Raw genomic sequence first — 72,089 nt, 5'->3', positions numbered from 1 at the left:
GCTGCCAAGTGAACGATCGTAAAATTGGAAATAAAATTTTTAATTAGCTCTGAATTTTTTTATACCCTTGCAGAGGGTATAATGATTTCAGTCAGAAGTTTGCAACGCAGTGAAGGAGACGTATCCGACCCCATAAAGTATATATATTCTTGATCAGCATCACTAGACGAGTCGATCTAGCCATGTCCGTCTGTCCGTCCGTTTCTACGCAAACTAGTCTCTCAGTTTAAAAGCTATTGGGCTGAAACTTTCCCAAAAGTCTTATATCTTTTGCAGGTAGTATATAAGTCGGAACCAGCCGGATCAGACAACTATATCTTATAGCTCCCATAGGAATTATCAGAAAAAAAATGTTAAAAGATTATATCTTTGGTGTTTTTTAACATATTACCTCCTTTCCTTCGAACTAAAATTTTTTAATTAGTCTTGAATTTCGAATTAAATTTTATCAAAATCGGAAGACTATATCATATAGCTGCCATAGGAACGATCGTAAAATTGGTGAGAAAATAATATGAAACAAATTATAGCTTCGGTGTTCCTTAACATATAACCTCCTACGCTTGGAAATAACATTTTTTAGTAAGTTCTGAATTTCAAATTTAATTTTATCAAAATCGGACGACTATATCATATAGCTGCAATAGGAACGATCGTAAAATCGGTGTGAAAATAATATGAAACAAATTATAACTTCTTTGTTTTTTCACATATAACCTCCTACGTTTGTAAATAACATTTTTTAATGCATTCTGAATTTCGAATTTAATTTTATCAAAATCGGACGGCTATATCATATAGCTGCCATAGGGACGATCGGAAAATTGGTGGGAAAATAATATGAAACAAATTATAGCTTCGGTGTTTTTTTTAACATAAAACCTCTTAAGCCTGGAAATGACATTTTTTTAATTAGTTTTGAATTTTGAATTAAGTTTTATCAAAATCGGACGACTACATCATATAGCTGCTATAGGAACGATCGGAAAATTGGTGGGAAAATAATATGAAACAAATTATAGCTTCGGTGATTTTTGTTATATTATCTTATACTATTGGAAATAACATTTTGTGTATTTTTAAGAATTTCGAATTATATTTAATACAAATCGGAAGACTCTAACATATAGCTGTCAAGGAAACGGTCAGCGAAATAATGAAATATTTATTATACCCTTGCATTTATTATTATACCCTTGCAGAGGGTATATTGATTTCAGTCAGAAGTTTGCAACGCAGTGAAGGTGACGTTTTCGACCCCATAAAGTATATATATTCTAGATCAGCATGACTAGACGAGTCGATCTAGCCATGTCCGTCTGCCCGTCCGTTTCTACGCAAACTAGTCTCTCAGTTTTAAAGCTATCGGGCTGAAACTTTCCCAAAAGTCTTATATCTTTTGCAGGTAGTATATAAGTCGGAACCAGCCGGATCGGACAACTATATCTTATAGCTCCCATAGGAATAATCGAAAAAAAAAATTTTAAGAAATTATATCTTTTGTGTTTTTTAGCTTATAACTTGCTAAACTTGGAAATAACATTTTTTAAATAGTTTTGAATTTTGAATTAAATTTTATCGAAATCGGACAACTATATCATATAGCTGCCATAGGAACGATCGGAAAATTGGTGGAAAAATAATAGGAAACAAATTATAGATTCGCTGTTTTTCAACATATAACCTCCAACGCTTGGAAATAACATTTTTTAATTAGTTCTGAATTTCGAATTTAATTTTATCAAAATCGGACGACAATATCATATAGCTGCCATAGGAACTATCGGAAAATTGGTAGGAAAATAATATGAAACAAATTATAGCTTCGGTGTTTTTTGACATATTATCTTATACTATTGGGAATATCATTTTTTGTGTTTTTAAATTTAATAAATATAGCTGCAAGGGTATATAAGTATTGGAAATGCAATTGGCACCGTATTGATCTGCATTCACATATCGTATACCGAACTATCGATAGTAAAGTCTTTGTATAATGTAACATCTCTAACGATTGTCTTCTTTCCTTTCTCTGCCCACCGCTATCGCCAACGAATTTGTAAAACTTAATCTCTGTATCAATTATCCTAAATAAAACTATTATTCACAACTCAAGCTAAATTACAACAGGTTATGGGCCCAGCACGCTTCCACTGCGCCAGAAAATAGTTAGCAGAAAGATATTGAACAAACAGAGAGATTAAAAAGGCAAATTTCAATTTGTGGTGAAATTGCCGACGCGCACATACATATGCATGTGCAAGAATTTGAGACTTCTGGGGACGAGACTGAAGGCGTCTAATTGGCGATCGAGAAAAGAAGAGTGTTCGTTGCTTGTGTAGCTCCATGAAAAAAGTTTGCTTGTGTAGCAAAACTAAACGCAAACAAACGGAAACGGTCAGCGAAATAATGAAATATTTATTATACCCTTGCATTTATTATTATACCCTTGCAGAGGGTATAATGATTTCAGTCAGAAGTTTGCAACGCAGTGAAGGAGACGTATCCGACCCCATAAAGTATATATATTCTTGATCAGCATCACTAGACGAGTCGATCTAGCCATGTCCGTCTGTCCGTCCGTTTCTACGCAAACTAGTCTCTCAGTTTAAAAGCTATTGGGCTGAAACTTTCCCAAAAGTCTTATATCTTTTGCAGGTAGTATATAAGTCGGAACCAGCCGGATCAGACAACTATATCTTATAGCTCCCATAGGAATTATCAGAAAAAAAATGTTAAAAGATTATATCTTTGGTGTTTTTTAACATATTACCTCCTTTCCTTCGAACTAAAATTTTTTAATTAGTCTTGAATTTCGAATTAAATTTTATCAAAATCGGAAGACTATATCATATAGCTGCCATAGGAACGATCGTAAAATTGGTGAGAAAATAATATGAAACAAATTATAGCTTCGGTGTTCCTTAACATATAACCTCCTACGCTTGGAAATAACATTTTTTAGTAAGTTCTGAATTTCAAATTTAATTTTATCAAAATCGGACGACTATATCATATAGCTGCAATAGGAACGATCGTAAAATCGGTGTGAAAATAATATGAAACAAATTATAACTTCTTTGTTTTTTCACATATAACCTCCTACGTTTGTAAATAACATTTTTTAATGCATTCTGAATTTCGAATTTAATTTTATCAAAATCGGACGGCTATATCATATAGCTGCCATAGGGACGATCGGAAAATTGGTGGGAAAATAATATGAAACAAATTATAGCTTCGGTGTTTTTTTTAACATAAAACCTCTTAAGCCTGGAAATGACATTTTTTTAATTAGTTTTGAATTTTGAATTAAGTTTTATCAAAATCGGACGACTACATCATATAGCTGCTATAGGAACGATCGGAAAATTGGTGGGAAAATAATATGAAACAAATTATAGCTTCGGTGATTTTTGTTATATTATCTTATACTATTGGAAATAACATTTTGTGTATTTTTAAGAATTTCGAATTATATTTAATACAAATCGGAAGACTCTAACATATAGCTGTCAAGGAAACGGTCAGCGAAATAATGAAATATTTATTATACCCTTGCATTTATTATTATACCCTTGCAGAGGGTATATTGATTTCAGTCAGAAGTTTGCAACGCAGTGAAGGTGACGTTTTCGACCCCATAAAGTATATATATTCTAGATCAGCATGACTAGACGAGTCGATCTAGCCATGTCCGTCTGCCCGTCCGTTTCTACGCAAACTAGTCTCTCAGTTTTAAAGCTATCGGGCTGAAACTTTCCCAAAAGTCTTATATCTTTTGCAGGTAGTATATAAGTCGGAACCAGCCGGATCGGACAACTATATCTTATAGCTCCCATAGGAATAATCGAAAAAAAAAATTTTAAGAAATTATATCTTTTGTGTTTTTTAGCTTATAACTTGCTAAACTTGGAAATAACATTTTTTAAATAGTTTTGAATTTTGAATTATATTTTATCGAAATCGGACAACTATATCATATAGCTGCCATAGGAACGATCGGAAAATTGGTGGAAAAATAATAGGAAACAAATTATAGATTCGCTGTTTTTCAACATATAACCTCCAACGCTTGGAAATAACATTTTTTAATTAGTTCTGAATTTCGAATTTAATTTTATCAAAATCGGACGACAATATCATATAGCTGCCATAGGAACTATCGGAAAATTGGTAGGAAAATAATATGAAACAAATTATAGCTTCGGTGTTTTTTGACATATTATCTTATACTATTGGGAATATCATTTTTTGTGTTTTTAAATTTAATAAATATAGCTGCAAGGGTATATAAGTATTGGAAATGCAATTGGCACCGTATTGATCTGCATTCACATATCGTATACCGAACTATCGATAGTAAAGTCTTTGTATAATGTAACATCTCTAACGATTGTCTTCTTTCCTTTCTCTGCCCACCGCTATCGCCAACGAATTTGTAAAACTTAATCTCTGTATCAATTATCCTAAATAAAACTATTATTCACAACTCAAGCTAAATTACAACAGGTTATGGGCCCAGCACGCTTCCACTGCGCCAGAAAATAGTTAGCAGAAAGATATTGAACAAACAGAGAGATTAAAAAGGCAAATTTCAATTTGTGGTGAAATTGCCGACGCGCACATACATATGCATGTGCAAGAATTTGAGACTTCTGGGGACGAGACTGAAGGCGTCTAATTGGCGATCGAGAAAAGAAGAGTGTTCGTTGCTTGTGTAGCTCCATGAAAAAAGTTTGCTTGTGTAGCAAAACTAAACGCAAACAGAAGGCGTCAAATTGGTGATAGAAAAAAGAAGAGTGTTCGTTGCTTGTGTAGCTTCGTGAAATAGTTGCTTGTGTAGCAAAACTAAACGCAAATTATAAAGAAAAATGAGTATTGCTAATATACGCATAGAGCCCTTGGGCAAAGATAATTTCGACACCTGGAAAATACAAATGCAGGCCTTGTTAGTCAAGAACGACTCGTGGAAATATGTGAACGGGACGCATTTAAAACCCGAAGCAAACGCCACGCAGTGGATAAACGAAGATGCAAAGGCTAAGTCCGATCTCATTTTGGCCATGTCAACATCGGAACTAAGGCATACAAAAAACTGCGAAACTTCAAACGATGTCTGGAAGAAGCTGCACAGCACTTACCAGTCTACAGGGCCAGCCCGTAAAGCCGCACTGTTGAAATCCCTGATCCTACTAAAAATGAATGCAGGCGGAGACATGAGAAGCCACATAGACATGTTTTCCGATTTAGTAGACAAAATAAACGAAGTTGATCTCATGAATATTGACGATCTGTTAACCATTTTGCTACTGTACAGTATCCCGGAGGAATATGAACAGTTTCGAATCGCGATTGAAACGCAGGAAAACCTAATCTCAACGGAGGCACTTAAAATAAAGTTATTAGACGAATACGAGGCGAGAAACAGAAATCAAAGCGAGTCGACGCCCGGAGCATTGTTGGCACACAAGAAGTATAATAACAGCAAACCGAAAGAATTAAGCACTAATCAAAAGTTTAAGTTTAAATGTTACAGCTGCGGAAAAGTCGGTCACCGTGCAGCTGAGTGCAGGTCGAAGTCAATAAAGAACCAGAATGATAGCATGTACATCAACGCAGCTTATCAAATAAGCAGTGATTGCAGAAACTGGTGTCTAGACTCTGGAGCAACGTCACACATGTGCTCACAACAAAATATGTTCGTGAATCTTGAGCCTGCAGAAGGCCCGAAGCTCAAACTGGCAAATGATGAGGCTACAGACATAAAAGGATATGGATCCGTGCAGTTCTCGCCAAACAACAAGTTCACCGCCAGCCTGAAGAACACGCTCTATGTGCCGGATTTAAGGACCAATCTCTTATCGGTCTCAAAAATATGTGATCACGGCTTCAATATTGTTTTTAAGAAGGAGAAAGCTGAAATAATTAGAGCTACAGGAGGAGAAATAGTGTTCACCGCTCCTCGCAAATTGGACTTATACCAGATAGAAGAAAAACACGAATGCAGCCAGATCGCTGCAGGTAAGCAAAACAGCATCAAAGAATGGCATGAACGTTTCGGCCATCTTAATGAGCCGGACCTAAGAGAACTAATAAGAAAAGGTAAAGTACAAGGAGCCAAAGTAAACCTTAAGGAGACTCTTCCAATTTGCGAAGTATGTATCAAGGGGAAGCAGTCCCAAAAGCCGTTTCCAGTATCAAATTCAAGGGCAAGAGACGTACTGGAACTAATCCACAGCGACGTATGCGGACCCATGCGTGTAAATAGCCACGGCGGCAGCCGCTATTTTTTGACATTCATCGATGATTGCTCAAAATGGTGCGAGCTCTACACCATCAAAAGCAAGTCTGAAGTGTTCCAGAAATTTAAGGAATTCAAAAACTATGTTGAAAGGCGAACTGGAAAGAAGATAAAAACAATCAGGTCAGATAACGGTACAGAATACACTAATAATGAGTTCAAAGGTTATCTTGCAGCCCAGGGAATAAAGCACCAGTATTCCGTAGAATATACTCCTCAACAAAATGGTACAGCCGAACGTAAGAACCGGACCCTTGTTGAAATGGCTCGCTGCCTGATGTTGCAGGCCGCACTTCCTGCGAGCTACTGGGCTGAAGCAGTAAACACAGCAAACTACATAAGAAACAGATGTCCTTCAAGAAGCCTATGTGGAGAAACGCCTTTTAAGCTATGGAACAATCGCATCCCAATTGTAAGGCATATGCAAAAATTCGGTCAAATTGCATATTCACTGGACAAACGATCGAAGAGTAAGTTCAGCCCAAAATCCAAGAAATGCGTATTCGTTGGATACTGCACCGACGCCAAAGCTTATAGGCTGTACGATGTGAAAAACCAAACGTTAATAAAAAGCCGAGACGTCGTTTTCACAAATCTATTTGGGCACGAGTATAAGTTCGAAGAGTTCATTGAACCCCAGATCGATGTCAACATTGAGCCGGTAGCAGACAATCAATCGGAAAAAGACCAAGATGACAACGAAAGCGTCCAACCAGAAGATCCTGAGTCAGAGGACAATGAGCCAGACGATAGACAGCCTGTTAAACGTGGTCGTGGAAGGCCAAGGAAGCTGTTAACAGGTAAACCAGGAAGACCCAGATTAATTTACAATCAAATACTTGCAGACCAGATCGACACACCCAATCAGCAGTTTGATTCCGACTCAGAAGATGTGTTTCACGAAGCCACTTCACTTGCAACGAACCCAAAGGAACTAACTGCGAGCGCAGCACTTAAAGGTAAAAATGCCATCGAATGGAAGGAGGCGTTAATGAACGAGTACAGGTCATTGAAAATGAACAATACCTGGGAAGTTGTTGATCGGCAGAAGAAACATAGGGTTATCGAAACGAAATGGGTACTTCGAACAAAGTACTTACCCGACGGAAGGGTAAATTGCCGTAAAGCTCGTCTGGTTGCTAAAGGATTCACCCAACGCGAAGGCATTGACTATGATGAGACCTTCTCCCCAGTGTCCAGAATGAGCTCGATTCGAATTGTAATAGCTCTAGCTGCGGAACTCGGGCTGGATCTTCATCAATTCGACTTCAATAGCGCCTATTTGAATGGAGATATTGAGGAAGAACTTTACATCAGCGTCCCACCTGAATTCCAAGAAATCTTGACAGCTGAAGAAAAAAAAATGTATGGACCCGAAAAAGTGTGTAAGTTAAAACGGGCTCTATATGGCCTAAAGCAGAGTGGACGACAGTGGTACAAAAAGCTAGATAGTAAACTCAAAGAACTGAACCTTAAGCCACTCGCCGCCGACAAATGCGTGTACCTGAAAAATGAACAAAACGGAATCCTGATCGTATCGCTTTATGTAGACGACCTCATAATTGCGACCAATAACACCCAAATGCTTTTACAAATGAAGCGAGAATTGTCCAACAAGTTCCAGATGAAAGATTTGGGTAAGCTATCGTATTGCTTGGGCATCGAGTTTAAACAAAACAAAGACAAAACAGAGTTTACCATGGGCCAGCAAAAATATGTCACAGATATTCTCAAACGGTTCAATATGGAGAATTGTAAGCCCGTAAATACACCAATCAACACGAATGAGAAATTGTCAAATGAAATGTGTCCAAAAACCGAAGACGAGAAAAAAGATGTTTTCAACGTGCCGTACCAGAGTTTAGTAGGAGCCCTAATGTGGTTGGCAGTATCAACGCGCCCTGATATTGCATTTGCAGTGAGTGCGCTGAGTCAATACAATACTAACTTTGGAAAACAACATTGGATTGCTGCGAAAAGGGTATTACGTTACCTAAAAGGCACTCAGAACTGTTGCCTGGTTTACAAACGAAGTGGCAAAGACCTTGTAGGCTACGCCGATGCTGACTGGGCCGCCAACATTGATGATCGCAGATCTTTTTCAGGTTTTGCTTTTAAGTTCGCAGGTGCAGCAATATCCTGGGAATGCCGAAAGCAACGGACGGTTGCATTATCAAGCACAGAAGCAGAGTATATGGCTCTGTCTGACTCCTCAAAGGAAGCTGTTCATCTTAGAAGCTTCCTACAAGAAGTTTTGGGCCAACTGAAGACTACCATCATCTACAACGACAATCAAGGAGCCGGCCAACTAACACGCAACCCCGTGTTCCACAAACGCACCAAGCATGTTGACATCCGCCACCATTTCATCCGAGAGCTGGTTGAAGAAGGGACTGTTTCAGTAAACTACATTCCAACAACCGAGATGCCAGCAGACATATTGACAAAAGGACTCGGTGCTTCAAAACACAATACCTGCAAGACAGCCTTGGGTATAAGTTCAGTCGATCGACGCCTTACCAATTGAGGGGAAGTATTGGAAATGCAATTGGCACCGTATTGATCTGCATTCACATATCGTATACCGAACTATCGATAGTAAAGTCTTTGTATAATGTAACATCTCTAACGATTGTCTTCTTTCCTTTCTCTGCCCACCGCTATCGCCAACGAATTTGTAAAACTTAATCTCTGTATCAATTATCCTAAATAAAACTATTATTCACAACTCAAGCTAAATTACAACAATAAGCTTCGGCTTGCCGAAGCTAACTTCCTTTCTTGTTTTTAATTAGTTTTGAATTTCGAATTAAGTTTTATCAAAATCGGACGACTACATCATATAGCTGCTATAGGAACGATCGGAAAATTTGTGGGAAAATAATATGAAACAAATTATAGCTTCGGTGATTTTTTTTATATTATCTTATACTATTGGAAATAACATTTTGTGTATTTTTAAGAATTTCGAATTATATTTAATACAAATCGGAAGACTCTAACATATAGCTGTCAAGGAAACGGTCAGCGAAATAATGAAATCTTTACTATTCTTTTGCATTTATTATTACACCCTTGCAGAGGGTATATTGATTTCAGTCAGAAGTTTGCAACGCAGTGAAGGTGACGTTTCCGACCCCATAAAGTATATATATTCTAGATCAGCATGACTAGACGAGTCGATCTAGCCATGTCCGTCTGTCCGTCCGTTTCTACGCAAACTAGTCTCTCAGTTTTAAAGCTATCGGGCTAAAATTTTCCCAAAAGTCTTATATCTTTTGCAGGTAGTATATAAGTCGGAACCAGCCGGATCGGACAACTATATCTTATAGCTCCCATAGGAATAATCGAAAAAAAAAATTTTAAAAAATTATATCTTTGGTGTTTTTTAGCTTATAACTTCCTAAGCTTGGAAATAACATTTTTTAATTAGTTTTGAATTTTGAATTAAATTTTATCAAAATCGGACGACTATATCATATAGCTGCCATAGGAACGATCGGAAAATTGGTAGGAAAATAATAATAATAATAATCCGTCTGTCCGTCCGTTTCTACGCAAACTAGTCTCTCAGTTTTAAAGCTATCGGGCTGAAACTTTCCCAAAAGTCTTATATCTTTTGCAGGTAGTATATAAGTCGGAACCAGCCGGATCGGACAACTATATCTTATAGCTCCCATAGGAATAATCGGACAAAAAAATGAAAAAAAAGTATATCTTTGGTGTTTTTTAGCATACAAACTCCTTAGCTTGGAAATAACAATTTTTAAATAATTTTGAATTTTGAATTAAATTTTATCGAAATCGGACGACTATATCATATAGCTGCCATAGGAACGATCGGAAAATTTGTGGAAAAATAATGTGAAAAAAATTATAGCTTCGGTGTTTTTCAACATATAATCTCCAACGCTTGGAAATAACATTTTTTAATTAGTTCTGAATTTCAAATTTAATTTTATCAAAATCGGACGACTATGTCATATAGCTGCCATAGGAACGATCGAAAAATTGGTAGGAAAATAATATGAAACAAATTATAGCTTCGGTGTTTTTTAACATATAACCTCCTACGCTTGGAAATAACATTTTTTAATTAGTTCTGAATTTCGAATTTAATTTTATCAAAATCGGACGACTATATCATATAGCTGCCATAGGAACGATCGGAAAATTGGTAGGAAAATAATATGAAACAAATTATAGCTTCGGTGTTTTTTGACATATTATCTTATACTATTGGGAATATCATTTTTTGTGTTTTTAAATTTAATAATTATAGCTGCAAGGGTATATAAGCTTCGGCTTGCCGAAGCTAACTTCCTTTCTTGTTGTGTTTTTAAATTTAATAAATATAGCTGCAAGGGTATATAAGCTTCGGCTTGCCGAAGCTAACTTCCTTTCTTGTTTTGAATTTAATTTTTTCAAAATCGGACGACTATATCATATAGCTGCTATAGGGAAGATCGGAAAATTGGTGGGAAAATAATATGAAACAAATTATAGCTTCGGTGTTTTTTTTAACATAAAACCTCTTAAGCTTGGAAATGACATTTTTTATACCCTTGCAGAGGGTATAATGATTTCAGTCAGAAGTTTGCAACGCAGTGAAGGAGACGTTTCCGACACAATAAAGTATATATATTATTGATCAGCATCATTAGACGAGTCGATCTAGCCATGTCCGTCTGTCCGTCTGTCCGTCCGTTTCTACGCAAACTAGTCTCTCAGTTTTAAAGCTATCGCGCTGAAACTTTCCCAAAAGTCTTATATCTTTTGCAGGTAGTATATAAGTCGGAACCAGCCGGATCGGACAACTATATCTTATAGCTCCCATAGGAATAATCGGAAAAAAAATGTTTAAATATTATATCTTTGGTGTTTTTTAACATATTACCTCCTTTCCTTGGAAGTAAAATTTTTTAATTAGTCTTGAATTTGGAATTAAATTTTATCAAAATCGGAAGACTATATCATATAGCTGCCATAGGAACGAACGATCGTAAAATTGGTTGGAAAATAATATGAAACAATTTATAGCTTCGGTGTTCCTTAACATATAACCTCCTACGCTTGGAAATAACATTTTTTAATTAGTTCTGAATTTCAAATTTAATTTTATCAAAATCGGACAACTATATCATATAGCTGCCATAGGAACGATCGTAAAATTGGTGGGAAAATAATATGAAACTAATTATAGCTTCGGTGTTCCTTAACATATAACCTCCTACGCTTGGAAATAACATTTTTAATTAGTTCTGAATTTCGAATTAAATTTTATCAAAATCGGACGACTATATCATATAGCTGCCATAGGGACGATCGGAAAATTGGTGGGAAAATAATATGAAACAAATTATAGCTTCGGTGTTCCTTAACATATAACCTCCTACGCTTGGAAATAACATTTTTTAATTAGTTCTGAATTTCGAATTTAATTTTATCAAAATCGGACGACTATATCATATAGCTGCCATAGGGACGATCGGAAAATTGGTGAGAAAATAATATGAAACAAATTATAGCTTCGGTGTTTTTTTTAACATAAAACCTTTTAAGCTTGGAAATGACATTTTTTATACCCTTGCAGAGGGTATAATGATTTCAGTCAGAAGTTTGCAACGCAGTGAAGGAGACGTTTCCGACCCCATAAAGTATATATATTCTTGATAAGCATTACAAGACGAGTCGATCTAGCCATGTCCGTCTGTCCGTCTGTCCGTCCGATTCTACGCAAACTAGTCTCTCTGTCTTAAAGCTATCGGCTGAAACTTTCCCAAAAGTCTTATATCTTTTGCAGGTAGTATATAAGTCGGAACCAGCCGGATCGGACAACTATATCTTATAGCTCCCATAGGAATAATCGGAAAAAAATATGTTAAAAAAATTATATCTTTGGTGTTTTTTAACATATTACCTCCTTTCCTTGGAAGTAAAATTTTTTAATTAGTCTTGAATTTCGAATTAAATTTTATCAAAATCGGAAGACTATATCATATAGCTGCCATAGGAACGATCGTAAAATTGGTGGGAAAATAATATGAAACAAATTATAGCTTCGGTGTTCCTTAACATATAACCTCCTACGCTTGGAAATAACATTTTTTAATTAGTTCTGAATTTCAAATTTAATTTTATCAAAATCGGACGACTATATCATATAGCTGCCATAGGAACGATCGTAAAATTGGTGGGAAAATAAAATGAAGCAAATTATAGCTTCGGTGTTCCTTAACATATAACCTCCTACGCTTGGAAATAACATTTTGTAATTAGTTCTGAATTTCGAATTAAATTTTATCAAAATCGGACGACTATATCATATAGCTGCCATAGGAACGATCGTAAAATCGGTGGGATAATAATATGAAACAAATTATAACTACTGTGTTTTTTCACATATAACCTCCTACGCTTGGAAATAACATTTTTTAATTCATTCTGAATTTCGAATTTAATTTTGTCAAAATCGGACGACTATATCATATAGCTGCCAAAGGAACGATCGTAAAATTGGAACTAAAATTTTTAATTAGCTCTGAATTTTTTTGAATTTAATTTTATCAAAATCGGACGACTATATCATATAGCTGCCATAGGGACGATCGGAAAATTGGTGGGATAATAATATGAAACAAATTATGGCTTCGGTGTTTTTTATACCCTTGCAGAGGGTATAATGATTTCCGTCAGAAGTTTGCAACGCAGTGAAGGAGACGTTTCCGACCCCATAAAGTATATATATTCTTGATCAGCATCACTAGACGAGTCGATCTAGCCATGTCCGTCTGTCCGTCTGTCCGTCCGTTTCTACGCAAACTAGTCTCTCAGTTTTAAAGCTATCGGGCTGAAACTTTCCCAAAAGTCTTATATTTTTTGCAGGTAGTATATAAGTCGGAACCAGCCGGATCGGACAACTATATCTTATAGACCCCATAGGAATAATCGGAAAAAAAAATGTTAAAAAATTATATCTTTGGGGTTTTTAACATATTACCTCCTTTCCTTGGAAGTAAAATTTTTTAATTCGTCTTGAATTTCGAATGAAATTTTATCAAATTCGGAAGACTATATCATATAGCTGCCATAGGAACGATCGTAAAATTGGTGGGAAAATAATATGAAACAAATTATAACTTCTGTGTTTTTTCACATATAACCTCCTACGCTTGGAAATAACATTTTTTAATTAGTTCTGAATTTCGAATTAAATTTTATCAAAATCGGACGACTATATCATATAGCTGCCATAGGAACGATCGTAAAATCGGTGGGAAAATAATATGAAACAAATTATAGCTTCGGTGTTCCTTAACATATAACCTCCTACGCTTGTCAATAACATTTTTTAATTCATTCTGAATTTCGAATTTAATTTTTTTTTCTTTCGAATTAAATTTTATCAAAATCGGAAGACTATATCATATAGCTGCCATAGGAACGATCGTAAAATTGGTGGGAAAATATTATGAAACAAATTATATTTTTATATTATATTATCTTTCGAATTAAATTTTATCAAAATCGGACGACTATATCATATAGCTGCCAAAGGAACGATCGTAAAATTGGAAATAAAATTTTTAATTAGCTCTGAATTTTTTTTGAATTTCATTTTATCAAAATCGGACGACTATATCATATAGCTGCCATAGGGACGATCGGAAAATTGGTGGGAAAATAATATGAAACAAATTATAGCTTCGGTGTTTTTTTTAACATAAAACCTCTTAAGCTTGGAAATGACATTTTTATACCCTTGCAGAGGTAAAAAGGTATAATGATTTCAGTAAGAAGTTTGCAACGCAGTGAAGGAGACGTTTCCGACCCCATAAAGTATATATATTCTTGATCAGCATCACTAGACGAGTCGATCTAGCCATGTCCGTCTGTCCGTCTGTCCGTCTGTCCGTCCGTTTCTACGCAAACTAGTCTCTCAGTTTGAAAGCTATCGGGCTGAAACTTTCCCAAAAGTCTTATATTTCTTGCAGGTAGTATATAAGTCGGAACCAGCCGGATCGGACAACTATATCTTATAGCTCCCATAGGAATAATCGGAAAAAAAAATGTTAAAAAATTATATCTTTGGTGTTTTTTAACATATTACCTCCTTTCCTTGGAAGTAAAATTTTTTAATTAGTCTTGAATTTCGAATTAAATTTTATCAAAATCGGACGACTATATCATATAGCTGCCATAGGAACGATCATAAAATCGGTGGGAAAATAATATGAAACAAATTATAGCTTCGGTGTTCCTTAACATATAACCTCCTACGCTTGGAAATAACATTTTTTAATTAGTTCTGAATTTCAAATTTAATTTTATCAAAATCGGACGACTATATCATACAGCTGCCATAGGAACGATCGTAAAATTGGTGGGAAAATAATATGAAACAAATTATAGCTTCGGTGTTCCTTAATATATAACCTCCTACGCTTGGAAATAACATTTTTTTAATTAGTTGTGAATTTCGAATTTAATTTTATCAAAATCGGACGACTATATCATATAGCTGCCATAGGAACGATCGTAAAATTGGTGGGAAAATAATATGAAACAAATTATAACTTCTGTGTTTTTTCACATATAACCTCCTACGCTTGTAAATAATGTTTTTTAATTCATTCTGAATTTCGAATTTAATTTTATCAAAATCGGACGACTATATCATATAGCTGCTAAAGGAACGATCGTAAAATTGGAAATAAAATTTTTAATTAGCTCTGAATTTTTTTATACCCTTGCAGAGGGTATAATGATTTCAGTCAGAAGTTTGCAACGCAGTGAAGGAGACGTTTCCGACCCCATAAAGTATATATATTCTTGATCAGCATCACTAGACGAGTCGATCTAGCCATGTCCGTCTGTCCGTCCGTTTCTACGCAAACTAGTCTCTCAGTTTTAAAGCTATCGGGCTGAAACTTTCCCAAAAGTCTTTGTTCTTTTGCAGGTAGTATATAAGTCGGAACCAGCCGGATCGGACAACTATATCTTATAGCTCCCATGGGAATAATCGGAAAAAAAAATGTTAAAAAATTATATCTTTGGTGTTTTTTAACATATTACTTCCTTTCCTTGGAAGTAACATTTTTTAATTAGTCTTGAGTTTCGAATTAAATTTTATCAAAATCGGAAGACTATATCATATAGCTGCCATAGGAACGATCGTAAAATTGGTGGGAAAATAATATGAAACAAATTATAGCTTCGGTGTTCCTTAACATATAACCTCCTACGCTTGGAAATAACATTTTTTAAGTAGTTCTGAATTTCAAATTTAATTTTATCAAAATCGGACGACTATATCAAATAGCTGACATAAGAACGATCGTAAAATTGGTGGGAAAATAATATGAAACAAATTATAGCTTCGGTGTTCCTTAACATATAACCTCCTACGCTTGGAAATAACATTTTTTAATTAGTTCTGAATTTCGAATTAAATTTTATCAAAATCGGACGACTATATCATATAGCTGCCATAGAAACGATCGTAAAATCAGTGGGATAATAATATGAAACAAATTATAACTTCTGTGTTTTTTCACATATAACCTCCTACGCTTGTAAATAACATTTTTTAATTCGTTCTGAATTTCGAATTTAATTTGATCAAAATCGGACGACTATATCATATAGCTGCCAAAGGAACGATCATAAAATTGGAAATAAAATTTTTAATTAGCTCTCAATTTTTTTTGAATTTAATTTTATCAAAATCGGACGACTATATCATACAGCTGCCATAGGGACGATCGGAAAATTGGTGGGAAAATAAAATAAAACAAATTATAGCTTCGGTGTGTTTATACCCTTGCAGAGGGTATAATAATTTCAGTCAGAAGTTTGCAACGCAGTGAAGGAGACGTTTCTGACCCCATAAAGTATATATATTCTTGATCAGCATCACTAGACGAGTCGATCTAGCCATGTCCGTCTGTCCGTCCGTTTCTACGCAAACTAGTCTCTCAGCTTTAAAACTATCGGGCTGAATCTTTCCCAAAAGTCTTATATTTTTTGCAGGTAGTATATAAGTCGGAACCAGCCGGATCGGACAACTATATCTTATAGCTCCCATAGGAATAATCGGAAAAAAAAAATGTTAAAAAATTATATCTTTGGTGTTTTTTAACATATTACCTCCTTTCCTTGGAAGTAAAATTTTTTATTTAGTCTTGAATTTCGAATTAAATTTTATCAAAATCGGAAGACTATATCATATATCTGCCATAGGAACGATCGTAAAATTGGTGGGAAAATAATATGAAACAAATTATAGCTTCGGTGTTCCTTAACATATAACCTCCTACGCTTGGAAATTACATTTTTTAATTAGTTCTGAATTTCAAATTTAATTTTATCAAAATCGGAAGACTATATCATATAGCTGCCATAGGAAGGATCGTAAAATTGGTGGGAAAATAATATGAAACAAATTATAGCTTCGGTGTTCCTTAACATACAGGGTTGCCCATATTCTACGGACCCATCTGACGACGCCATAACTTTTGACAGAGATGCCAGATCGCTTAATGACATACCGCGTTTGAAGCGTCAGTCCAAGCAGATTTTTACCATGGAACAATACACGCCACGCGAGCGCTCTGAAATAGTTGAAATTTACATTCAACAGAACAAGTCAATTGTGAAAACTCAACGTGCTTTTAAAAAATTAAAAAATGTGTAAAGTGCGCCTTCTAAGAACACCATTAAGCGTTTATACGAAAAATTTACGACTGGTGAGGCTCTTTCTAATCCGAAGAGGCCAAATAAAAGTCTCATAACAATCGATTTTCTGAAGAAATTGTTTCCGGGCCGTTTGATGTCGAAAAGTGGTGATTTGGACTGGCCACCGCGTTCGCCCGATTTGACGCCGCCTGACTTCTTCTTGTGGGGGTATTTGAAGTCAAAGGTTTACGTTAACAAGCCAAGGACCCTAGAAGAGCTCAAGGACAACATTCGTGAAGAAATAGCCGCTATTCCGGCCGAAATGTTGGCGAAAACGATGGAAAATGCTGCAAAAAGGGCACAATACGCCATCAACGCCAGAGGCGGCCATTTGAAAGATATCATATTCAAAAATTGATGTAAACAAATCTACTTGGAACAAATTAAATGATTAAGATTGCCAACCGCCAAATTTTTATTTTTTTCTTTGATTTTTAAAAAAAAAAACATGGGTCCGTCGAATATGGGCAACCCTGTATAACCTCCTACGCTTGGAAATAACATTTTTTAATTAGTTCTGAGTTTCGAATTAAATTTTATCAAAATCGGACGACTATATCATATAGCTGGCATAGAAACGATCGTAAAATCGGTGGGAAAATAATATGAAACAAATTATAACTTCTGTGTTTTTTCACATATAACCTCCTACGCTTGTAAATAACATTTTTTAATTCATTCTGAATTTTGAATTTAATTTTATCAAAATCGGACGACTATATCATATAGCTGCCAAAGGAACGATCGTAAAATTGGAAATAAAATTTTTAATTAGCTCTGAAATTTTTTTGAATTTAATTTTATCAAAATCGGACGACTATATCATATAGGGACGATCGAAAAATTGGTGGGAAAATAATATGAAACAAATTATAGCTTCGGTGTTTTTTTTAACATAAAACCTCTTAAGCTTGGAAATGACATTTGTATGCCCTTGCAGAGGGTATAATGATTTCAGTCAGAAGTTTGCAACGCAGTGAAGGAGACGTTTCCGACCCCATAAAGTATATATATTCTTGATCAGCATCACTAGACGAGTCGATCTAGCCATGTCCGTCTGTCCGTCTGTCCGTCCGTTTCTACGCAAACTAGTCTCTCAGTTTGAAAGCTATCGGGCTGAAACTTTCCCAAAAGTCTTATATCTTTTGCAGGTAGTATATAAGTCGGAACCAGCCGGATCGGACAACTATATCTTATAGCTCCCATAGGAATAATCGGAAAAAAAATGTTAAAAAATTATATCTTTGGTGTTTTTTAACAAATTACCTCCTTTCCTTGGAAGTAACATTTTTTAATTAGTCTTGAATTTCGAATTAAATTTTATCAAAATCGGAAGACTATATCATATAGCTACCATAGGAACGATCGTAAAATTGGTGGGAAAATAATATGAAACAAATTATAGCTTCGGTGTTTTTTTTAACATAAAAACTCTTAAGCTTGGAAATGACATTTTTATACCCTTGCAGAGGGTATAATGATTTCAGTCAGAAGTTTGCAATGCAGTGAAGGAGACGTTTCCGACCCCATAAAGTATATATATTCTTGATCAGCATCACTAGACGAGTCGATCTAGCCATGTCCGTCTGTCCGTCCGTTTCTACGCAAACTAGTCTCTCAGTTTAAAAGCTATCGGGCTGAAACTTTTCCAAAAGTCTTATATCTTTTGCAGGTGGTATATAAGTCGGAATCAGCCGGATCGGACAACTATATCTTATAGCTCCCATAGGAATAATCGGAAAAAATCCTTGGAAGTAACATTTTTTAATTAGTCTTGAATTTCGAATTAAACTATATCGACTATATCATATAGCTGCCATAGGAACGATCGTAAAATTGGTGGGAAAATAATATGAAACAAATTATAGCTTCGGTGTTCCTTAACATATAACCTCCTACGCTTGGAAATAACATTTTTTAATTAGTTCTGAATTTCAAATTTAATTTTATCAAAATCGAACGACTATATCATATAGCTGCTATAGGAACGATCGTAACATTGGTGGGAAAATAATATGAAACAAATTATAGCTTCGGTGTTCCTTAACATATAACCTCCTACGCTTGGAAATAACATTTTTTAATTAGTTGTGAGTTTCGAATTTAATATTATCAAAATCGGACGACTATATCATATAGCTGCCATAGGAACGATCGTAAAATTGGTGGAAAAATAATATGAAACAAATTATAACTTCTGTGTTTTTTCACATATAACCTCCTACGCTTGTAAATAACATTTTTTAATTCATTATGAATTTCGAATTTAATTTTATCAAAATCGGACGACTATATCATATAGCTGCCAAAGGAACGATCGTAAAATTGGAAATACAATTTTTAATTAGCTTTCAATTTTTTTTGAATTTAATTTTATCAAAATCGGACGACTATATCATATAGCTGCCATAGGGACGATCGGAAAATTGGTGGGAAAATAATATGAAACAAATTATAGCTTCGGTGTTCCTTAACATATAACCTCCTTCGCTTGGAAATAACATTTTTTAACTAGTTCTGAATTTCGAATTAAATTTTATCAAAATCGGACGATTATATCATATAGCTGCCATAGAAACGATCGTAAAATCGGTGGGAAAATAATATGAAACATATTATAACTTCTGTGCTTTTTCACATATAACCTCCTACACTTGTAAATAACATTTTCTAATTCATTCTGAATTTCGAATTTTATTTTATCAAAATCGGACGACTATATCATATAGCTGCCAAAGGAACGATCGTAAAATTGTAAATAAAATTTTTAATTAGCTCTGAGTTTTTTTATACCCTTGCATAAGGTATAATGATTTCAGTCAGATGTTTGCAACGCAGTGAAGGAGACGTTTCCGACCCCATAAAGAATATATGTTCTTGATCAGCATCACTAGACGAGTCGATCTAGCCATGTCCGTCTGTCCGTCTTTCCGTCTGTCCGTCCGTTTCTACGCAAACTAGTCTCTCAGTTTTAAAGCGATCGGCTGAAACTTTCCCAAAAGTCTTATATCTTTTGCAGTTAGTATATAAGTCGGAACCAGCCGGATTGGACAACTATATCTTATAGCTCCCATAGGAATAATCGGAAAAAAATATGTTAAAAAAATTATATCTTTGGTGTTTTTTAACATATTACCTCCTTTCCTTGGAAGTAAAATTTTTTAATTAGTCTTGGATTTCGAATTAAATTTTATCAAAATCGGAAGACTATATCATATAGCTGCCATAGGAACGATCGTAAAATTGGTGGGAAAATAATATGAAACAAATTATAGCTCCGGTGTTCCTTAACATATAACCTCCTACGCTTGGAAATAACATTTCTGAATTTCAAATTTAATTTTATCAAAATCGGACGACTATATCATATAGCTGCCATAGGAACGATCGTAAAATTGGTGGGAAAATAATATGAGGCAAATTATAGCTTCGGTGTTCCTTAACATTTAACCTCCTACGCTTGGAAATAACATTGTTTAATAAGTTCTGAATTTCGAATTAAATTTTATCAAAATCGGACGACTATATCATATAGCTGCCATAGGAACGATCGTAAAATTGGTGGGAAAATAATATGAGGCAAATTATAGCTTCGGTGTTCCTTAACATTTAACCTCCTACGCTTGGAAATAACATTGTTTAATAAGTTCTGAATTTCGAATTAAATTTTATCAAAATCGGAAGACTATATCATATAGCTGCCATAGGAACGATCGTAAAATCGGTGGGATAATAATATGAAACAAATTATAACTTCTGTGTTTTTTCACATATAACCTCCTACGCTTGTAAATAACATTTTTTAATTCATTCTGAATTTCGAATTTAATTTTATCAAAATCGGACGACTATATCATATAGCTGCCAAAGAAACGATCGTTAAATTGGAAATACAATTTTTAATTAGCTCTGCATTTTTTTTAAATTTAATTTTATCAAAATCGGACGACTATATCATATAGCTGCCATAGGGACGATCGGAAAATTGGTGGGAAAATAATATGAAACAAATTATAGCTTCGGTGTTTTTATACCCTTGCAGAGGGTATAATGATTTCAGTCAGAAGTTTGCAACGCAGTGAAGGAGACGTTTCCGACCCCATAAAGTATATATATTCTTGATCAGCATCACTAGACGAGTCGATATAGCCATGTCCGTCTGTCCGTCTGTCCGTCCGTTTTTACGCAAACTAGTCTCTCAGCTTTAAAGCTATCGGGCTGAAACTTTCCCAAAAGTCTTATATTTTTTGCAGGTAGTAGATAAGTCGGAACCAGCCGGATCGGACACCTATATCTTATAGCTCCCTTAGGAATAATCGGAAAAAAAATGTTAAAAAATTATATCTTTGGTGTTTTTTAACATATTACCTCCTTTCCTTGGAAGTAAAATTTTTTAATTAGTCTTGAATTTCGAATTAAATTTTATCAAAATCGGAAGACTATATCATATAGCTGCCATAGGAACGATCGTAAAATTGGTGGGAAAATAATATGAATTAAATTATGGCTTCGGTGTTCCTTAACATATAACCTCCTACGCTTGGAAATAACATTTCTTAATTAGTTCAGAATTTCGAATTAAATTTTATCAAAATCGGACGACTATATCATATAGCTGCCAAAGGAACGATCGTAAAATCGGTGGGAAAATAATATGAAACAAATTATAACTTCTGTGTTTTTTCACATATAACCTCCTACGCTTGTAAATAACATTTTTATACCCTTGCAGAGGGTATAATGATTTCAGTCAGAAGTTTGCAACGCAGTGAAGGAGACGTTTCCGACCCCATAAAGTATATATATTCTTGATCAGCATCACTAGACGAGTCGATCTAGCCATGTCCGTCTGTCCGTCTGTCCGTCCGTTTCTACGCATACTAGTCTCTCAGCTTTAAAGCTATCGGGCTGAAACTTTCCCAAAAGTCTTATATTTTTTGCAGGTAGTAGATAAGTCGGAACCAGCCGGATCGGACACCTATATCTTATAGCTCCCTTAGGAATAATCGGAAAAAAAATGTTAAAAAATTATATCTTTGGTGTTTTTTAACATATTACCTCCTTTCCTTGGAAGTAAAATTTTTTAATTAGTCTTGAATTTCGAATTTAATTTTATCAAAATCGGAAGACTATATCATATAGCTGCCATAGGAACGATCGTAAAATTGTTGGGAAAATAATATGAAACAAATTATAGCTTCGGTGTTCCTTAACATATAACCTCCTACGCTTGGAAATAACATTTTTTAATTAGTTCTGAATTTCAAATTTAATTTTATCAAAATCGGACGACTATATCATATAGCTGCCATAGGAACGATCGTAAAATTGGTGTGAAAATAATATGAAACAAATTATAGCTTCGGTGTTCCTTAACATATAACCTCCTACGCTTGGAAATAACATTTTTTAACTAGTTCTGAATCTCGAATTAAATTTTATCAAAATCGGACGATTATATCATATAGCTGCCATAGAAACGATCGTAAAATCGGTGGGAAAATAATATGAAACATATTATAACTTCTGTGCTTTTTCACATATAACCTCCTACGCTTGTAAATAACATTTTCTAATTCATTCTGAATTTCGAATTTAATTTTATCAAAATCGGACGACTATATCATATAGCTGCCAAAGGAACGATCGTAAAATTGTAAATAAAATTTTTAATTAGCTCTGAATTTTTTTATACCCTTGCATAAAGTATAATGATTTCAGTCAGATGTTTGCAACGCAGTGAAGGAGACGTTTCCGACCCCATAAAGAATATATGTTCTTGATCAGCATCACTAGACGAGTCGATCTAGCCATGTCCGTCTGTCCGTCTTTCCGTCTGTCCGTCCATTTCTACGCAAACTAGTCTCTCAGTTTTAAAGCTATCGGCTGAAACTTTCCCAAAAGACTTATATCTTTTGCAGGTAGTATATAAGTCGGAACCAGCCGGATCGGACAACTATATCTTATAGCTCCCATAGGAATAATCGGAAAAAAAATGTTAAAAAATTATATCTTTGGTGTTTTTTAACATATTACCTCCTTTTCTTGGAAGTAACATTTTTTAATTAGTCTTGAATTTCGTATTAAATTTTATCAAAATCGGAAGACTATATCATATAGCTGCCATAGGAACGATCGTAAAATTGGTGGGAAAATAATATGAAACAAATTATAGCTTCGGTGTTCCTTAACATATAACCTCCTACGCTTGGAAATAACATTTTTTAATTAGTTCTGAATTTCAAATTTAATTTTATCAAAATCGGACGACTATATCATATAGCTGCCATAGGAACGATCGTAAAATTGGTGGGAAAATAATATAAAGCAAATTATAGCTTCGGTGTTCCTTAACATATAACCTCCTACGCTTGGAAATAACATTTTTTAATTAGTTCTGAATTTCTAATTAAATTTTATCAAAATCGGACGACTATATCATATAGCTGCCAAAGGAACGATCGTAAAATCGGTGGGAAAATAATATGAAACAAATTATACCTTCTGTGTTTTTTCACATATAACCTCCTACGCTTGTAAATAACATTTTTTAATTCATTCTGAATTTCGAATTTAATTTTATCAAAATCGGACGACTATATCATATAGCTGCCAAAGGAACGATCGTAAAATTGGAAATAAAATTTTTAATTAGCTCTGAATTTTTTTTACCCTTGCAGAGTATATAATAATTTCAGTCAGAAGTTTGCAACGCAGTGAAGGAGACGTTTCCGACCCCATAAAGTATATATATTCTTGATAAGCATTACTAGACGAGTCGATCTAGCCATGTCCGTGTGTCCGTCTGTCCGTCCGTTTCTACGCAAACTAGTCTCTCAGTTTTAAAGCTATCGGCTGAAACTTTCCCAAAAGTCTTATATCTTTGGCAGGTAGTATATAAGTCGGAACCAGCCGGATCGGACAACTATATCTTATAGCTCCCATAGGAATAGTCGGAAAAAAATATGTTAAAAAAATTATATCTTCGGTGTCCCTTACCATATAACCTCCTACGCTTGGAAATAAAATTTTTTAATTAGTCTTGAATTTCGAATTAAATTTTATCAAAATCGGAAGACTATATCAGATAGCTGCCATAGGAACGATCGTAAAATTGGTGGGAAAATAATATGAAACAAATTATAGCTTCGGTGTTCCTTAACATATAACCTCCTACGCTTGGAAATAACATTTTTTAATTAGTTCTGAATTTCAAATTTAATTTTATCAAAATCGGACGACTATATCATATAGCTGCCATAGGAACGATCGTAAAATTGGTGGGAAAATAATATGAAACAAATTATAGCTTCGGTGTTCCTTAACATATAACCTCCTACGCTTGTAAATAACATTTTTTAATTCATTCTGAATTTCGAATTTAATTTTATCAAAATCGGACGACTATATCATATAGCTGCCAAAGGAACGATAGTAAAATTGGAAATAAAATTTTTAATTAGCTCTGAATTTTTTTATACCCTTGCAGAGTGTATAATAATTTCAGTCAGAAGTTTGCAACGCAGTGAAGGAGACGTTTCCGACCCCATAAAGTATATATATTCTTGATCAGCATCACTAGATGAGTCGATCTAGCCATGTCCGTCTGTCCGTCTGTCCGTCCGTTTCTACGCAAACTAGTCTCTCAGCTTTAAAGCTATCGGGCTGAAACTTTCCCAAAAGTCTTATATTTTTTGCAGGTAGTATATAAGTCGGAACCAGCCGGATCGGACAACTATATCTTATAGCTCCCTTAGGAATAATCGGAAAAAAAATGTTATAAACTTATATCTTTGGTGTTTTTTAACATATTACCTCCTTTCCTTGGAAGTAAAATTTTTTAATTAGTCTTGAATTTCGAATTAAATTTTATCAAAATCGGAAGACTATATCATATAGCTGGCATAGGAACGATCGTAAAATTGGTGGGAAAATAATATGAAACAAATTATAGCTTCGGTGTTCCTTAACATATAACCTCCTACGCTTGGAAATTACATTTTTTAATTAGTTCTGAATTTCAAATTTAATTTTATCAAAATCGGACGACTAAATCATATAGCTGCCATAGGAACGATCGTAAAAGTGTTGGGAAAATAATATGAAACAAATTATAGCTTCGGTGTTCCTTAACATATAACCTCCTACGCTTGGAAATAACATTTTTTGACAAGTTCTGAATTTCAAATTAAATTTTATCAAAATCGGACGACTATATCATATAGCTGCCATAGAAACGATCGTAAAATCGGTGGGAAAATAATATGAAACATATTATAACTTCTGTGTTTTTTCACATATAACCTCCTACGCTTGTAAATAACATTTTCTAATTCATTCAGAATTTCGAATTTAATTTTATCAAAATCGGACGACTATGTCATATAGCTGCCAAAGGAACGATCGTAAAATTGTAAATAAAATTTTTAATTAGCTCTGAATTTTTTTATACCCTTGCAGAGGGTACAATGATTTCAGTAAGAAGTTTGCAACGCAGTGAAGGAGACGTTTCCGACCCCATAAAGAATATATATTCTTGATCAGCATCACTAGACGAGTCGATCTAGCCATGTCCGTCTGTCCGTCTGTCCGTCTGTCCGTCCGTTTTTACGCAAACTAGTCTCTCAGTTTTAAAGCTATCGGCTGAAACTTTCCCAAAAGTCTTATATCTTTTGCAGGTAGTATATAAGTCGGAACCAGCCGGATCGGACAACTATATCTTATAGCTCCCATAGGAAAAATCCAAAAAAAAATGTTAAAAAATTATATCTTATATTATATCTTTAACATATTATTATTGGAAGTAAAATTTTTTAATTAGTCTTGAATTTCGAATTAAATTTTATCAAAATCGGAAGACTATATCATATAGCTGCCATAGGAACGATCGTAAAATTGGTGGGAAAATAATATGAAACAAATTATAACTTCTGTGTTTTTTCACATATAACCTCCTACGATTGTAAATAACATTTTTTAATTCATTCTGAATTTCGAATTTAATTTTATCAAAATCGGACGACTATATCATATAGCTGCCAAAGGAACAATCGTAAAATTGGAAATAAAATTTTTAATTAGCTCTGAATTTTTTTGAATTTAATTTTATCAAAATCGGACGACTATATCATATAGCTGCCATAGGGACGATCGGAAAATTGGTGGGAAAATAATATGAAACAAATAATAGCTTCGGTGTTTTTTTTAACATAAAACCTCTTAAGCTTGGAAATGACATTTTTTATACCCTTGCAGAGGGTATAATGATTTCAGTCAGAAGTTTGCAACGCAGTGAAGGAGACGTTTCCGACCCCATAAAGTATATATGTTCTTGATCAGCATCACTAGACGAGTCGATCTAGCCATGTCCGTCTGTCCGTCCGTTTCTACGCAAACTAGTCTCTCAGTTTTAAAGCTATCGGGCTGAAACTTTCCCAAAAGTCTTATATCTTTTGCAGGTAGTATATAAGTCGGAACCAGCCGGATCGGACAACTATATCTTATAGCTCCCATAGGAATAATCGGAAAAAAAATGTTAAAAAATTATATCTTTGGTGTTTTTTAACATATTACCTCCTTTCCTTGGAAGTAAAATTTTTTAATAAGTCTTGAATTTCGAATTAAATTTTATCAAAATCGGAAGACTATATCATATAGCTGCCATAGGTACGATCGTAAAATTGGTGGGAAAATAATATAAAACAAATTATAGCTTCGGTGTTCCTTAACATATAACCTCCTACGCTTGGAAATAACATTTTTTAATTAGTTCTGAATTTCAAATTTAATTTTATCAAAATCGGACGACTATATCATATAGCTGCCATAGGAACGATCGTAAAATTGGTGGGAAAATAATATGAAGCAAATTATAGCTTCGGTGTTCCTTAACATATAACCTCCTACGCTTGGAAATAACATTTTTTAATTAGTTCTGAATTTCGAATTAAATTTTATCAAAATCGGACGACTATATCATATAGCTGCCATAGGAACGATCGTAAAATCGGTGGGAAAATAATATGAAACAAATTATAACTTCTGTGTTTTTTCACATATAACCTCCTACCCTTGTAAATAACATTTTTTAATTCATTCTGAATTTCGAATTTAATTTTATCAAAATCGGACGACTATATCATATAGCTGCCAAAGGAACGATCGTAAAATTGGAAATAAATTTTTTAATTAGCTCTGAATTTTTTTTGAATTTAATTTTATCAAAATCGGACGACTATATCATATAGCTGCCATAGGGACGATCGGAAAATTGGTGGCAAAATAATATGAAACAAATTATAGCTTCGGTGTTTTTTTTTAACATAAAACCTCTTAAGCTTGGAAATGACATTTTTTTAAATTAGTTTTGAATTTCGAATTAAGTTTTATCAAAATCGGACGACTTCATCATATAGCTGCTATAGGAACGATCGGAAAATTGGTGGGAAAATAATATGAAACAAATTATAGCTTCGGTGATTTTTGTTATATTATCTTATACTATTGGAAATAACATTTTGTGTATTTTTAAGAATTTCGAATTATATTTAATACAAATCGGAAGACTCTAACATATAGCTGTCAAGGAAACGGTCAGCGAAATAATGAAATATTTATTATACCCTTGCATTTATTATTATACCCTTGCAGAGGGTATATTGATTTCAGTCAGAAGTTTGCAACGCAGTGAAGGTGACGTTTCCGACCCCATAAAGTATATAAATTATACTTTTTAGTAGCTGACCCGGCGGCGGTACCGTTCCTGTACGGGCCAGTGGTAATATGGGGCACCGGTAGGGTGCTTGCTAAAGGTGAGGGGTACCGGCAGGGTACTTGCCGGAGGCGAGGGGCACCGACAGGGTCCTTGTCGTAGGTGAGGGGCACCGGCGGGGTGCTTGTTGTAGGTAAAGGCACATGCAGGGTGCTTGTCGTAGGTGAGGGGCACCGGCAGGGTGCTTGTTGTAGGCGGGGTAGCCGCTGTGTAGTTATAGTTGTCCGCTAGACAACTATGGTCGCTGATGTGCTGGATGAAGAGTAACCACTGTGTGGCTGTCGTTCAAGTGGTTGGGAGTTGGCTGCTGGCAACTATAATCGCTGATGTGCTGGATGTGGGGCAGCCGCTGCGTAACTCTCTTCCGAGTGTTGGGGGTTGGCTGCTGGGCAACTATGGCCACCAATGAGTCAACTGAAGATTATGGTGAGGGGATAACTGTCCCCCTATGCCCCTGGCCTTAAGCTCAGTGGACGAATGTAAATAAGTTTGACGGCGATGGCCGGAGTAATGTTCATGAGCAGTGTGCTCTTTATTCGAGATATCAAACAAAACTAAATATGAATTCTGGACTTAAAGCTAACAGAAGCTAACTCATAGCGGCCACGCAAAAGTGCTGTGTTTGCCGGCTATGCACGAGCATCCGGTCAAATGCTGTGTCAGCGATTTGGCCGGTGCATGGTATTCGGACAGCCGGTCATCGACTCTGTCCGGTTGACTTTAGTTAACTACTCCCCCCTCAAGATTGAGGCCGCCCTCGGCCGACCCTATTTCGGCAATCACCTGATCGATCATCGCTGATCTTCTGGCCCTGGTGAGTCGCTGATAGGTGAGACCGACACAAATCAATGCGCAAAATATTGCTCCTGCGATTAGCGCTACCATGTGTGTTCGATTGGTATTGATTTCTTCTCCGAACTTCTGAATATATTCCAAATTACGTTCATTTAGACGATGAAGGTAGGGAAGGCTCAGAGTGCTTCGACTGATGGTGATATTCAGAGAGGGCGAATTGGCTACCCCCGCAGTCCTCTTCCGGACAGTGTCGTGATTTACGAACAGGGTTTCGTTAACGGTGGTGCGTTCATCGAAAGTGACAAGGTGCGTTCCATGTACCCAGACGCTGGTTCCGTTGTCCACCTGCACTTGGGCTGACCGGTCATTGATGATGATGATTCCCTCGTCGACGTAGGTGATTGGATGTAAATCACTTGGTGGTGGACTTCTCCGTTGCACTCGGCTATTCTATTACCAACTAATCGTAACATCACATTATGGTGTGCTACGGGGAAAATTGTGATTTTCTTACATGCTAGTTTGACCTTAGGAAATTTAATGATGAAGTGTAAAATGTTATCGGATTGTAGAACTTTTACGGACGCAACAGACAAAATGTCCCTTATGGGAGTGTCGGTGGGCTCCTCAAGCCAAACATTCTCTAAGTCTGCGTGGTCTAATATATTTGGACTAACCATATTGATTTTTGCAAGTGTAATCGCAAGTACTAAGTTCTGCAATTCCATCATGATCATCCTGTTCCGAGCAAGCAATGTCTCGTATAAATGACCAGTGTCAATTTGTGAATTTTTAGCTGATTTCAGGATTTGGTTGACTGTTGCGGTAAGCTTATTAATTTGATCTTGTACTCTATTGTTCATTTCCACTTGTCTATTGTTTAAGTTAATAAGCTGCAATTCAGTAAATTTGATCTTTTCTAAATCTTCTGCGTCTGGTGTTCCTGCCACGATTTTTAATGCTGACCCTAGAAAATCCAAACTTCTAGCCACCCTATGGTGTACGCCCAATGAGTCAAGTAGGTCTCGGAGATGAGCGGTATCCACGCTAAAAAGCTTTTTCATGTGCGATAGGGGAAACATTTCGCTCATGTTGTCCGTTTCCTCAACTCAAACCAGGATGCGACCATCAATGATGGGAATATATTTCGCCTGGGAATAGTCAGTTATGTGGGTCGACGCCGTAGTTAAAGACAAGATGAAGAGGACGATTTTGAACCTGTGAAATGAATTCGAAGCTATATTTTTGTTTATGACAAGGTTGCCCACCACCAACGGAAATTAGCTTAAACTTAAAAAATATGTTTTACCATCTATGCCTATAACTATTAAAAGTTGGGCCAATTGGCTACGAAAAGGATTAAAAATTTGTGCCAAGTGGCTAAACAGAAATAAAAGACATTGTTTTTTCTGGTTGGTTAAATTATTTCAGGTTGTCTTTGTGGACCACCCTCCCCTTAATGAGGACCGTGGTCCCCATGTCCGCTTCCACAGTTTTCTCCTCGCATAATGGTGAAAGCTTGTTGCCTAGCCTTTTGTTGGATTTTACCAGGACTTTGTCGCCAACCTTGAACACCCTATTTTGCCTAGAAGCATTTTCCCTTGTTCTCAGCTTGTCCTGGGCCTGTTTTATCTTATCCTGTATTTCGTACTGTGGATGACTTGATTGTGTTACAACTACGTCGGCTGGCCTCTTGTCGATGACCGAATGGATAGACTTGTTGTATTTAGCAGTGGCCAGCAAAATTAATTCAACGGTGTCGCTGATGCCTTTGTCGATTTTAAGACATCTGGCCAGCTCTACCAGAGTGCTGTGGAAGCGTTCCACTTGTCCGTTCGAGACGCTGTGGAGAGGCGGTGCATTCGAAATGCTAACGCCGAAGTGATTTTCCAGCATGGCCAAAATGGTGTGCGAGTTCAATGATGGCTCATTGTCGCAATAGATGACTCTAGCTTTGGGGAAGACGTTAAGTAGTTGTAACAGAGCCGGTTTAAGATCCTCTATGGTTCTAGAGGGAATTGGCTGGACCATTGCAAACTTTGAAAATTTGTCAATGCATGTCAGAAAATATTTTTTATCTGTGGAGAAAATGTCTATGTGTAGCATTTCTCCCACCTGAGATGGAACTGGCGTTTCGCCGAGCTCGTGTTTCTTTGGATGTCGGTCGTATTTTGCCTTAGCGCAGGTTTTACAGTTAGTGACGATTTCACTTGCTAACTTGGTCATTTTTGGAAAGTAGTATTCTGAAAGTACTTGCTTAACATTTTCCTGCGCTGACCTGTGAGCTCTATTATGCTCGGCTGTGAGGATTTCCCGTCTTTCATCGACTGCAAAAATATCCGTAACACGGTTTTTGCAATGCCAGAACTTGGTGGCTGGGAATTGCCGGACCAATACATCCTGAATCATCGCCAGCGTGTGAAGATCGCAGTGAATGGCGTTTACGCCTTTTGGGACAATCGCGTCTGCAAGCTCCTCAAGCAACGACTCCTTGCATGTGAAGTCAATGCTATGTCGTCTCTTGTTTCCGAAAAGAACGAAGCTGCGTTTAGAGGAAAAGCGTGCTTCCTCCAGAGTTATCTGGTTTTGAAAGCAGTTTAATGGCTTATCCGTAGTTTCAATGGTGTGCGTGAGTGACATTTCACTGTGAATAGTGGCCGCACACGAATAAGCTTCCTCCTGCTTCACAACGTTAAGTTGCTGTCTGGAGAGGGCATCTGCGACGAGGTTATCTTTGCCGGGCTTATAAAAGATTTTAGCGCCGGACTCGTCGATGCGAGCTTTCTACCGTTTGATTTTCGCATTTGGATTAGATTCTGCCACCGCGAAGGTCAATGGTTGATGATCAGTAAAGATGTTTATATCTTTGACTGCATATAAGTAGTGACGCAGCTTGGCCAGTGCCCAAATTATGGCTAAGAGTTCCCTCTCGTTTGTGGCGTAGTTAACCTCCCTATCTTTCAATGTCCTTGAGATCATTGTTATTGGCCGTCCCTCTTGGGACAATACTGCCCCAATGCCATAGGCCGAGGCATCTGTCGTTAGATCAAATGCCTTTTTGTAATCGGGGTACCTTAGCATCACGTTGTCGGATGCCAAGATATTTCAAAGTTTCTGGAACGCTTGTTGTTGCTTCTCACAGAACTGAACTGGAATGTTTCGTGACCTGTGTCTACTAACTGTTCCGTTTTCCCCCTTCAAGATGTCCGATATAGGCCTCGCTATTGCTGCGAAGTCCTTAATGAAACATCGATAATAACTGGCTAAGCCTAGAAATGATCGTACCTCAAAAATATTTTTGGGTTCCGGAAATTCTTTTATGGCCTTTACCTTTTCTGGGTCTGTTGTAGCACCGTTACAGGTGACTATAAACCCAAGGAAGCTCACACTTTTTTTTAAAAAAGCTGGACTTTTCTCCCGATACTTTCATGTTCGCATCGTACAGGCTCTTAAGAACCCAATCCACGTGCCTAATGTGAGCGTTCTCATCCTCCGAAAAAATGATTACGTCGTCAACGTAAACATAGCAGAACTTGCCGATCTGCTCCCGTAGGATGTCGACGATGGTCCTCTGAAAAATGCTGCCTGCATTTTTGAGGCTAAACGGTAGTCTGCGGAATTCGTACTTCCCCCCATTCACCGAGAAGGAAGTTTTCTCACGGTCTTTTTCCGCGAGAGTAATTTGGTGGTAGCCGGACTTTAAGTCCAGCGTTGAGAAATACTTGGCTTTGCCCAAGTTTCCTAATATCATTGAAATGTTCGGCATGGGATAACGATCAGGTATTGTTCTTTCGTTCAGTTTGCGAAAGTCCAACACTAACCGCATTTTTTTGTTTCCATCCTCATCGATTCCCTTTTTATCCACAACCCATATTGGGTTATTATAGGGGGAGACCGATTTTTGGATTATGCCGTTTTTAAGCAGATCGTCAATCTCTTTGTTGACGAAATCCGCCGCCCCCATGGGGTAAGGGTACAATTTGGTGTAAATGGGCTCTTCATCGAGAGTCCTGATGGTAGCTATTACCGACGTATTATATGGCAGGGCTTCATTAGGGTCAGCGAAGGACTTTTTTCTGTCCTTTAGCATTTTCTGGAACGCTCCCTTTACTAAAGGAGGTGCCTCTGAGCAGTCCACCTTAGTAAAGTTGACGTCTGGGCAGGTGTGGAATGAAATCTGTTCCACCTCTGTGCCCCATTTAAGTTGACCTGAAGCCAAGCATAGTGATACCCCTGCCTGTTTTAACAGGTCGAGGCCTATTATCCCGTCAAATGTTTCTAAATCCCGTAAAATAAAAAATGTGGCATTCGTGTTAAACAGTGCCACACAGCATTTCTCTGTGATTTTGGTCTTGCCGTGAATGGAATGAACTGAGAATTTGGATTCTACCGGGCGAATGCCTTTCAACCCTTTATGCGGTCGAATGAAATTTTTGGACGCGCCCGTGTCAATGAGGAACTTCATGTTCACCCCCGCTACTCTGCGTCCGATGACGGGTAGCAGGGATTTTCCCCTAAAAAATTTATTGTGTCTGAGTCGTACTCGTAAATTGAGTCGTCGTTTATTCCCGCAGCTGCGACAGAGGCAGCATCGGCATACGATTTTACGACTTGTTCGTCGTTCTGAACGACGTGATTAACCCTCTGTTGTTTCTTTGGGTTACCCGTGCGATCGGAAGTTGCGGGTCTTCTGTTCTGATAAGTGGGGACTTGAACAGGGTGGATTACCTTGGAGGCGGATGGATCTACATCCATGGGCTCCTGCGTATTTTGAAACTTGTTGTTGCGCGGCTCATTATGAACCTGCGCTTTAAACGTTTTGCTATAGTGCGGGTTTTTACCGGCACTATTTTGTGGCTCCGCCTGTGCGGGTGTCTTGTCCTGTTGACGACTTTGAGTCTTTGGACTTGACTTTCGCCCCTCTTGGCTTCTTGCGAACGTAGTCGCGAACTGATACCTCTCGTGGTTTGATTCCACCTCTTGTGCCAGGGCTAGTGCCGATGGCATATCCTTCGGCTTTGCCGAGAAAAGCACGTCAGTGAGACTGCGTTTTAGGCCCGAAATAAATACCCCTAGCGCGTCGTCACGGAATTTTTCACATAGAATTTTCGCCATACTTTGTTCGTAGGACATGTTAACCTTGTTGGTCAATAAGGTCAGCTTTTTCTCAACCTCATCGTAGTATTGTAATAGGGTTAGGCTACCCTGCCTGAGGGTGCCTAGCTCTTGTTCGATGACGTGCATCGGTCTTTTGTCGCTGTAAGTAAAGTCAAGACGACTTATGATCGCGTCAAAATTTAACACAGTTCCAAATGAGGATAGTACTGCGTCGGCAGGTCCCCTAATTTTGCTTCTAATAATAATTACCGCCTGATAGTGGCGTGAACTACCATCATATCGTCTGAATATGTGATATGCGGCCGTGGCCGCCTGTCTCCAAGAAACATACGCTTCTTGTGCCCCCGCGAATTCGGGTAGGCATTTGACTGCGTCGAGGGGCTCGCTACACTGAACGTCATCCCTGATTTGTATGGCCGCGTATACCCTAATTTCTGGGGCCGGCGCCGGTGCTTGGGCTGCGGCGGGTGCCACGCGTAACTCTGCCACCTCGCTGGCCAGTGTATTGATAGTTAACCTTAGTTGTTCCTCCCTTTGTCGATTTAAGGCGGCCTGCTCTGCCAACGCATTGTCAATGGCCGCCTGCACAACCTGCCTAAGTTGCTCGGGACCCATCCCACTACCTGCTGGGGGGTCTATTCCCGCGTTTATCGGAGTTGAAGCCCGAAGGGATTCTTCGCTATCGGAATCTGAGTCGCTCGGGTACTGGTCAGCGTTTCTATACTGACGAAATTGTGCACTCATGGGCTTAAATACCCTAGCGATATGCGAACGTAAGCAATTAAACAAAAGAACAACAAAGACAAAAAGGCAACGAGGAATGCGGGGTCATATTTCTTTAAGACGGCGAACGGGTGGTTCCGTTCACTAAATTCAAAGCTAGCGAATATAGTGCTAATAGCAATAATAACTTGATATGAATTATTTGGGATATAGCGTAAATAAGAGCGATGCGTTGTATAACTCTTGTTGGGAAAAAATTTATCTGCAATACCTAAATTGTCAACCAAATTCTGATTCCAAAATTCGGAGTCCGTTGTAACTCTTTTATTTATTATTTATTAAGGCATTGATTTTTCACATGGAGTTGCAGAATTAGTTTTTATAAGTAAAAAGTTATTGTTCTTTTTAATTAAACAAATTAAAAATTTTTTTTTTAATTTAAAATAAGTTTTTTCTTTTTTAGAACATATATAATTTCTTTAACTGTTTATAACCTTGTGCAGATTAGAAAATATTTAAATAAGGGGCTTACTTACATGTTTATTTTCTGTGTGTGTGTGGTGTGTTCCCTCAAATTTATTCCAAAATTAATTTACGTTGAGCGCCAATTATACATACTTTTTAGTAGCTGGCCCGGCGGCGGTACCGTTCCTGTACGGGCCAGTGGTAATATGGGGCACCGGTAGGGTGCTTGCTAAAGGTGAGGGGTACCGGCAGGGTACTTGCCGGAGGCGAGGGGCACCGACAGGGTCCTTGTCGTAGGTGAGGGGCACCGGCGGGGTGCTTGTTGTAGGTAAAGGCACCGGCAGGGTGCTTGTCGTAGGTGAGGGGCACCGGCAGGGTGCTTGTTGTAGGCGGGGTAGCCGCTGTGTAGTTATAGTTGTCCGCTAGACAACTATGGTCGCTGATGTGCTGGATGAAGAGTAACCACTGTGTGGCTGTCGTTCAAGTGGTTGGGAGTTGGCTGCTGGCAACTATAATCGCTGATGTGCTGGATGTGGGGCAGCCGCTGCGTAACTCTCTTCCGAGTGTTGGGGGTTGGCTGCTGGGCAACTATGGCCACCAATGAGTCAACTGAAGATTATGGTGAGGGGATAACTGTCCCCCTATGCCCCTGGCCTTAAGCTCAGTGGACGAATGTAAATAAGTTTGACGGCGATGGCCGGAGTAATGTTCATGAGCAGTGTGCTCTTTATTCGAGATATCAAACAGAACTAAATATGAATTCTGGACTTAAAGCTAACAGAAGCTAACTCATAGCGGCCACGCAAAAGTGCTGTGTTTGCCGGCTATGCACGAGCATCCGGTCAAATGCTGTGTCAGCGATTTGGCCGGTGCATGGTATTCGGACAGCCGGTCATCGACTCTGTCCGGTTGACTTTAGTTAACTTATATATTCTAGATCAGCATGACTAGACGAGTCGATCTAGCCATGTCCGTCTGTCCGTCCGTTTCTACGCAAACTACTCTCTAAGTTTTAAAGCTATCGGGCTGAATTTTTCCCAAAAGTCTTATATCTTTTGCAGGTAGTATATAAGTCGGAACCAGCCGGATCGGACAACTATATCTTATAGCTCCCATAGGAATAATCGAAAAAAAAAATTTTAAGAAATTATATCTTTGGTGTTTTTTAGCTTATAACTTGCTAAGCTTGGAAATAACATTTTTTAATCATTTTTGAGTTTTGAATTAAATTTTATCGAAATCGGACGACTATATCATATAGCTGCCATAGGAACGATAGTAAAATCGGTTGGAAAATAATATGAAACAAATTATTACTTCTGTGTTTTTTCACATATAACCTCCTACGCTTGTAAATAACATTTTTTAATTCATTCTGAATTTCGAATTTAATTTTATCAAAATCGGACGACAATATCATATAGCTGCCAAAGGAACGATCGTAAAATTGGAAATAAAATTTTTAATTAGCTCTGAATTTTTTTATACCCTTGCAGAGGGTATAATGATTTCAGTCAGAAGTTTGCAACGCAGTGAAGGAGACGTTTCCGACCCCATAAAGTATATATATTCTTGATCAGCATCACTAGACGAGTCGATCTAGCGATGTCCGTCTGTCCGTCTGTCCGTCCGTTTCTACGCAAACTAGTCTCTCAGTTTTAAAGCTATCAGGCTAAAACTTTTCCAAAAGTCTTATATCTTTTGCAGGTAGTATATAAGTCGCAACCAGCCGGATGGGACAACTATATCTTATAGCTCCCATAGGAATAATCGGAAAAAAAAATTTAAAAAAATTATATCTTTGGTGTTTTTTTGCATATAACCTCCTAAGCTCGGAAATAACATTTTTTAATTAGTTTTGAATTTTGAATTAAATTTTATCGAAATCGGACGACTATATCATATAGCTGCCATAGGAACGATCGGAAAATTTTTGGAAAAATAATATGAAACAAATTATAGCTTCGGTGTTTTTCAACATATAACCTCCAACGCTTGAAAATAACATTTTTTAATTAGTTCTGAATTTCGAATTTAATTTTATCAAAATCGGACGACTATATCATATAGCTGCCATAGGAACGATCGGAAAATTGATAGGAAAATAATATGAAACAAATTATAGCTTCGGTGTTTTTTAACATATAACCTCCTACGCTTGGAAATAACATTTTTTAATTAGTTCTGAATTTCGAATTTAATTTTATCAAAATCGGACGACTATATCATATAGCTGCCATAGGAACGATCGGAAAATTGGTAGGAAAATAATATGAAACAAATTATAGCTACGGTGTTTTTTGACATATTATCTTATACTATTGGGAATATCATTTTTTGTGTTTTTAAATTTAATAATTATAGCTGCAAGGGTATATAAGCTTCGGCTTGCCTAAGCTAACTTCCTTTCTTGTTTTAAGTCTTTTTTTCGATTATTCCTATGGGACCTATAAGATACAGTTGTCCGATCCGGCTGGATCCGACCTATATACTACCTGCAAAAGAAAGAAGACTTTTGGTAAAGTTTCAGGCCGATAGCTTTAAAACTGAGAGACTAGTTTGCGTAGAAACGGACGGACAGACGGACATGGTTAGATCGACTCGTCTAGTCATGCTTATCAAGAATATATATACTTTATGGGGTCGGAAACGTCTCCTTCACTGCGTTGCAAACTTCTGACTGAAATCAATATACTCTCTGCAAGGGTATAAAAAGGCCGAATGGATGCAAGCATGGAAACGTATAAAACCTTTGTTGTGACAAAGCCATCAAAGCGTTATGAATAAGATGGACGACACCTTTCAGTTTAGACTTAATCCAGAAGTAAGTGCAACAGTTACGAATGCTCAAAACTGTAGTGGGAGGAAGATTAGCCACTAAAGCTAGTACTCAGATCGGCTAAGAGTTTGACTAGTCGAAAAATCTTATTCTTTGTAGTGTGACCGAAGTTTTCAAAGTTCACCCGCAATGCATGTAGCATGGTCTTACTGTCAAGCGGCTGGGCTTGTGGCCAAACGGAAACCAAATCAATTGGAGAAATTTAAAAAGGAGGAGTCTGCTGGTACACAAAGAAAGTAAAATTAAAATAAATGGAATGTTCAACGAATGTTTTTATTTGTGTAAATTAGTAGTTTAAAGCTTCATTTACGTCCCACGAATGCTTCACCATCTTTCCCGTGCCACCGCAGTCCAGCTCCGAGTCTCAATGGGCATATTGGACCTTGTGGAAGTGGGAGCCGGGGTTGATCCGCTGTTGCTGCAGGAAGTCGCCCAGCATCCTGGCAGTGGTTGGCCATGGCTTCTCCAACTGTTCTTTAGCAGGCGCCCTATTTTCCTCCTCCCTATAGAAGCCAGCGGGTCCTCCAGCTCCGCTTAAGCTGCCAAGTAGCTGGTGGTGGTGATGTACGGAGTCCTAATGGAGAGGACTTCGGAGATCATATTATTGGTGGTTCTGCTAAAAAGATCCTTCTATTAGTACAACGCAACCAAATTATTTTGGCCAGATCTTACTTTCTTTGCGAGGACACGCTCGGCAGGATGTCCATGTAGATAGCGAAGTCCCACTCGGCATGTTCCTTCCACTGGGATTCTCTAGAGGATCTCCTCCAGCACTTCAACTATTCTGCGGATTTGCCCCTGTTGTGGTATTGCTTCCTGTCGGTCAAGTCCCACAATAATCGGCAACAGCTTGGATTAGGCATCCTTTTTCATCTGCACTGACCTCCGTTTTTGGGGTTTTTCTTCCATTTTTAATTTTTAAATTCCCCACCGCTTCTGCACGAACACCGCCAAAGATTAAATTTCTTATTCTTTGGGCCGCGGCTAACGGCGTTCATCGAAAATTCACTCCCGAAATCTGGTATTTTTTCTGGTATTCCCTTAGCTCATCTGAGTACCCCGCTGAAAAACAGACCCGACGAAAAGCTTTAGCCGCCTGTTTGCCTCTCGCTCACTCCTATGGTTAGCTCGCGGTTTTCGTCGATGTGAGTACTAGGCTTAAGCTTCAAAACACAAGGCTAAGGTCTTGGGATGGATTGTGGCTCAGGCGTAGATGTGGGCGAGATATCTTTTGAGATATACGGATCTTCGGACGCCTCATATCGAGCTTATGGATCAGCCGTCTATGCTCTAGTCAATAGTGCGAGGGGTAGATCGCTGTGCACTTGGTAACGGTGATATCAATGGGCGGTAAGGGTCACTTCCTTGCGCCGACTAGAACTGGAGGGAGCGTTACTGTTAGCTAAGCTCTTGTATTCACATAGAGGTTTCAAGTGTTCGATATTTCACTGACCCTACAATAGTGTTAAATTGGTTGGCTTCTCATGCATGTATGTGAAATACATTCGTGGTGAACAAAGTAGGACAAATTCAGAAAATCGCGTCACTAATGTAATGGCCGAAAATACCTACCAAGTTAAACCCAGCCGATATAGTGTCGAGAAGAATGCTACCAAAAGATTTTTAGAACTTATCTCTGTGGTGAAACGGTCCTTAATTTTTATGTCACCCGGTAGGAGATTTATCTGAAGGTCTGGAAGGTCTACGCTACATTAGCTTTAATTTGCAACAGGTCATATAATAATAGGTCTTAAAAATGAAACAATAATCAAGGTTGCCAAGGTGCAATGATCCCGTTTATGTATACACCTGGACATTTTTTAGTCGGTCTCCAGCTAAAGCCAATCGACGAAGGATTAGACATATACGCCGCCGAGCCACGCCGCCGCCGCCGCCGATTTTTTGCTTTTTTGACGCGCCGCCGCCGAGTCACGTAAAAACCGGCGCGGCGGCGGCGGCGGCGGCGTTCGGCGTCATACAAATTTTTATTCATTTTATAAATAAAAAAGGTTATTATTAATATATCCTAAAAAAATTTTCGACAATAATCGCTTTCAGTTATCGATTAAATGTCTCATCTCCCATCTCCTTACATGTGTCCCATCTCTAAAACATTTAACAGCTGAGTGCGTAATTAATTTCACGAAGTAAGTTTTACAGTGTTATAATTGGATTAAGAATTATGTATAAGAATTAAATATCCCAACAAACAGATGGATAAGGTGGATAATTTGTTTTTAATAGTTTAATAATGAAGACAATGAATTTCAATTTCAATCAATTTCAATGAATCTCAAAACTGTCAAGTCAAGTAAAGACAATGAATCTCAAAACTGTCAAATCAAGAAAAGACTGTTATTTTGTTTTAATTTTAGTTTAAGTTGTTATTTCGCTTTACTTACTTATTAATTATGAAGTCAATAATTTCAGTTTAATTTGTTATTTCGCTTAACTTACTTATTAATTATCAAGTCAAGAAAAGACTCTTATTTAGTTTTAGTTTAATTTGTTATTTCGCTTGACTCACTTATTAATAAAAGGAAAAAAAAATCAGTTTATTAAATGCTTACGCCGCCAGCCGCCGACAATTTCACCGGCGGCGTACCCGCCGCCGCCGCCGGTTCTTTCTAACGGCTACGCCGCCGCCGCTGGGTAATTTAGAACTCTACGCCGCCGCCGCTGCTGAAACCATCGGCGTAAACCTCTACGAAGGATCGTTATCGTTTATCTAACCAATCATTCGAAAAGGATCCCATGCATGCAAAACATTTTAATACATACTTTTAATATCCGTCAAGGATAAAGGAGTTGGGCACATCTATGTATATTTAATTAATATTTATGTTAATGTATTTTTTGTATTTAAACCATTTTATATTAATATTAAAACTTTAATAAATTTGTATTTTATTTTTTGGTTTTAATTAAACTTAAAACTTTTTTGTTAAAAAAAAATATTTATTTTTTTCTGTCAATACTTTTTTTTGATAGTGGCGGCGATAAACGCTTTTTGCTACTAAGGTACATTTTTAAGCACTATTATTTATTGTTTAAAGCAAATAAATTAATCGAGACGCTTAACTCTGAGTGACATTTAATCGGCCGCAGGACCGAATTTATAGGGGAACTTAACAAAGGCGCTTAGGACTATATATGTAAGGATTATATGTGTGATGGGTTATTAGGCTTGTACAAGTATCCTAGTTTAACGGTTACAATGTGGTTATCTAAATTTAAATCATTTATTACCCCTGCAGATAACTAGGAAGTTCTTATCCTAACTTATTTTAACATATGATCTACGCTTTTAGTGCAGTCGTCGTCTTGACTAACCGTACGGTCGAGGTGTACCATATAATTATGTGTATTTGATGCTGACCGATAGCTGTTGTAATTATTTTCTTGTCGAAAGTTGCTGACCGATACAACAAGAACAAATTACAAAAAAATGTTTAGGCCTAATATTCAACCTAACAAAAGTCGTCCAAAACCAAAAAATGTATATAAAACAAGAAAGGAAGTTAGCTTCGGCAAGCCGAAGCTTATATACCCTTGCAGCTATAATTATTAAATTTAAAAACACAAAAAATGATATTCCCAATAGTATAAGATAATATGTCAAAAAACACCGAAGCTATAATTTGTTTCATATTATTTTCCTACCAATTTTCCGATCGTTCCTATGGCAGCTATATGATATAGTCGTCCGATTTTGATAAAATTAAATTCGAAACTCAGAACTAATTAAAAAATGTTATTTCCAAGCGTAGGAGGTTATATGTTAAAAAACACCGAAGCTATAATTTGTTTCATATTATTTTCCTACCAATTTTGCGATCGTTCCTATGGCAGCTATATGACATAGTCGTCCGATTTTGATAAAATTTAATTCGAAATTCAGAACTAATTAAAAAATGTTATTTCCAAGCGTTGGAGGTTATATGTTGAAAAACACAGAAGCTATAATTATTTTCATATTATTTTTCCACAAATTTTCCGATCGTTCCTATGGCAGCTATATGATATAGTCGTCCGATTTCGATAAAATTTAATTCAAAATTCAAAATTATTTAAAAATTGTTATTTCCAAGCTTAGGAGTTTATATGCTAAAAAACACCAAAGATATAATTTTTTTTCATTTTTTTGTCCGATTATTCCTATGGGAGCTATAAGATATAGTTGTCCGATCCGGCTGGTTCCGACTTATATACTACCTGCAAAAGATATAAGACTTTTGGGAAAGTTTCAGCCGGATAGCTTTAAAACTGAGAGACTAGTTTGCGTAGAAACGGACGGACAGACGGACAGACGGACAGACGGACAGACGGACAGACGGACAGACGGACATGGCTAGATCGACTCGTCTAGTCATGCTGATCAAGAATATATATACTTTATGGGGTCGGAAACGTCTCCTTCACTGCGTTGCAAACTTCTGACTGAAATCAATATACCCTCTGCAAGGGTATAAAAAGTCACCAAAATTGTGCGAAGTTTTTTTTACATAAAGTATTTGGTTTTGAACGACTTTTTGTTAGGTTGAACACTAGGCCTTACTCTCGAAATGCTACACATTATCAATAAGCCCACACATAGCAGAATAAACTTTGAAGCAGACACAGAAAAAATCGATCCCATCTGCAGACACTTACTTCACCAAAATTTCCTTTATAAGTTCGACAGGGCTTGAAATATATTGAAAGAAAATGAGAAGTGTCTTTTATTTACCTTTAGCCCACCAAAACTCACCAGAAATAAAAACACAAAATGTTATACAAAACTCATAAGATAACAATTATTTTATAAGTTTTAAATAAAAGTTGCAATAGTATAAATCAAAATGCAATATCTAACGACGACAGTGGTGCAGTTCGATTTTTGAAATCTGCAAGAAATTATGTATTTTGAGTCAAAGTCTAGATAACCTTTAATGAATATAATTTGAATTTTTTATAAGGACCTAATATTTACCGGACGCATTTAGGAAATAGGAATCATATGAGGAGTAAAGAACATTTAATCATTATTTTAGTTACTTAAATCATCTTTTAAAGGAATTTAAAAACAAACAAGAAAGGAAGTTAACTTCGGCAGGCCGAAGTTTGTATACCATTGCAGTAATAATTATTAAATTTTATTCGAGATTCTTAAAAATACAAAAAAAAACAAAAAAGGAAGTTAGCTTCGGCAAGCTTATATACCCTTGCAGCTATTGTTCATTTGTGACGCCGTGCCGGTAAAAAAGCTCTGTACGGCTGTCATTGTAAGAGGGGCTCTTGGGAATAATTACACGACTGAAGTTCAAATATAACAGTTTAGCCTTTAATTCATTAGCTTATAATGTGTACACTTCACTCTTCTTCATTAATTAACTTTAACAAAATAATGGGTCGGAATGGACAGCAAAAAGAAGACAATGTTGTTCCGGTCGCTGAAGCTTGTAGTTCTCATTGCTCTCCTCTCAAGTTCTGTAGGGTTGCCAGATGTCCTGACCTTCGTCTTCAGTTGGCAGGGCTATCAGCTGTGCATACGAACCAAGTACCGTGGGACTGAACATGCCGCCCGCCAATGCGAAATCCGCGTGATACATGTGTTGTTCAGGATTCTGGATCTAAATTCCCTTGTACTCGTAGCGGCTAAGACAAAGAGAAAGAGAAATGACATACGGATGCAATAGATTACCAAGGGAGCGATAGCTTGTTCATATTTGCATGAGATCGGCAGGCGACAAAGCTTGGAGATGATGAGATAGAAATTGCTCACGGAACGACGAGTTTTGAGGGCGACAATGGGCAGGTGCGAGCAGGGTGTCACCAATGAGAAAATGTGCCGGCGTGAGAGCTTCTAAGTCGTCTGGATCAGCTGTTAGCGGACAAAGTGGCCGAGAGTTTAGGCAAGCTTCAATCCTGATGAGCACCGTTGCGAGTTCCTCATAAGTTTGCTTGTGACTTCCGACAGTCCTCTTCAGGTGATGCTTGACGGACTTGACCCCAGCCTCCCACAGGCCTCCGAAATTGGGAGAGTATGGCGGAGTGAAATGCCATGTAGGGCACGTAGTGTGGTCGCGATCCGCCTGTTGTGCGCTTGCTAATAACTTATTGGCGCCAACGAAATTTGTTCCGTTGTCGCTATACATATGTTGAACTGGTCCTCGCCGACCAGTTAAACGAGAAAATGCTAGTAGGAAGTGTTCCGACGAGAGTCCGGTAACCGCTTCTAGGTGAACTGCCTTCGTAGCCAAGCAGACGAAAATAGCAATGTATCCTTTGTAAGTACTTGTCCCACGAAGCCGTGCTGCCTTGATTTCGATTGCCCCGGTATAATCGACGCCTGTCGCAATGAATGGGCGGTTTGGTGGGTTGACTCTGTGCACCGGCAGGTCGCCCATCAATTGACTTCCGATGCTGGGTGACGCGCGGAAGCACGTGATGCATTTTCGAAGGATCGTTCGGACGGCTGGGGTGGTGTGCAAACGAATTTGCAAAGATTTTGCTTCTAGGGATTGCTCATCAAACTTTATGTTCGGTACCTCTGTGTCCGGCCACTCACTGGAGTGTTGCCTCAACCATGATGGTCCGTGCCACCAGAGATCAAAGATGGAGATTTCTGATGGGGATAGTCCTCTCGTGGCGCTGTCTGCTGGATTATCCGCCGTGGGAACATGTCTCCATTGGTTTGAATCGCTGTGGTCCAGAATGTAGGCAACGCGATTGGCAACGAACGTTTTCCATCTAGTGACATCTCTTTTGATCCAGTGGAGAACGATAGTGGCGTCCGTCCAGTATGTAACGGAGATTTGAGCGTTTTTCCAACGATTGTTTGCTACTACCCATTTAGTTAGTTTGGTTGCCAGCACAGCGCCGCATAACTCGGTCCTCGGGATCGTGAGGGGTTTTCTGGGAGAGATTTTGGATTTTGCAGTGATGAGAGTGGTATAAAACGATGAATCCGGTTGGGGGATACGCATGTAAACCGCCGCTGCGTAGGCGTGAGTGGACCCGTCGCAGAAAGCGTGCAACTGGATATCATGGCTAAAGTCTGGCGTATACCGTACGCTGCGAGGTATTCGGATTTTGCTGATGTCCTCCAGATTGACACGGAACTTTTTCCATTTGTTAGCGATGGAACTGGGCACTGGGTCGTCCCACCCTAAGTGCTTGCGATCGTTCTCGGAATGGAGGTGTGCCATTGTGACTTCCTTTAGAATTAATTTTGCTGAAATGAGAATAGGGGCGATTAGTCCTAAGGGATCGAAAAGTCTGGCGATGCTCGAAAGAATTTCTCTTTTGGTTGAACCCGTTGGAATGCTCCCTTGCAATTTGTAGGTGAAACAGTCTTGGTTAGGTAACCAATGCATTCCTAAGGTTTTGACTGTATCAGACCTGTCCCAGCTTCGTGAGGTTTGATTGCATCGGTTTGATGAAGGAATGCTGTCTAGAAGCGCTATGTCGTTACTAGACCATTTCCTCAATTCCATATTTGCGGATTTTAGAGCGTTCTGGATTTGTAAACTCTTGTTTTGTGCTGCTGAGATAGTGTGATCACCAGAAAGAATATCGTCGACGTAGATTTCGTGCTTTAAGACCTCTTCCGCCAGTGGATAATTTTCGCGTTCATCCTCTGCAAGTTGACGAACGACTCTGATGGCGGTGAATGGTGCAGAAGCGGTACCGAAAGTTACAGTTGACAGGCAATATTCCTTGATGTTTCCATCCGCCGCCCGCCATAAAATCCGCTGGTACTGCGTGTCGTCCGGATGTACGTCTATGCAGCGGTACATGCGCTGGATGTCGGCGGTGAAAACATGCCGGTACTGTCTCCAATTCAGCAACACTGCAGGGAGATCATTTTGTAGAGTGGGTCCTACGGACAATACATCATTTAGAGATCGACCGTTGGAGGTCTTTGCCGATGCGTCGAGTACAATGCGCTGTTTGGTGGTGAGACTGTCTTCTTTATAGACAGCGTGATGAGGAAGAACGCAGGATTCAACCCGACAGGATTTTTTGGAGGTACTGACTGTTGATCTCTCACTAGAGACTGCTGGTGTGATTTGTCCCAATTCAAAATATTCTTCGATGCCCTCCTCGTAGCGAATCCATTTGTCTGGATCCCGTTCATAACGCCGCTCTAATTGAAGAAACCTGTTTAAAGCGACTTGACGCGATTTTCCTAGGGCCATTGTGGGATCGAAATGCCATTTGAACAGTAGTCTTACCATAAAACTACCGTTTGGTTGGCGTGTGTGCGTTTCCTTAAAGAAGGACTCACACCAGCGCTCTTCGTCAGATTGAAGTGATCGGCTTGGGACCGATTCTATTTCGCAGAAATTCTTCAAAAGCGATTCCGTATCTAGCGTGGTTTGATGGCAGCGAATATTAAGCGTGTGGATTGATTCCTGGAACTTGCCGAGTATCATCCAACCTAAGTGAGCATTTTGTGCAATAGGTTCGTATGGATTTCCGATTCGGGTTCCCGGAAGGATAAGACCCGCCATGAGGTCGGCTCCGATGATGAGATCTATGCGTTTCGAGCGATAGTATAACGGATCCGAGAGCTGGAGTCCGTTGATGTGTTTCCAGTTTTGAGGCGAAAACGATTGGTTTGGTAGATGTGAGGTCAGCGAGTTCATAACGTACGCAGAGTCGACATCTAGATTGAACGTTGGGTTTAGCGACGTTCGGATACAGCATCTTGCCGTAAAGTTGCACCGTTGACCAGTAGTTTGGCCGACGCCGGCGATCGAAGCGCGGATTCTGCATCGTGGAAGCTGAAGAGCTCGGACGGTATGCTCTGAGATTATTGTAGCTTCCGACCCCTGATCGATGAGGGCAGTTATTGTTGCTTGAGCGCCGCTCTGGGGGTGGCAGACAATAATCCGTGCGGTAGCTAGCAAGATATTCTGTCGCGTTGCATGGGAGGCTGTTGAAGAATAACATTGGAGGTTTGGATTAGCAAGGGGGCTAACTGGTGAGGTATCGTTGTTCATAATCGAAGCGATATGTGGTTGACTGGATGATACGGTCGGCGAGTAAGGTTGGGGTGCTTGAGTGATGCTTGGCGCCGCGGCCAGATGAAGTAAAGAATGGTGGCGTTGTCCACAGTGGTAGCAATTCCTTACACTTGAACAGCGGGCCAGCATGTACGATTTGCTCAGGCAGTTGAGGCATAGGTTTGACTTACTCACGACCTCCTTACGTTGGTAGCAATCCAAGCTAAGGAATCGCTGACATCGACGAAGGATATGATTACCATTGCAGTGTGGGCAACGAAGCACAGGGGGGCTTGGTTGCGCGTGGGTGTTATGAACCGAGATACGTTTTGTTGGGTGATGATCCAGTGATGATCCAGATTTGTTGGTGCCCGAACAGTTTCTATTTTCAATGGCGTCCAGGGTGATTAACCGGTTGTTGAGAAACTGTTTGAGATCCTTGTACGAGGGAATGTGGGTTTGTCTGCCGAAATGATGTTTCCAGGCGGAGTGCGTCTCTTTCGGTAATTTTGCAGTCAAATAATGGGCGAGCCAGTGATCCCCGTTCTGCAACGACGCGTTGATGGTGTTACAGGCGGCTGCGCAGACGTTGACTGCACTGATCATAGATCGAATATCATCGGGCTTCTCCTTGCTTAGCCTTGGCAACTGGTACAACATGTTCATGTGATTGGAGAAGACCACGCGTGGATTGTTATAGCGCTGAATTAGTGTGTCCCATGCCACCGTATAGTTAGCGGCCGTCAAAGGAATTTGACGAATATCGCAATCTCGACCAGCTGGCAGAGATTCCTTGAGGAAATGAAACCGTTGAATATTGTCCAGCCGCTCATTTTGATGAATTAACCGAGTGAAGGCGTCATAATATCCAGGCCAGTCCACACAGTTTCCGCTAAACTTGGGCACTGGCAGTTGTGGCATGTGGACACGTGCGTCGGCAACCGTCGACACGGCGGTGGGTGCCGAGGCTGAGGACGGCGTCACTGGGAACTTTATTTGTTGGCCTTCAGCTACAAGGCAATAGGTTTCCATGTACAGATCCTCGAAACTGACGGCGATCTTCTTGGCGTGATAGTCCGTTTTGACATATCCCTCGGTGCAGATGATTACTTGATGGGTGGTCTCAAAAGCCGCGTTTAAACTCTCGATCTGCTGCAGGCGCTTCATATAATAGCTTTCGGTTTTTCGAGACGCGGAATCCTTCTTATAGTTCTGCTGCAGACGTGTTAGACTTTGAAGACGCTCCTTTTGAAGTTTAATAAAACCTGCTAAGGCCGGATCATCAGCTTCGTGGTCAGACATATTATGAGAATTTTTACCAATTTATTTTAAACCTAGCTAGCTCTGCTTGATAAAATAAAAAGCACCCGTACTCACGTGATCTTTCCCTTATTACTTATGCCTGAGTTTACGTAACGTTGAATATAGCGTGAGCGCAGGCTGTACTTTTTCCGATTTCGCTTTGAGTAGAAGATTTTTCTTGGTTGCGAAATTATAACGGGCCTTCTTGCAGCACACGTGTGTGTGTGTAGAAGGGCTGTCAGGCGACCGGGTGTGTTGGTATTGGTGACTGTGCTCTATCGGTGTGAGAGCACTTGTTGGGGGCACAAACGGAGACGATCGCTATTTGTGTTAGATGGAGTGATGGGTGCTATGCATTATAACCAACAATTGAAAGATCACACTGAGATTTTTAAACTTCAAGCAAGATTCCCCTCATGGGCCACCATGTTCGTTTGTGACGCCGTGCCGGTAAAAAAGCTCTGTACGGCTGTCATTGTAAGAGGGGCTCTTGGGAATAATTACACGACTGAAGTTCAAATATAACAGTTTAGCCTTTAATTCATTAGCTTATAATGTGTACACTTCACTCTTCTTCATTAATTAACTTTAACAAAATAATGGGTCGGAATGGACAGCAAAAAGAAGACAATGTTGTTCCGGTCGCTGAAGCTTGTAGTTCTCATTGCTCTCCTCTCAAGTTCTGTAGGGTTGCCAGATGTCCTGACCTTCGTCTTCAGTTGGCAGGGCTATCAGCTGTGCATACGAACCAAGTACCGTGGGACTGAACAGCTATATTTATTAAATTTAAAAACACAAAAAATGATATTCCCAATAGTATAAGATAATATGTCAAAAAACACCGAAGCTATAATTTGTTTCATATTATTTTCCTACCAATTTTTCGATCGTTCCTATGGCAGCTATATGATATAGTCGTCCGATTTTGATAAAATTAAATTCGAAATTCAGAACTATTTAAAAAATGTTATTTCCAAGCGTTGGAGGTTATATGTTGAAAAACACCGAATCTATAATTTGTTTCCTATTATTTTTCCACCAATTTTCCGATCGTTCCTATGGCAGCTATATGATATAGTCGTCCGATTTCGATAAAATTTAATTCAAAATTCAAAGCTAATTAAAAAATGTTATTTCCAAGCTAAGGAAGTTATAAGCTAAAAAACACCAAAGATATAATTTCTTAAAATTTTTTTTTCGATTATTCCTATGGGAGCTATAAGATATAGTTGTCCGATCCGGCTGGTTCCGACTTATATACTACCTGCAAAAGATATAAGACTTTTTTGAAAGTTTCAGCCCGATAGCTTTAAAACTGAGAGACTAGTTTGCGTAGAAACGGACGGACAGACGGACATGGCTAGATCGACTCGTCTAGTCATGCTGATCTAGAATATATATACTTTATGGGGTCGGAAACGTCACCTTCACTGCGTTGCAAACTTCTGACTGAAATCAATATACCCTCTGCAAGGGTAGAATAATAATTGCAAGGGTATAATAAATATTTCATTATTTCGCTGACCGTTTTCTTGACAGCTATATGTTAGAGTCATCCGATTTGTATTAAATATAATTCGAAATTCTTAACAAGAAAGGAAGTTAGCTTCGGCAAGCCGAAGCTTATATACCCTTGCAGCTATATTTATTAAATTAAAAACACAAAAAATGATATTCCCAAAAGTATAAGATAATATGTCAAAAAACACCGAAGCTATAATTTGTTTCATATTATTTTCCTACGAATTTTCCGATCGTTCCTATAGCAGCTATATGATGTAGTCGTCCGATTTTGATAAAATTAAATTCGAAATTCAGAACTAATTAAAAAATGTTATTTCCAAGCGTTGGAGGTTATATGTTGAAAAACACCGAATCTATAATTTGTTTCCTATTATTTTTCCACCAATTTTCCGATCGTTCCTATGGCAGCTATATGATATAGTCGTCAGATTTCGATACAATTTAATTCAAAATTCAAAACTAATTAAAAAATGTTATTTCCAAGCCTAGGAAGTTATAAGCTAAAAAACACCAAAGATATAATTTCTTAAAAATTTATTTTTCGATTATTCCTATGGGAGCTATAAGATATAGTTGTCCGAACCGACTGGTTCCGACTTATATACTACCTGCAAAAGATATAAGACTTTTGGGAAAGTTTCAGCCCGATAGCTTTAAAACTGAGAGTCTAATTTGCGTAGAAACGGACGGACAGACGGACAGACGGGCATGGCTAGATCGACTCGTCTAGTCATGCTGATCTAAAATATATATACTTTATGGGGTCGGAAACGTCACCTTCACTGCGTTGCAAACTTCTGACTGAAATCAATATACCCTCTGGAAGGGTATAAAAAATGTCATTTCCAAGCTTAAGAGGTTTTATGTTAAAAAAAACACCGAAGCTATAATTTGTTTCATATTATTTTCCCACCAATTTTCCGATCGTCCCTATGGCAGCTATATGATATAGTCGTCCGATTTTGATAAAATTAAATTCAAAAAAAATTCAGAGCTAATTAAAAATTTTATTTCCAATTTTACGATCGTTCCTTTGGCAGCTATATGATATAGTCGTCCGATTTTGATAAAATTAAATTCGAAATTCAGAATGAATTAAAAAATTTTATTTACAAGGGTAGGAGGTTATATGTGAAAAAACACAGAAGTTATAATTTGTTTCATATTATTTTCCCACCGATTTTACGATCGTTCCTATGGCAGCTATATGATATAGTCGTCCGATTTTGATAAAATTTAATTCGAAATTCAGAACTAATTAAAAAATGTTATTTCCAAGCGTAGGAGGTTATATGTTAAGGAACGCCGAAGCTATAATTTGTTTCATATTATTTTCCCACCAATTTTACGATCGTTCATATGGCAGCTATGTGATATAGTCTTCCGATTTTGATAAAATTTAATTCGAAATTCAAGAGTAATTAAAAAATGTTACTTCCAAGGAAAGGAGGTAATATGTTAAAAAACACCAAAGATATAATTTCTTAACATTTATTTCCCGATTATTCCTATGGGAGCTATAAGATATAGTTGTCCGATCCGGCTGGTTCCGACTTATATACTACCTGCAAGATATATACGACTTTTGGGAAAGTTTTAGCCCGATAGCTTTAAAACTGAGAGACTAGTTTGCGTAGAAACGGACGGACAAACGGACAGACGGACAGACGGACATGGCTAGATCGACTCGTCTAGTCATGCTGATCTAGAATATATATACTTTATGGGGTCTGAAACGTCACCTTCACTGCGTTGCAAACTTCTGACTGAAATCAATATACCCTCTGCAAGGGTATAATAATAAATGCAAGGGTATAATAAATATTTCATTATTTCGCTGACCGTTTCCTTGACAGCTATATGTTAGAGTCTTCCGATTTGTATTAAATATAATTCGAAATTCTTAAAAATACACAAAATATTATTTCCAATAGTATAAGATAATATAACAAAAATCACCGAAGCTATAATTTGTTTCATGTTATTTTCCCACCAATTTTCCGATCGTTCCTATAGCAGCTATATGATGTAGTCGTCCGATTTTGATAAAACTTAATTCGAAATTCAAAACTAATTAAAAAAATGTCATTTCCAAGCTTAAGAGGTTTTATGTTAAAAAAAACACCAAAGCTATTATTTGTTTCATATTATTTTCCCACCAATTTTCCGATCGTCCCTATGGCAGCTATATGATATAATCGTCCGATTTTGATAAAATTAAATTCAAAAAAAATTCAAAGCTAATTAAAAATTTTATTTCCAATTTTACGATCGTTCCAGTTATATGATATAGTCGTCCTATTTTGATAAAATTAAATTCGAAATTCAGAATGAATTAAAAAATGTTATTTACAAGCGTAGGAGGTTATATGTGAAAAAAACACAGAAGTTATAATTTGTTTCATATTATTTTCCCACCAATTTTACGATCGTTCCTATGGCAGCTATATGATATAGTCTTCCGATTTTGACAAAATTTAATTCAAAATTCAAGACTAATAAAAAAATTTTACTTCCAAGGAAAGGAGGTAATATGTTAAAAAACACCAAAGATATAAGTTCTTAACAATTTTTTTCCGATTATTCCTATGGGAGCTATAAGATATAGTTGTCCTATCCGGCTGGTTCCGACTTATATACTACCTGCAAAAGATATAAGACTTTTGGGAAAGTTTCAGACCGATAGCTTTAAAACTGAGAGACAAGTTTGCGTAGAAACGGACGGACAGACGGACAGACGGACATGGCTAGATCGACTCGTCTTGTGATGCTGATCAAGAATATATACAGTTTATGGGGTCGGAAACGTCTCCTTCACTGCGTTGCAAACTTCTGACTGAAATCATTATACCCTCTGCAAGGGTATAAAAATGTCATTTCCAAGCTTAAGAGGTTTTATGTTCGAAAAACACCGAAGCTATAATTTGTTTCATATTATTTTCCCACCAATTTTCCGATCGTCCCTATGGCAGCTATATGATATAGTCGTCCGATTTTGATAAAATTTAATTCGATATTCAGAACTAATTAAAAAATGTTATTTCCAAGCGTAGGAGGTTATGTGTTAAGGAACACCGAAGCTATAATTTGTTTTATATTATTTTCCCACCAATTTTACGACCGTTCCTATGGCAGCTATATGATATAGTCTTCCGATTTTGATAAAATTTAATTCGAAATTCAAGACTAATTAAAAAATGTTACTTCCAAGGAAAGGAGGTAATATGTTAAAAAACACCAAAGATATAATTTCTTAACAAATTTTTTTCCCGATTATTCCTATGGGAGCTATAAGATATAGTTGTCCGATCCGGCTGGTTCCGACTTATATACTACCTGCAAAAGATATAAGACTTTTGGGAAAGTTTCAGCCCGATAGCTTTAAAACTGAGAGACTAGTTTGCGTAGAAACGGACGGACAGACGGACAGACGGACAGACGGACAGACGGACAGACGGACAGACGGACATGGCTAGATCGACTCGTCTAGTCATGCTGATCAAGAATATACATACTTTATGGGGTCGGAAACGACTCCTTCACTGCGTTGCAAACTTCTGACTGCAATCAATATACCCTCTGCAATGGTATAATGAAAAGCAATAATTTCCCGAGCGTTGAAGGAAGCGTTTCCGACCACATAAAGTATATATATTCTTGATCTGGATCACTAGCCGAGTCGCTCTAGCCATGTCCGTCTGTCCGCATGAACGCTGAGAAACTATAAGAGATAGGATATTGGGATTTGGCATGCAGATTCCTGAGCTTCTTGCGCAGCGCAAGTTTGTTTTAGCAGGGTGCCACGCCCACTCTAACGCCCACAAGCCGCCCAAAACAGTGGCTTCTACAGTTTTTATGCTAGAATAAAAATTTTATCTGAAATGTAATGTTCTCATCAAAACGTAGGTTGGGTTAGGTTAGGGCGGCTGTCGGACTATGGACCGACACACTTAGACCTCTGTGGGTCCATTGTGATACCGCATGATCTCATTTTTCCTTCTCTAGGGTCCCATATCTTGTAAGTTTCAACCTGTGTTAAGCTGATCAGCATGTCTTCCACCCGGAAGATTTAATAAAAGCACTAACGTTTTTCAGGTTAATTCCCGATATTTCGGTAAGATTGTCGATGAAGGGGTTTCCTAAGAGTTTTATTCTGAGTCTGCATAGGCCTGGACAGGCCGTTCCTTCTTCTTCTTTATCCCTGCAGCTTCTACAGAAGTCATTTTTTGGGGCTTTTAGCCTACCGGCATGTGTGCCAACGAGCCAGTGGCCTGTAAGAGCTCGAACTAGCATGCCACACTCAGTGCGTCTGAATTTAAGTAGTTCCGATGTTTTTTATTGTTTATCACAGGCCATGTCTGGTGAGAGATACGACACTGTGGTGCGTTTTGCCAATGGGTGTTGGCTAGTTTGTTAAAATAGTTTTTTATTTTTAGCTTGCAAGTTGCCATGGGCATGCCGACATTCTCCTTTCCTGGGAGGAGAGGCATGATGTTGCCCTGCCTGGCTAACTCCTCCGCTATGCAGTTGCCTACGATATCCCGGTGACCCGGAACCCATATTAGGCTGATAGTAAACTGACTAGCCATCTCGTGGAGAGATCTGCGACAGTCTGCTATTGTACGGGAGTTGGTGCTTGTCGAGTAGATCGATTTAATAGCCGCTTGCCTGTCACTATATATGTTTAGGTGTCCTCTTTGGAGGCTAACGTTCCCTAAACAGGTTAGTGCTTCTTTTATAGCGTGGACCTCCGCTTGGAAGACGCTACAGTGGACCGGAAGCCTGAATGACTTCCTGATATTTAATTGTTCGGAATATACACCTCCGCCAACTTGTCCTTCTAATTTGGAGCCATCTGTATAGAAACAGATTGCGTCCGTCGTGCCCGGTCGGCCCTGCTCCCATTCCTCTCTATCTGGAATCAGGGCCTCAAAGGGTGTGTGACTATATTCAATGGATTTGCATAGATCCGTGATCTTCGGAACAGATTTCGCTTTCTTGGTTCTCTCTTGGTTGTTTGAGCCCCATTTGAGGCGCTTATCTAGTACTATCCCGAAGTACCTGGCGTGATCGCTAAAAGAGAGATTACAATTGTTTAGAATGGGTGGGTTGAGTTGTGGAATTTTGTTGAAATTTGAAATTTTGTTGTTGAAATTTAATGCTGCTTACCACCAAGTGTAGCGCCGATTCGGTTGACTTACCTTTGGTGTAAGCGTGCTGTGCTTCTGATATTTGTGCCGGGTCTACGGTGGCCCTTATGTGTAGGCTTATCATTCTTTCAAAGCTCTTAAGCAGGAATGATGTTAGGCTTATTTGCCTAAAATCCTTTGCTGTGGTGTGAGTGGCCTTCCCTGCCTTGGGAATGAAAACCACCTTTGTTTCTTGCCACGCTGTTGGTAGTTCTCCAACCGCCAGGATGGATTGGAAAATTTTTTTCAACCAGTTTATGGCTATTTGTCCTGCTTGTTGGATGTGAGCCGGTGTTATCCCGTCCGGTCCCGGTGATTTGTATGGTTTGAAACTATGAATGGACCATTTCATGTTGCGGTCTGATAGGAGTAGATCTAATTCGATTCCCTCTCCTGCTCCTCTTTCAGGAGGATGACCTGCTTGTTGGCTCCCCGGGAAGTGAGCGTCTAGGAGCAGGTCCAAGGACTCTTTACTGGAGTCTGACCATGATCCATTTGCTTTTTGAAGATAGCCCAAAGGCGCTTAGAGGCTGTCTTAGAGAGTATTTTCCTGAGCCTTGCGGCATCAGTCGTTTTTTCTATGTCAGAGCAGAAGGTCTGCGATGCCGTTCGTTTAGCTCTTCTTATGGCCTTTTTGCAAGAGGCTCGTTCATACTTATAGTTCAGCCAGTTAGTATCCTCATTTCCCGCCTTTGCTCTGTTAAACAGGCATCTGCAGTTGGTGCTGAGGATTGATAGTTGCTGGGTCCACCAGGGAGGTTTTTTCCTTCCCCTTGGTTTCCCTGTGGGGCATGCCACTGTGAAGGCAGTGTTGCATGCCTCTGTGAATTTATATACTGTTCCGTCCAGCTTCTGTGGGTTTGTAATGATTTCTGGCGGTTCCATGGGGAGGATATTCGTCAGAACTTCTTTGTACCTGTGCCAGTCGACTCGTCTGGGGTTAGCGAAGCTGACCGGCAAGGGCGAATCAAGGGCCAATACGGTTTCTATGAATCTATGGTCCGAAAAGGAGTGCTCGTCAGAGACTGCCCAGTTTTTGACTGTGAGTCTGATACCAAAGTTAGATCTATGATCGTTTGGCAAGTCTTAGTTATGAATGTAGGGGCATTGCCCGTATTGCATAAGAATAGGTTCGAGCTTAGATTAAAATCAAATAGAGACACACCTCTGTCGTTGTTGTTTGGACAACCCCACTGGGTGTGATGGGCGTTGGCGTCACAGCCTATTACCAAACCTCTTCTGAGCTTTTCGCATTCCTCTGGCAGTCCTCTGACCAGCGCATCTGGGGGGTTTTCCTTTTCAAAGGCCTTTGTTCCTAGTCCAGCAACCTTGCCTCCTACTACCCAAGGTTCCTGTACTAGGACTAGGTCGGCTCCGCCTTCGGTCAGGCGAAGCAGACGTGCAGCAGACGCTGCTTTACTGTGGTGTATGTTGATTTGTATAAGCCTTATTGACATCTACAGCTGCAACCTCTACCACAGTGACGTCGGCCACCTCTGTGTCGCTGAGGTTCACGTCCTCGATAGCCGGTCCGAGCGCTCGCATATCTCTGCTCAGCGACGAATCGTTAGTGTAGCTGTCCTCCGGCCCACCAGGTGCATCCAACTCCTCAGCAAGCATCTGCTCGGCTGGGTTGCCGGCAGAGCTTCCAGCGGAGTTGGAGTCGCCCTCGTACACCTTAATGTGGATTGCACAAAACCCGAAGTTCAGCACTCCTCGAGCAGTCTAGATTGGAGCAACTGACTCCTTGTTTAGGACCAACACCGCCCGGTTGACATCCCCTTCATGCTCCTCCACCTTGACGACTTTCCAGTCCTTCCTGGAGAGTTGCGGGTTGCATTCCTGCAACATGTAGAGGATGTCCTTCGGCGCCTTGATCGCTGCTGGGAGCCAAATCCGAGCTCGGGGATATCACACCAGTTCGCCACTTCGTAGACCTCACCGAGCTTGCTCGTCGCCTGCTTGTATAAGCCATCACCTTGATGCTGCCCTGGTACCAGCCCTCGTCCATGCAGCAGAGCAATGTACCTGACTTCTCTCGCATCATGCGTAGGCTGGGGCCGAGTAATACTCAGGTTTTGGTGATCTCGGCGAAAGAGACCGATGGTTGTACTTTGGATCTCTTCACCGATGGTCCGGGTAGATCGAGGGATCGCTGCCTTTTCGCCTGAGCCCCTACTTGGGTGGGCTTATCCTGCCCGTAATTTGGAAGCATCTGCCTTGCCCATTTCACCTTTTTTAGCCATTCAGGCAACGGTGTGGCAATATTGCTCCTGGTATAAAATCGCAGAGTCTGGGCAGTCCGCCTTTCTGCGTATGTGTATTTATTGGCGCCAGCGGGTAGCCCGAGCGCCTTGGCTGTACCTACCGCTGTTTAAGGCGCAAAAGCGCCCGTGGCGGAGGCGTTCGCGGATGGCTTTCTGCCACCCGTCATCCCCAGTTTGGGATGCGGCCCTTTCAGGATTTTTTAAGAGTTCCCGTCTCTGTTGCGAGTCCACCAGTTGCGGAGATCGGGGCAGAGATCCGCGATGCCCGGGTAAGGACTTAGTTAGAACAGGGGGTCGCCATGTCCCTGATCACACCGTTTGAGACTGGGGTAGTTTTTGATCCGAGCCCCCAGCCAGGCTGACTCTTGGCACGGTCCGTATTACACCGTAGACCGGCCCGGAGTGAGATGTTGTTTTGGGAGGGGAGATGGGTAGGTGTTGTGTTGGGTGTGGGTTTTGTGTAGAGCAACTATTTAGATGCGGCTGAATAATTCGCATCGTCGGTATTGCTTCGTTGCATGATACCCGCTGGCTGTTTGGGATGACTTCCCCCACCAGCTTATTCACAGTTGACCTCGAGAGAGGTCGTTCGCTATCCGCAACCTGCGACCCGCTCGGTTGCCCTAGCTAGGCGACTTTGATACCAACTCATAAGTTCGTCAGCCAAGATCGTTTTGCTTATATTTTTTGATAAAACTCTGTTTTAAACTAGTTTTTTCTGTCATCGTCACATTCAAACCAGAAAGAATGCTATATTCGAGTACCTCGACTATTAGATATCCGTTACTCAGCTTAAGGGACCAAGGAGAGATGGAGATATGCAAGCAGAAGAACGAGATTGCAATGTGCCACCCGCGATCTCAATTTATGGTTATGTGGGCGGCAGACAGACTTGAGCGTTATAGGCGTTAGAAGGGGCGTGACAAGCTTAATTTGGGTTAATCAAGAGGTATTGACTAGACTAATACATTTCAGTTAAAATTTTTTCAGCATGCAAATTGTGGGCGCCACATGCTTGGGCGATTTGTGGGCTAATTCTCTGTCTTTGATAGTTTCCGAGATATCCGCGTTCATATTTACAATTTTTTGAAGTTTGTGGGCGGCTTGGGGGACTTAAAGTGGGCGTGGCAAACCTTTTTTTGGGTCAATCGATAGGTATTGATGAGAACAATATATTTTAGTTAAAATTTTTAACCTAGCATCAAAACTATAAAAGCCACAGTTTCGGGCGCTTTGTGTGCGTTAAAGTGGGCGTGGCAGCCTGCTGAAACCAACTTGCGCTGCGCAAGAAGCTCAGGAATATGCATGCCAAATCCCAATAGCCTAGCTTTTATAGTTTCCGAATTGGCATGACTCGCAGACGAGACGTGAGGCAAGGCGGTTGTATAGTCGAGTGCGCTCTGAAGTTATCTTGTTTTAAAGTCAGGGTAGCGACGGTCGTTACCTAAAAAGTATACTGTGTATAGTACCAGGGCACTGTTCCGGCGGGGCCTCCGAACGTATCCCCAAGTCTTGGACTGGTGAGGCTGCTGTCGGTTTGTGGGCCAGGGGGGGATCCTCTCCCGCGCCCATCGAGTGAGAGTCTTTCACCTCGAAAATCTCTCTCACGCGCACAGCATCCACAAGCTGCCACCCGCGCGTTTTTTTCCTCATCACTGCAAACAACAAAATCAGCTGTTTACAGTGTTGAACAACGTGGGGGTTGGAGCTTAACAGCGTGGATTCCCGCGCTTAACAGCACATAGTGTTGGAAAGCGCCATAAACGCGGGCCCTCTCTAATTTTTGAATTTTGAATATTCGAAATTCTTCAAATTCTGGCACCGGGATTCAGGGACGGCAAAAGGCAGAAGGCCAAGGATCGGGCTAAATTCCAACCCCTCCGCCGCGGCGGTGCGTATCAAAAGGGGCACTGGGGACCGAAAAGGGGCGGTATATCCCCCATCGTAAGCCTAGGGGAAATCTGTGGCCAGCGCGGGAGCCTCCCTCGAACAAACCGGGTAGCCCAAGATAGAGGAGACTGAAAACCCTTTCGCGGGCAGACCAATGGTGGCAAGATCTCCCCGCCAGCCGAGGGTAGATGGGACCGATGGAGTTGCAGCGGCATTCAAGAAGGGTCAGCAAGCTCGCCTGCTCGCCGGCACCTTCGACAACTCAAGCCGATGAGCTGATCGTAGACACCGAGGAAGCTAAGGAAACCCCTAAGAGGACGCGTGATCCTGCAAGCCAAGCTAACTCGCAGAGGACAACGCCGGCCAAAAGGAGCAAGGCCTCCCACGAGGCAACCTGCCTTAAGGATCTCTTGGAGCTGGGGAAGCTTCTGCAGGAGGTATCCACCAAGATGATGGACAAGACGGCGCGCCACATAACTGTCGCCACGAGGGAGACGTTCGTGCGCATGAAGGCGCTTCACACGAACATCCTAGAGGCGAACAGAGAGGGCGGCAAGGACGACAGTATCAGGGTGAATGGGCAGGATGCTGCAATTATGTGCGCGAAATGCTCTCGAAGCCTGCAAAGCGCCGACAAAGAACAGCTGACAACGTCTGTCTGGAGGAGAGATTCTGCAGCGCAAACGGAGCCTTGGCGAAGGATAAGCCAGCCGACTGTGGCTGGAGGATCCGCGGCTCAAATGGCCCCACCATCCACGCGCCCAACGCAGCAGAAAAATGCCAAAGCTCCCAGGAGCACCCGTAAGAACCCGCCAAAAGGGCCACAAGACAGAGATGCGACGCACGCTGGCGCCAGTATTACTGTGAGCCCCGCAATTCCGGTCGCCGAGTGGGAGGTGGTCAAGAAAAAGCCGAGGGCCACGCGTCGCGCCAGACCCGACGCCGTCGTTGTCCAGGCGAGCGGGAAATCGTACAGTGGAAATCGAAGTGTTAGCCATTGTGACTCGAAGGGAAGATAAACAGCTGTCGGACTTGGGAAGCTGTGTATCCAAGGTACGCCGCACCATTAACGGCAACCTACTGCTCGAGGTGGCCAAAGGCAGCGCAGAAAGTGCAGAAGCCATGAAGGAGAGCATTGCGAGGGTGTTAGGCGACACAGCGTCAGTGCGAGCCATGTCGGACGCGACGAAACTGCTCGTTCTGGAGATAAGAGACATCGACTCCATCGCGACGGAGCAGGAAATCTGCGCTGCGATTGCGAGCCAGTATGGTATCGAAGCGGAGCGCATCAGAGTTCGGAGTCTGCGTCGAGGCTACGCGGAGTCGCAGTTAGCCGTGATCAGTTTGCCCTACTCCCTGGGGAAAGCCGTCCTCCATAGCGGCGAGGTGCGGATTGGATTGACCATCTGCAGGATCCGGGAACGAACAGGCCCCCCAAGATGTTTCAAATGCTTGGAGTCCGGGCATATTGCAGTTAACTGCAAGAGCCTAGTGGACAGGAGCGATTGCTGCATAAGATGTGGTGAAAAAGGGCACAACGCAGCCAAGTGCAGCAAGGAGCCTTCATGCTTAATCTGCTCTGCGGCAGGAAGAAAGGAGACCAGGCACCAGGCAGGAAGCATTGTATGGGTGTCCGCATTTTCACAAGTGAAAATTCAAATGAAAATTTTTCGAAGTCCTACTCATTTTTCGTATGGCCTGTCACGTGCCGGTGACACATCCCAAGTGAATCACTTGTGAAAATCAGAATTTTTCCATGAGTTTTCACTTGTGAAATCACTTGCAAGTGACTCGTCCCAAGTGAAATCACTTGGGAAAATCAGAATTTTTCCATGAGTTTTCACTTATGAAAATATAGAATTTAAAATAGAATTTAAAAATTTATTTACTTTTAAATTCATTTTAATTAAATAGTGTTATTTAGGTTATCTGTTAAAGGACAATTATTATAGTAAGCCTAGTTTTATGTTACGTTATTGGCTTTTTACATTGGTCATCGCTTTCCTTAAACCTTTGTCCGGGTCCTCCGAATGCTTGGCCAACGCTAATAAAAAATTTATGGGGATATGATTAAAAAATGCGTTTTACTTGTTTATTTGTATATTTACCTTTTAGAGCTGTGTATAAACCCTTTGCGGGATTTGTTTTGCCACAAAACATTTCGTTATCCACTTTCGGCTAACGGAACCCATTGAATACCTTCAAAATATACGTACTTTAAACAAAGATCAATGCACAACATCTTAAACTTAACGTAGCACTTACCTGACTTTATTATATTATTAAGAGACGATTAAAGTAACTCTGCTGCTCACAATTAAAATGGATGCTTCCCTTTCAATCACTCAAAAAGAATGCACCAAGTCTTCTTCTCACCCCTTTACTCGATTTCCTTTGTTTTCTCTTCGCTGTTGGCGCGTGCCACTGCACTTATACCCTTTCTTAGGCGAAATATATCCGACTTTATAATTTGTACTTCTTCAGTAATAAATACAACACGAATTTTTTTAAAATGTTAATACTAATACTACTTATGTTTTAAATATTGAAATCAATTTTAACGGACTAATTTTCTATCATTACACTAAAAAAATATATTGTAATAAAAATGTATAATAAGTAAACATAACATTATAAGTAAGTCCAAATTACTTAATTTTACTATAATCAAATAATTTACTTTTATAAAACAATATAAGTTGTATATTTTCGATACACAATAATGCTCCTAAAATATTAGGGCATTCACATGTCGCTGGTCCACGAAAATTTTTCCGCCGAAATATTAGTCGCTAGCCGAACATAACGGAGAGACGCAAAAAAAAATAGCGGACCGGCCGAAATTTGTCTCTGCGAGCGCGGAGTGCAGGCAGGTTATAAGACAAGAAAGAGAGGGAAATATCCGAATATCTGCCTCTCTTTGTTGCACGATCGTTTTCGGGGGCAGTCTTCTACGGCTGCGCCGACTGCTCTGCTGACGTATACAGCGGCACAGCGTTTTAGGCACAAAAAAAGCTTTTGGCCTTGAGCCATGTCACCGCGTCCCTACTGCAGAACTGAAGGGCAGACTCTGCTCAGCCACAACCAGCGGGACAGGGAGACCTCGACCGTCATGCAATTGATTCAGCTAAACCTGAACCATTGTAGGGCCGCGCAGGACCTCCTGAAGCAGACGGTGCGCGAGCTGGGTTCTAAGGTGGCGATACTCAGTGAGCCCTACAGAGTGGAAAGCAGCAGCGATTGGGTCACGGATCGCACAGGCAAAGCGGCACTGTGGCTCTGCAGAGTAAGTGGTTCACCAATGCGGGACATGAGGGCAGTAGAGGGGTTCGTCCGAGCGAACGTAGGATGCACATGGCTCTACAGCTGCTACCTGGCCCCCAGTCTATCACTGACGTCCTTTAGCAGGATCCTGGATGAGCTGAGTAGCGACCTGAGAGGACGGAGCAACGTGGTGATCGGAGGCGACTTTAACGCCTGGGCCGGGGAATGGGGCTCCCTCTATACCAACGCCAGGGGGCGCACTATCCTCGAAGCCATTGCGTCGCTGGACATCGTCCTGTTGAACGAGGGCTCCCAGCACACCTTCAACAGAGCTGGGGCCGGTTCAATTATCGACCTATCGTTCGCGATCAGCTCCTTATCCCGTAGCACACGCTGAAGGATAGGCGAGGTGTTCACGGCCAGCGACCATGAGGCCATCCTGCTGACAGTTGGCGGTCCACCGTGCCAAAGTCAGACGACGACAGGGTCAAGAAAAGCCTACCGCCAAGACACCTTTAGGCCACAGACCTTTGCCAGTGCACTGGAAGGATTGGCTGTCTCTGAGTTGGACTCGGCAGACGAAGCAGCGAATAAGTTGGCGGCTAGACTTGAGGAAGCCTGTGATCTAAGCATGCAGCAGCGGAAGACCTTTCCGAAGCACCACGCGCCAATGTACTGGTGGAGCGACGAAATCGCTAGCTTGCGCAGGACCTGCCTTAGAGCCAGGAGGTTAGTCCAAAGGGCGAGAGGTACCGCAAACCTCCCAGCCTGCAACTCCAGTATTAGGAGTGCAAAAAAGGCGCTCAAACTGGCGATTCGGGACAGCAAGAGGGAAAGCTACCTCAAGCTCTGCGACGAGCTGGAAAATGACCCATGGGGAAGAGCCTACAAGACAGTGGTCAAGCGTGTGAATGCCGGCATTAGGTCGCCTACTGACCCAGCGGTATTGGAAGGTATTATCCAGGTGCTGTTCCCAGAAGGCCGCCTCCACTGCATCCCCCGATGGACGCGACAAACTGGGAGCCCGATACGTCCGGTCACGGAGACGGAAAAATTATCTGTGGCAAGAATCTTGAAGAACAGGAAGGCACCTGGGCCGGATCTGATCCCGAACAGTGCAGTGAAGACCCTGCTATTCCTCCATCCGGACGCGGTAGCAACGCTCTATAACACGTGCCTGCTGGGAGGGACCTTCCCCGACAGGTGGAAGCGCCAAAAACTCCTGCTCCTGCCAAAGCCAGGGAAACCGACGGGTGAAGCCTCTTCCTACAGGCCCATCTGCCTGCTGGACACCATAGGCAAGGTCTTCGAAAGGGTCATTGCAACAAGGCTTAACGCTCCTATTGAGGATGCCAGTGGACTCTCTTCCAACCAATACGGTTTCCGGAAAGGGAAGTCGACACTGGACGCGATAGAGAGGGTCACCAACATTGCTTCTAAAGCCATCGCTGGTACCAGATGGAAGGGTGGGACGAAGAAATATTGTCTAGTGGTCACGCTGGACATACGGGACGCGTTCAACTCAGCCGACTGGGGGAGGACACTGGAGGCACTGCGGTCCTTCAACATCCCGGAGTACCTGCTGAATGTAGTGCACAGCTACATCAGCAAAAGGGAGCTGGTCCTAGAAACCTCTGTGGGCCCCAGGACTTACGAGGTGACTGCCGGTGTTCCTCAGGGTTCGGTACTGGGCCCTCTGCTTTGGAACACGGTGTATGACGGCGTTCTGAAGCTCCCACTGCCGAGCAGCACCAATATAGTTGGCTTCGCTGATGATGTCGCGTTGGTCGTGGTGGCCAAGGAAGTTGCTGCCGTGGAAGCAGCTGCAAACTGCGCAATTCGAGCAGTGGAGGAGTGGCTCTCAGTGGCGGGCCTAGAACTGGCATCACACAAGACGGAAGCAGTGCTGATATCAAGCAGGAAAGCAGTGGAGTCAGCGCATATCCAGATTGGAGGGACTTCGATAGTATCCCAGCGTGCCATAAGGTACCTAGGAGTCATGCTGGACACCCGCCTCTCCTACCGCGAACATCTCGAGTACGTCAATAAAAAGGCAAGTGAGACCACAGGATCGCTCTGCAGGATCCTGCTGAACACCAGGGGACCGAAGCAGGACAGACGTAAGCTTCTCGCGACCGTTGTCAAGTCGCAGTCGCTGTACGCTGCTCCGGTGTGGGCCGAGGCCGCGGCTGTAAGCAGTTACATGCGAGGGGTTAACTCGACGTACCGCCTGTGTGCCGTCAGAATATCGAGTGCCTTTAGGACGATCTCGGACGACGCAGCGCTTGTCATCGCAGGCCAAGTTCCCCTATGTGAACTGGTGCGGGAGGCCAAGGAGATTCGCACGGCCCTAGCTTCCGAAGCTTCCTTAAGCGCTTCGGACACGACACGGAGGACGGGTGCCCAGAGTGCGGCAGAGGGATTGTTGAGGACGCTCAGCATGTCCTGTTTGAATGTCGCCGCTTTGGCTACGACCGCCAAACACTGATGGAGACCACCGGGGCAAGAGTTAGGCTAGAAACTTTTGTGCCCCTCATGCTGCTGAACGAGGTGAATTGGGAAGCGACGGCAGCCTACGTAGCGAGTGTACTGCGAACGTTGCGTCGCACCGATAACGAGAGGAGAGGAGCTACAGCCTAGGCGGCTACCATTGCGCGAAGCAATACCTTGCGGTGATACCGCGCAACCACAGCCCCCTGTTGCCTGTACTTATACTTATATTTACCCTGTATATACGTAGTAGGTAATAAATGAATATAAAAAAAAGACGGGCATGGCTAGATCGACTCGGCTAGTGATCCTGATCAAGAATATGTATACTTTATGGGGTGGGAAACGTTTCCTTCTGCCTGTTACATACTTTCCGACGAATCTAGTATATAAATATATAATATATAAATATAAGCAAAACGATTTTGAAAAATTATTTTTGCAGTTACTTTTAGTTTTGTTTAAAGATAATGAGTATATTTAACTTTTGTTTTGTGTAAATACTTTTGACCACCTATATATATGTTTACCGAAAATGTACTATGTACTATTTAAACGTTGGCCGCGCCAGCAGAACAACATGATAACTGATTACTGACTTATCTGATCCATCAGTTATCAGCTAATTTTTTTCTGCTCAACGCTCATGCTACATAACGACGTTAAAAAAAGTAAAACATTAACCTGAAAAAATCCACTATGCCATTCAAATGTCGTCTTAAATTGGTCCTAGTGTAAGGTTTTGACAATCACTTTATAAACAAATATTTTTTAATTAAAATTGCGTTTGTAAAAAAAACCGGCTACCACCGCAACTGTAGCATTGCGCACCGCAATCGTGGACACGTAAAAATCAAAAGGCCTGAACAGTTGTAAGGAATTTAACTTTCTTCATGGATTTTTAATAATAAATATGTTAAATCTGATCGCTAATTCACTCATCGATACACGCCAGCAGCTATGTGTAATGTATCATGAAAAGGTAGCGTGCAAAATAATTTCGATCCTATTTTAAGCCTAGTACTCACATCGACGAAAACCGCGAGCTAACCATAGGAGTGAGCGAGAGGCAAACAGGCGGCTAAAGCTTTTCGTCAGGTCTGTTTTTCAGCGCGGTACTCAGATGAGCTAAGGAAATACCAGAAAAACTACCAGATTTCGCGAGTAAATTTTCGATGAACGCCGTTAACCGCGGACTGCGGTGGCGCGGGAAAGATGGCGAAGCATTCGTGGGACGTTAAGGAAGCTTTAAACTACAAATTTACATAAATAAAAACAATCGTTGAACATTCCATTTATTTTTATTTTACTTTCTTTGTGAACCAGCAGACTCCTCCTTTTTAAATTTCTCCAATTGATTTGATTTCCGTTTCGCAACAAGCCCAGCCGCTTGACAGTAAGACCATGCTACATGCATTGCGGGTGAACTTTGAAAACTTCGGTCACACTACAAAGAATAAGATTTTTCGACTAGTGAAACTCTTAGCCGATCTGAGTACTAGGCTTTACTATTATGATGCATGAATTTTGCATAGTGCGTTAGCAGAACTATCGTTTGAATTCCATCAGTGATCAGTTATCATGTTATTCTGCTGAACGCGGCCATTAATAATCAGATCGTTCCTATGGCATCGGCCGATTTGTTTTAAATTTTATTCAAAATTCGATTGAGCGTCACTTGTGAACAGATGTGTTTATTTTTGTGCTTTGAGTTTTTGTCTTTTTCAGTGATTTTTTGCGAGTTTCTTGTGTTTGTTTTTCAACAAAGCTTAACCTAATAGTTGTGTTAGTGTTTTAGACTTGATCCCCCAGTAAACGGGTATGTGGTTATAGTTATTTTAACATTTCTATTAGATTTGTTTAATCTCCTAGCTTTGTTAGTGTAATTTTACACTCACTAATCTTGCTAAAACTCTTTTATTCCCACTCTCTCTCCCGCTCTATATTACAACTGTAATTTAAACTCTCTCGGAACCAGCCGAATTTCTGGTAGATTTTTGGTGTGCTATTCTCTTATTCTCTCTCTCTTGCTTGCTTTACAATGTTACTGTTCGTGCGTAACGTTGTCAGTGTCCCATAAGCAACGCTCAGTCGATAGAAGATTTATTCTCTCGTGCTCTCTTACATTTAAATTAATACGCGATCTCGCGCTCCTATTTTGTTCGTGTTTTGTGCCTTTGTGGTTTTGGAATTTGATCCCAGTGCCAAATTTACTAGAGGTATTTTTCATATTTTATTTTATTATACCCGTTACTCGTAGAGTAAAAGGGTATACTAGTTTCGTCGGAAAGTATGTAACAGGCAGAAGGAAGCGTTTCCGACCCCATAAAATATATATATTCTTTATCAGGATCACTAGCCGAGTCGATCTAGCCATGTCCGTCTGTCCGTCTGTCTGTCTGTCCGGATGAACGCTGAGATCTTGGAAACTATAAGAGCTAGGCTATTGAGATTTGGCGTGCAGATTCCTGAGCTTCTTACGCAGCGCAAGTTTGTTTCAGTAGAGTGCCACGCCCACTTTTACGCCCACAAACCGCCCAAAACTGTGGCTCCTACAGTTTTCATGCTAGAATAAAAATTTTAACTGAAATGTATTGTTCTCATCAATACCTATCGATTGACCAAAAAAAAAGTTTGCCACGCCTACTTTATCGCCCACAAACCGCCCCCAAACTTCAAAAAATCGTAAGTATGAACGTGGATATCTCGGAAACTATCAAAGATAGAGAATCGGGATTTCAGATTTAGATTCCGTAGCTCTGTACGCAGCGCAATTTTGTTACGCGAATATGCCACGCCCACTCTAACGCCCACAAACCGCCCAAGCCTGTGGCGCCCACAACTTTCATGCTAGATTGTGGGGGCCAGTCGTAAATGGAAATATAAACTTTTGAGAGAAATCAAAGTAAAGTCATTTTGCATGTAAATTCGCATATGTCTAACAGCTAAACGCAGAGTATAGCAGAGAGCAGCGAATATCGTCCAGCTGACCCGCTTACACGTATAGTCTGTCAGCATAACAGCCTCTCTTTCTCGCGCGCACCGAAAACGTGTGAAGGCAGAAAGGAGAACAGAATCTGGAAAGATCCCGTTAGGTGTGCTTGGCAACGCTGCAGCGTACAGCCAACTTATCGCGTCAAGAGTTCTCGTTCACTTCGTTTAAAACTTTGAATAAGAACGGACGCAAGGCTGCTGCCGTAGTTAGAATACAAACGGAAAATTACAACCCACGCGGTTCGAATTTTGTCTAAGTGTGTGTGCACCGGCCAAGTCTATGCTAACAGGAGGATCGTATATATTTTTGCACCCAACTACTGGTAAATAAGAACAATCGAATTTAACCGCATAGGCAGGCTATTAAGTGGCGTGTATTTCTATGTATTTTTTTTGTAATAGGAAAAGAAAGGAGGTTCTGTCGAAGCCGGCCGGCAACATCAGCGCCAGCGCGGCGTGATCGCGCCGTCTTTAACCCCGCAACCGGTCGGCCAAGACGAGACTTTTTCTGGGTGTCAGTTCAAGCCAACCTGCCACGGCAGGGTTGCCACCCGCGGACACGTGTCGCGCTAGGTGCCCCCTGCGATCAGCAAAGGCGCGAACATTCTGGAAGGTGACCGAGGCTACAGATCGCCGCGAACGGCATAAACCTCTGGCCCGGCATCCCACCAACCGCATGCCACGTGCGGCCTTGTAAGAACCGCCCTAATCGAAGGAAGTCTACCTGAGTGACCACTGTGGCTAGTGCATAACCTCACCCACACGCGCCACGCGCGGCATCCACCGCCCCAGCTCTTTGGAGGGTTATGGTGCTAGTACAGCAGCCATTTTTGGACCACTGATCGCAGCCGTGGTCATACTTGGATAAGGAAGTGAACGGATACCGGATGTGACTTTTGCTGCTACACCCACATCGCCTCACCAACACGCGCCACGCGCGGCAACGGAATCCTCAGCTCTGGCTAGTCCAGTGAGCAGTATCTCGGAAGGCGTTTTGTAAGCGCAGCAGACCCGGCACTTCGCCCGTATTCGCCACGTGCGGCTTGCCGATGGGAAAAGCCTCATCATAGGTGATCGCATTTGAAGGAGAGCAACAGACCCGGCACTTCGCCCGTATTCGCCACGTGCGGCTTGCCGATGGGAACAGCCTCACCATAGGAGATTGCATTTGAAGGAGAGCAACAGACCCGGCACTTCGCCCGTATTCGCCACGTGCGGCTTGCCGATGGGAGAAGCCTCAACATAGGCAATTGTATCTGGAGGAGAGCATCGATTGATCAGACCTGCTGTCTGTCATGCGAAGACGCAGATCCCTTCGTATGTTGTGAGCTGTCGGAGGCGCTAACTTTTGTGTAGTTTAACTTTCGATCAATGTAGATTAATTTTTCGGTACTAGCTTATGTAGCGTACCTTGGTATTGATTTAGTAGTAATTTTCTTTAAGTTCTGACAATGACCATCCGTACATTCCACATAACTGATCTTGTCAGAAATTAATATGATAACTTGTCTTAAAAGCATCCTTGCACAGCGTCTTCGATGGGCCCACCGAACCTGCATCGCCGGAGTTTTGCGTAAGTGAATATTGTTACCTCCATATTGATTTTCTGACATTTGACCCATATATAAATGATATTATGATTATGCGTGCCAAATCAAACGGACGGTTATTCGGTCAGATTGAGTCTTATTATATTTTGAGTTAAATTTGATTTTTGAATATGAAAGAATTTAAGTTGTTTTGAAATCATGATTGTAATTTCTGATTTTCTTTTGTTAATTGAAGTTGATAGTTCAACAATGGTTGAATAAATTTGTAACGCGGAATCGTGATTGATCTTGCTATGCCGCCGCTATATAAAGTAAAAATGTGAATAATGAATAAACATTGAATAAGGGATAACCGCAAACAATTTCACACGAGTTATCATGGTAGGGAGGGTACAGAAAGGGGCGGCAATATCATCGAGCCACCCTAACTCTTAATGTTTCCTGATTCGCTTGTGCCTTCAACGTCCGTCCGCGTGCCTTGAGTCAGTTTACACCCATTATTTTGTTGTTCGATCCTTTTAGATTACCGCTTAGTGCACTTAAAACTTTGTTCGCGTAGTACGGTGCGTGTTATAGAGAAGACTAGGAAGATCCCACGACAATCCGACGAGCTTAGCACCGAGCAATGCTAGAAGTGCACGAACCCGAATCTTCCTATACACTAGGTTATCCATAGTCTAGTGAACGCAGGCCTGAAAACCCTAGCTGTCTACTACATAAAAAGAAAAAATGGCGCCCAACGTGGGGCAAACCAATCGATATTTACGTCCCTAGAAACCGAAACCGCCTAGATTCTAGTTGATTTCTAAGCGCAGGCTACTAGGAGGAGGTTTAACTTCACGTATTGCTTTACCAGTTTTCAAGAAAGTCTTTGTTAGAGTCTGCTGAAGTTTAGTTTTCTCTTCTCGGTTTATTCAGTGATCACTTGTATCTTGAGGCCGGAACAGCGACGCCGATTCGAGAGTCTGCGGATCGGGTCGACCACTCAGATCAAGGGGGTCATGTAAACATGTAGAATTGGAGGTTAACAAGAATAAGAAAGTATTTGTGAATATGGATGTCAGTAAACCAGGTCTCTAGGAATTGCGATTGTATTTCGAGTTATTACGGAATAGTCGACCAGAACCAACAGGTTACATGAGGTCTCATATCAATGGAATTTCTTTAAACTTACTCTTAGATCACGATCGTCTGAGCAATGGAATTGTAAAGTATCGGAGGAACTTCGATCTTTGACCGGTTCAGAACACGTAATTCGGGGAGTAAGCATTCAAAACAATTTTAGTTAGTGTTATTTTATTTTTTTTTGCCAAGCAATCAAGGAACATTGGAGAGTTTAATTTATATAGCGAGCAGGAACTTGTAGTAATATCAATCACGATCCAGTTAATGTTTTACACAACAAACTCAAGAAACTAGTGTTAAGAGAAGATGTCATTGCGTCACAGCAATCTCGATCTACCAGCCGCAATAGGCGGCGAGATTACATCGTGTACGATTTGTACGCAGCCATTGATCGCGAACGATATAACAGCATCTACCCCATGAGGTCATACATTCCACCAACAGTGCATCAGGGATTATATACTTGATTTTCACGGATGTCCGGTGTGTAACAGGGAGTGTACTATACAACAGTTGTCTATGCCAAGCAACAACTTGTCAGCAGAGTTGTCAGCTGCTGATAGAAGGACAGGAGAAGCTAACGCTCCTAACGGCAGTATCGCGAGCAATGATGTGAACAGAGGAAGGACAGGTGGAAGAAGAGGAAGAAATACAGGTCAACGCAGAGGCGCTGGACCGCGAACAGGAATGACACTGAGATCAAATCGCAATAACCCAGCGAGTCACCACGAACGTAGTCTGGACACAGACTCGATAATAGATACTTCTAGGGCAGAGAATTTAGAGGAAATAGAGCGAGTAGTACAAGCAGCCATGCAGGCGCAACCACTGAACCTCAGACAAGAACTTTCTGATTTCATTAGGGCACAGGTAGCAAATATGCAGATTGCTAGTTCCGCTCAAACCCCAAGTAGAAGGTTGGATGAAAGGCAAGCTCAATCAGGGGAAGCTCATTCTGCAGGAACAGTTTATCACGACATTCACCCAAACGCTCAACGCGTCAACAGGTCGAATTCCGCAGTGCAGCCAGAAAAAGTACCGAACATCATTCAGAGCTGGCACATCAAGTTTGATGGATCCAAAGACGGGTTACAGACCGAAGAATTCCTGTATCGTGTACAAGCATTAGCTCAGCAAGATTTAAATGGAGATCGTCAGCTTTTGTGTGACCATTTACATTTATTTTTCGTGGGGAAGGCCAGCGAATGGTACTGGAAGTTCCATCGTTCATGCCATCAATTTAATTGGATAGAGTTTTGTAGAGAGTTCCGAAATAAGTTCAAGGAGAGCGACAACGATATGGACATTTGGGAGTTTATAAACAGCAAGCGTCAAGCTGAAAAAGAGTCTTTTGAGGATTACCAATTTCAGGTGGAAAGACTCGTTTCTCGTTTGAGTACTCCGATCTCAGAAGAATCGTTAGTGAGGCTTCTCATACGACATTCAAAGCCATCTCTGCGGTACGAACTTATGCATTTACGTATAGTTACGTTAGCTCAGCTCAGGGAAGAAGTCATAACTCATGAACAATTTTGTAGACAGATAAAGGCACAAACAATGAAGAGTAGTTTTCATCAACGCCCTTTTGTTTCTCAGATAGAACAAAATTTTGACGACAGCGAATCAGCTGAAGTGGCAGCGATACAACGCAAGCAATTGAAGTGTTGGAACTGCGATATGCTAGGTCATCGTTTTGATGAGTGTTTCGAAGCTCGGACCATCTTTTGTTACGGATGTGGAGCGAAGAAC

The sequence above is a fragment of the Drosophila subpulchrella genome, unplaced genomic scaffold (assembly GCF_014743375.2).
Source record: "Drosophila subpulchrella strain 33 F10 #4 breed RU33 unplaced genomic scaffold, RU_Dsub_v1.1 Primary Assembly Seq50, whole genome shotgun sequence".
Lineage (NCBI taxonomy): Eukaryota > Metazoa > Arthropoda > Insecta > Diptera > Drosophilidae > Drosophila > Drosophila subpulchrella.
This window is presented reverse-complemented; position numbering follows the sequence as displayed.